Source organism: Zea mays, chromosome 8 (assembly GCF_902167145.1).
Source record: "Zea mays cultivar B73 chromosome 8, Zm-B73-REFERENCE-NAM-5.0, whole genome shotgun sequence".
NCBI lineage: Eukaryota > Viridiplantae > Streptophyta > Magnoliopsida > Poales > Poaceae > Zea > Zea mays.
The window spans coordinates 14,493,859-14,565,039 of record NC_050103.1 but is presented as its reverse complement, the minus strand read 5'-3'; the positions used below and the strand labels follow the sequence as shown (position 1 = coordinate 14,565,039).

The 71,181-nt window shown below is 43.4% G+C and overlaps 3 protein-coding genes and 1 long non-coding RNA gene across 9 annotated transcripts; 2 read left to right on the top strand and 2 right to left on the bottom strand.

Annotated features, from left to right (window-relative positions):
• Window positions 1–34,193: 34,193 nt before the first annotated feature.
• LOC103634822 (uncharacterized) lies at window positions 34,194–34,659 on the bottom strand. The gene is made up of 3 exons (XR_002264083.1): window positions 34,576–34,659; window positions 34,437–34,487; window positions 34,194–34,253 (listed from the first exon to the last, which is right to left on the bottom strand). It is a non-coding gene; the product is annotated as an uncharacterized lncRNA (long non-coding RNA).
• Window positions 34,660–38,253: 3,594 nt separating this feature from the next.
• Window positions 38,254–47,571, top strand: LOC100383901 (uncharacterized). Of its 3 annotated transcripts, none has more exons than XM_020542267.3 (12): window positions 38,254–38,508; window positions 38,600–38,670; window positions 39,367–39,491; window positions 40,194–40,235; window positions 42,351–42,453; window positions 42,565–42,674; window positions 44,768–44,877; window positions 44,960–45,050; window positions 45,279–45,710; window positions 45,872–45,990; window positions 46,463–46,799; window positions 46,893–47,571. In XM_020542267.3, the coding sequence occupies exons 1-12, from the start codon at window positions 38,408–38,410 to the stop codon at window positions 46,962–46,964; spliced, it is 1,713 nt and encodes a 570-aa protein (XP_020397856.1). In that variant the 5' UTR covers window positions 38,254–38,407; the 3' UTR covers window positions 46,965–47,571. The 3 variants fall into 3 exon arrangements, with proteins under 3 accessions (XP_020397856.1, XP_020397855.1, NP_001349153.1); NM_001362224.1 differs by having other exon boundaries at window positions 38,338–38,508; window positions 46,919–47,546; XM_020542266.2 differs by lacking the exon at window positions 39,367–39,491 and having other exon boundaries at window positions 38,259–38,508; window positions 46,919–47,556.
• Window positions 47,572–49,153: 1,582 nt separating this feature from the next.
• Window positions 49,154–53,587, bottom strand: LOC100273651 (uncharacterized). 4 transcript variants are annotated; one of them, XM_008656366.4, is made up of 10 exons: window positions 53,426–53,587; window positions 52,794–53,014; window positions 52,508–52,689; window positions 51,185–51,246; window positions 50,417–50,560; window positions 50,126–50,199; window positions 49,967–50,021; window positions 49,829–49,891; window positions 49,616–49,743; window positions 49,154–49,499 (listed from the first exon to the last, which is right to left on the bottom strand). In XM_008656366.4, exons 3-10 carry the CDS (start codon window positions 52,683–52,685, stop codon window positions 49,421–49,423), a joined length of 783 nt encoding a protein of 260 aa, XP_008654588.1. In that variant the 5' UTR covers window positions 52,686–52,689; window positions 52,794–53,014; window positions 53,426–53,587; the 3' UTR covers window positions 49,154–49,420. The 4 variants fall into 4 exon arrangements, with proteins under 4 accessions (XP_008654588.1, XP_035817235.1, NP_001141537.3 ...); XM_035961342.1 differs by having other exon boundaries at window positions 52,794–53,004; NM_001148065.3 differs by having other exon boundaries at window positions 52,794–53,527.
• A 4,185-nt stretch (window positions 53,588–57,772) lies between these two features.
• Window positions 57,773–59,869, top strand: LOC103634821 (thylakoid lumenal 15 kDa protein 1, chloroplastic). The gene is made up of 7 exons (XM_008657408.4): window positions 57,773–58,043; window positions 58,153–58,248; window positions 58,431–58,503; window positions 58,629–58,690; window positions 59,124–59,205; window positions 59,452–59,512; window positions 59,600–59,869. Exons 1-7 carry the CDS (start codon window positions 57,861–57,863, stop codon window positions 59,649–59,651), a joined length of 609 nt encoding a protein of 202 aa, XP_008655630.1. The 5' UTR covers window positions 57,773–57,860; the 3' UTR covers window positions 59,652–59,869.
• Window positions 59,870–71,181: the final 11,312 nt, after the last annotated feature.

The following is a 71,181-nucleotide window of genomic DNA, read 5'->3' as shown; positions in this document are numbered from 1 at the left end:
ATGAACAGGTTCATCAAGAGGAGTGTGATCAAGGGGGAGCACAAGATGATCATGTGATGGAGGAAGAAGCACAACCGGCACCTCCAACCCAAGTTCGAGCAATGATTCAAAGGGATCATCCCGTCGACCAAATTCTGGGTGACATTAGCAAGGGAGTGACTACTCGATCTCGATTAGTTAATTTTTGTGAGCATTACTCCTTTGTCTCATCTATTGAGCCTTTCAGGGTAGAGGAGGCCGTGCTAGATCCGGACTGGGTATTGGCCATGCAGGAGGAGCTTAACAACTTCAAGAGAAATGAAGTTTGGACGCTGGTGCCTCGTCCCAAGCAAAATGTTGTGGGAACCAAGTGGGTGTTCCGCAACAAACAAGATGAGCACGGAGTGGTGACGAGAAACAAGGCTCGACTTGTGGCAAAAGGTTATGCCCAAGTCGCAGGTTTGGACTTTGAGGAGACTTTTGCTCCTGTGGCTAGGCTAGAGTCCATTCGTATTTTGCTAGCATATGCCGCTCACCATTCTTTCAGGTTGTTCCAAATGGATGTGAAGAGCGCCTTCCTCAACGGGCCAATCAAGTAGGAGGTGTACGTGGAGCAACCCCCTGGCTTCGAGGATGAACGGTACCCCGACCACGTGTGTAAGCTCTCTAAGGCGCTCTATGGACTTAAGCAAGCCCCAAGAGCATGGTATGAATGCCTTAGAGACTTTTTAATTGCAAATGCTTTCAAAGTTGGGAAAGCCGATCCAACTCTTTTCACTAAGACTTGTGATGGTGATCTTTTTGTGTGCCAAATTTATGTCGATGACATAATATTTGGTTCTACTAATAAAAAGTCTTGTGAAGAGTTTAGCAGGGTGATGACGCAGAAATTCGAGATGTCAATGATGGGCGAGTTGAACTACTTCCTTGGGTTCCAAGTGAAGCAACTCAAGGACGGCACCTTCATCTCTCAAACAAAGTACACGCAAGACTTGCTGAAGCGGTTTGGGATGAAGGATGCCAAGCCTGCAAAGACTCCGATGGGGACCAACGGACACACCGACCTCAACAAAGGTGGTAAGTCCGTTGATCAAAAGGCATACCGGTCAATGATAGGGTCGTTACTTTACTTATGTGCTAGTAGACCGGATATTATGCTTAGCGTATGCATGTGTGCTAGATTTCAATCCGATCCTAAGGAGTGTCACTTAGTAGCAGTGAAGCGAATCCTTAGATATTTAGTTGCTACGCCTTGCTTCGGGCTCTGGTATCCAAAGGGGTCTACCTTTGACTTGATTGGATATTCAGATTCCGACTATGCTGGATGTAAGGTCGATAGGAAGAGTACATCGGGGACGTGCCAATTCTTAGGAAGGTCCCTGGTGTCATGGAACTCTAAGAAACAAACTTCCGTTGCCCTATCCACCGCTGAGGCCGAGTACGTTGCCGCAGGACAGTGTTGCGCGCAACTACTTTGGATGAGGCAAACCCTCAGGGACTTTGGCTACAATCTGAGCAAAGTCCCACTCCTATGTGATAATGAGAGTGCTATCCGCATGGCGGAAAATCCTGTTGAACACAGCCGCACAAAGCACATTGACATCCGGCATCACTTTTTGAGAGACCACCAGCAAAAGGGAGATATCGAAGTGTTTCATGTTAGCACCGAGAACCAGCTAGCCAATATCTTCACTAAGCCTCTAGATGAGAAGACCTTTTGCAGGTTGAGTAGTGAGCTAAATGTCTTAGATTCGCGGAACCTGGATTGATTTATAGCATACATGTGGTTATGCCTTTGATCATGTTCCTTATGCATTTTGTTGCTTATTGTGGTGCTCAAGTTGTACAAACACTCCATGGACCTCACAAGTCCGTTGCAAAGTGATGCACATATTTAGGGGGAGATGTGTTACAACTTGCCCCTTGAGACTAACCATGTGCTTGAGTTTGCTTGTTTTAGTCTCAAAGGAAGTTTGAAAGGGAAAAGATGGACTTGGACCATGAAAGACTTCCACTGCACTCCGATGAGAGGGTAACTTATTCCAAGTTCATCTCATGTACTCTTATTGCCTTTGTATTCTTATTGAAGATTTTGGTGAGGCAATGGGGTTCTGGGCCAAGATTGATCCCGTTTTGGTGTTTGATGCCAAAGGGGGAGAAAATAAAGGCCAAAGCGATAAATGGATCAGCTACCACTTGAGATATTTTGAAAATAGTAGAATAGATCTTTTTTGTCAAAACTCTTTTATTGTCTATCCCGTCAAAAGTTGGCTTCTTGTGGGGAGAAATGTTGATTATGGGAAAAAGGGAGAGTTTTTGGAATCTTGAATCAAATACTCTTGAAATGAATCTATTTATGCCTTAACATGTGTGTTTGACGTAGAGATAGAATTTTGAGTTTTGATTTGCAAAAACAAACCAAGTGGTGGCAAAGGATGATCCATATATGCCAAAATTGAACCAAAACAATTTTGAGTTCTTGTTTGAAATGACTTTGTATTTGTTCTACTTGCTTTATGTTGTGTTGGCATAAATCACCAAAAAGGGGGAGATTGAAAGGGAAATGTGCCCTTGGGCCATTTCTAAGTATTTTGGTGATTTAGTGTCCAACACAAGTGCTTAAGTGTAAAATGGTGGACAAAGTACAAATCAAGGATAAAGGTATGTTTCTCAGACTTAGTATATTGTTTATGAACTAATATATGGTGTCTAAGTGCTGGAAACAGGAAAATCGAATTGGAATTGTCTTGGCTCGAGCAGCCAAGACTCTACTGAGTCTGGGAGCACCGGACTGTCCGGTGGTGCACCGGACAGTGTCCGGTGGTGCACCGGACAGTGTCCGGTGGTGCACCGGACAGTGTCCGGTGCACCAGGCTGGCTCGAGCGAAGTGGCCGCTCTCGGGAATTCGCCAACGACGTACGGCTAAAATTCACCGGACTGTCCGGTGTGCACCGGACTGTCCGGTGAGCCAACGGTCGGCCGCGGAATCCGAGCGCGACACGTGGCCGAGCCAACGGTCGGAAGGGGGCACCGGACTGTCCGGTGTGCACCGGACATGTCCAGTGCACCAACGGCTCCAAGGCCGCCAACGGTCGGCTTCGCCATCTGAGGAAGGAAATCGGGCACCGGACACTGTCCGGTGTGCACCGGACTGTCCGGTGCGCCAGACGACAGAAGGCAAGAATGGCCTTCCAGATTTGCTCTCAACGGCTCCTAGCTGCCTTGGGGCTATAAAAGGGACCCCTAGGCGCATGGAGGAAATAACCAAGCATTCCTTGAGCAATCTTGATCACTCACACATCATTCTTGCGCACTTGTTCGACATTCTAGTGATTTGAGCTCCGTTCTAGTGTGCTAGTCTCTTGAGCTCAAGTCTGGGTTTTGTGTGTGCGTATTCGCTGTGATCTTTGTGTCTTGTGTGAGTTGCTAATCCCTCCCTTGCTCTGTGATTCTTTGTGAACATCTTTTGTAAGGGCGAGAGGCTCCAAGTTGTGGAGATTCCTCGCAAACGGGATTAAGAAAAGAAAAGCAACACTGTGGTATTCAAGTTGGTCTTTGGACCGCTTGAGAGGGGTTGATTGCAACCCTCGTCCGTTGGGACGCCACAACGTGGAGTAGGCAAGCGTTGGTCTTGGCCGAACCACGGGATAACCACCGTGCCATCTCTGTGGTTGATATATTTGTGGTTATTGTGTTGAGTGAGACTCTTCTCTAACCACTTGGCAATTACTGTGCTAACACTTAAACAAGTTTTTGTGGCTATAAGTTTAAGTTTCGCAGGATCACCTATTCACCCCCCCCTAGGTGCTCTCAGGTTCCGGGGGCAATTCTTGGCATAGTGCCCGATGTTGCCACATGTAAAGCACCTATTGTCATTTGCCTGGCGGTACTGCTGCTGCTGATTGTTCCTCTGAGCCGGAAACTGGGTGCGGTTGGGTGCCTGCTGCTGCTGCTGCTGCTGCTGAGGTCGGATCACCCATCTTCCTTGCTGCTGTTGGGGTCCCCTGTTCTGAGTGTCGGACACAATCCTGAAGCACTGTGGCTGAGCTGAGGGTCCTGCCACAGGGGTCTTCCTCTTCTTCTCTGCCTGCCTAGCTGTAATGCAGTCCTCTTGGGAGATAGCCATGTTGACCAACTCATTGTAACTGTTGGCCCTGACGGTGTTGAGACGGTCACGGAGCTTAGTGCTGAGCCCCCTCCTGAACCTGTCTCTCTTCTTCTCATCTGTATCTGCATGATACCCAGCATACTGGCACAAGTCATTAAAGGCCTGGGCATACTGCAACACTGTCCTGTTGCCCTGAGTGAGTGCCAAAAACTCATTGAGCTTCCTGTCCATAATCCCGGCTGGTATATGGTGTCCTCTGAAAGATGCCTTGAACTCCCTCCACTCCACCTCTCGGTCCTCTGGCTGCATAGCAAGAAAATGATCCCACCAAGTCCTTGCGGGTCCGCGAAGCTGCTGGGTGGCGAACCTGACTTTGGTGACCTCTGAGCAAGCTCCATGGAGTAGTGGGAATTTGGATTCCACCACTCGCAGCCATACATCTGCGTCAAGTGGGTCCTCTGCCCTTGTGAACAATGGAGGCTGGGTGCTGAGGAATTCCTGGTATGTAGCCGCCGCAGGGTGACGCTGATGGTCTCCACCACCATAGTGCTGAGGTGGTGGCTGACGCTGAGCCAGCTGTCTCAATATCTCATTCTGCTGAGCCATGAGCTCCTGCAGAGTGGGGGCGGTGGTGGCGGTGGAGGAACGCGCTCATTCTGGCCACGACGCTGCCTTCCGGCCATCTGAAAAACCACATACATGCTTAACACCACATCTCCAAGTTCAAGATTTTATCGCGGAGAAAAAGTTAAAAACAACATGATAGACTCCAACTTCAACAAAAGGATTTTAAAAGGCGCAAATTCTTCCTTCCAAATTTAAACTGATGACAGCATTCCTCAAACAAGCTTCCAAGAGAGTTTAGCACGATTACATCAATTTGTCCCAAAATGACTTAACTCTATCTAGCCTAGTACCCCAAGGGTGCAAGAGCTAAGCTAGCTGCGAGGAGTCCGACTATCCAACTTCTAAGCCTATCCTGAACACCTAGTGAGTGAACGAAGCAACACTCGATTCGGGGGAAGGTGGTCTTCCCGAGCCAGCAGTGTCCACACTGGAGGCAGGCTCATCTCCTCCCTCGATGTCGACGTCCTCGTTGGCCTCCTGGTCCTGGATCTCCTGGTGATGCATGTCCAGGTGCTCGTTAGCCTCAGCAAGCTGCTGCTGAGTGTTAATGAGCTGATCCTCTAGAACCTCGATGGTGTTCTCCCTGGTGCCCACTAGCTCCTCCAACTCCTGAATATCAGTGGATAGCTGCTCCACCTGCAAGTCCTTCTCCACCATTTCTTGAGACAAATCGACCACGAGTTCCTCTCTGTTATCCAACATAATCTTTGTTGCCTCCAGCAGTGCCATCAGATGGGACATCGCCTCACCGCGCATCACCTGCAGACGGTACAGAGCATTCATGCACCGTACGGTCAAGTGCGCGGTCTGTCCTGGGTAGATGGCCCAGATATCCTTGGCATGCTCCACCCGATCCTTCCACATTGGGTCGTCCTCCCTCTCAGCGGGGAACAAGCCAATGGGGTGGGTAGCCAGCTCCAATGGATGGAATCCGCAGAAAGTAGTCAATCCATGCAGAGCGATCGCCTCGATCGTGTCCTCTGCTCGGTATCCGAAAGACTCGGAGTCCAAGGAGCGCCAGCCTGGCTGCAGGGGATGAGGCTCCAAAGTCATCCTCACTCTACAGCGAGGCACTCGGTGCTTCTCGAACTGCTGCACCGCGTACTGAGGGGGTGTCGTGTATCCGGCCCCCTGAAGTACCTCCCACAAAATGCGGGGAAAACCCTCTCGTGCAAGTCCGTCAGTGTGGGTCAGTGCATTTCCGTCATCGGAGGATCCGTGGGAAGTCATCTGTGTACGGTTAAGCGTAAGTAAAAGAAAAAGAATTATAAAAAGAACAAGGAAAAAATAAAACTCCGTCCTTCTCTAGTTAAATGAAAAGGCACTGGGGACCTAGTTGGTTGTTATCTTGTTTTTAAGTCCTTTACTCAGTTATCCTTTTGCTTAATTAAGAATGCATGCATGCTCGTCCTGAACGACCTCACAACAAGATAAAAGGAATAGGGAAGAACTCCCATCCTGTAAATGTGGCCTGTAGGGCCTAGTTACTTAACCACCTAGCTACCCTTCTATCATCCTAAGGCTTCGCGTCCTAGGTCTATCCTGCTCGTCCTACTATCTTTCCAATATTGTTTCTATCAAGTTTTACTTGGAAAATTGGATGGTATTTACATTTTATTGATTCCTATGTGGTGGTACAAGCTCCGATACCAGCTGTGGCGGAACTGCCCGAATTATTCCAACTTAAGTGCCTAAGCCCCACCTTAGAGGCTAGACCACACTTAAATGGGAATAACCCATCAATCCCTCGGATCTAGTCCGACACGGCCACTGACAGGATCAAGTACCACAATCTCACTCGAAGGTGAGTCACAGAGCAAATACAATAAAGCATAAAACCATACATGTCAGAGTATTAAATTCTTACATCACCATCATCATCATCGGAGTTTTTGCAAAAGTAACCATCATTGTTCGAAGTGCAGCAGAAATAAACTAACGGTAAATAAATAGAGAGATGGGGAAGCCTGTCCCATCACTCCTCATGCTCCTCCTCAGCCGAGGCAGGGTCCCACTCGACAGTCCAACCCGGTGGCAAGATGGACGGCCAAGTTACTCCAGCAACCATTTCCTCCAGAGAACCTGAAAAAAAAATTATGCCACAAGCAAGGCTGAGTATACTAATACTCAGCTAGACTTACCCGGTGTGAGGAGTCTACTCCTCTACCTCTAGACATGCAGCTGTTTGGCTGTGGGGTTTGGTTGCCAAAAGCACTAGCTGAGTTTCTAAATCAAGTTTTTAACTTTGTCAAAATTAAGTGTGACTCTCTTAAGGCTAAAGATGTACTATCTATTCATACATAGTAGCAAACATTTTTAGCAATCAACATCTTGTATCATCTCAGCACAATTCCACTTGTTACTCAATGTAGCAGCATGGATCAAGCAGTCTCATTAGCTGCGAGAAGCAGACGATTCGAATCGAGTTTTTATCCTTGCAAGGTAAACCTAAACACACGACATGCAGGGGCACTCCGTCCCCACACACATCAACCGTCTCCATCGATTCCCCGTCAGTAGATCAGGGCTCACCGCCTTGGCGTACAATGCCTCACTGACCCCGACTGGCCGTCGTGCATTGACCGCACTTGTACCCACCATAACCGGAATGGGAGACCTCGTCTCAGGTCGCGTGAGGGGCAAAGTCTACTGCCAGGTTCAATCAGGTACTAGGCTTACCGATTTACCATATTTCTCGGTATGTGTTTAGTACGTTCAAACGCTTGACTCACGGTACCACACCTTAATCCTTATTCAAATTTTTATCCCGTAGACAACCAATCCCCATGGATTGTTGCCCACACCCAACATCAGTACGATATGAAAGTGGGTACAATCAATGTCCTGACCTCGCGCGAGTGCTAGAAAAATCACTCGTCTTCTACCGAGATCCTACTTAGTAAAGCAGCTACTCGACCTAGCATACTAGTATTCATCTCAATAGGATTCCTGAGATCATGCAACTAGGGTTTCGAACAATTCCTACACCTAAGTGCACAATCAATCCTACAATCATTTAGTGAAGTAAAATAGCATAAATAACAGGTTATGCATAAAATCGGGGCTTGCCTTCCAAAGCAGTGGCAGACAGGTCCTCTGGTGCAGGCTCTGGTGCTGGATCCGGGGCTACCTCCTGAGCAGCTCCTTGCTCCGGCACGAGGATGTACTCTCCGTCAGCAAGGTTACAGTCTATCGAAATGCAATGAACATGTATGTCATGATTATGCAGGATTTAATAACAGTGTGCTAAAGAGAACTAAGTTAAGGAGTAACTTAGGGTTTCTTAGTCATGCGGGGCTTCCAGTGGGTTAGGCTTATTACTCTTTAGGCTTGGGTTTTCAGTGAAGATAACATAGTGGATTGGTATTACCTTAATACATTTTAGTGGACAGATTACAAAGGTTTTAAGATGACATTAATTTACCTTATTCATTTTCCTTTCTTTAATTTCCATTTAGGGTTTCTAGTGTAGGTTTGAACTACGACAGTGTTTTAATAATTTCCAAAAATTCTGTAAAAATTACTGTGGGTTGTCATTTGCTATTCTAGCTTGTTTTAAGAATTGGAGGCTTAAAGTATAAAGGCTAGGCTTTAAACAAAAATAACAATAGTTATGCAAAATGGGCCACATTACACTACATCTCTTAGTTAGGGGTAGGTTCTGTCCTAAAGGTTATTTTTGCTGGCATCCCATAGTAATAATAGGCTTCTGTGCTAAAAATCACAGAGAACTAAGGGGTGGTTATTTAGTTATGATTTTCTTAAGTTTAATGTCAAAGAGGCACTTTCTACTACATTATTATTTGAAAAATGTCAAACAGCAGATTTCATATTTTTCCTAAGTTCTCATTAATAAAACATTAGTTATCCCAAGGGTGGGGGTGTTTTTACCTTGGGGTTATTTTTGTAGGGTTTTTCTAAGTTATCCTTAGTTTATTAAAATAAAAGGTATCCTACTTATTTTATACTAAACCAGGGTATGATATATTTTTCCAGTGAACTACATTAAACAAGTATCCTAACAAAAATAGAGGTACTCTCTGGTTCATTGTTTAAATTACATTTTCTATTTTTCTTATCCTTAAGCATATTATAGAATAAGGGGTAAAAACTAACTTAATGGAGTGGACAGAGAGGTTTAACATTTTTATTTGGGTTAGTAGGTAGATACACACTTCTTAAAATTTTTCTAACCCCAGTCAAATAGTGCAACTAATTTTGGCCCTATTATTAAGCTTTTGGTCAAAACTATAATTAAATCAGAGCTTTGAAGTTTTCTATAGTACATAGGGGGTTTTATATTTTTCTTAAGTAGGTTACATTATTTAGAGTCTGACAAAATTGGTTTGACCAAATTTGGATGAATTAAACAGAAGTTATGAATTTTCAAAGTTTCTGTCCCATTTAAAAACAGATTTAATAAAGGTTTTCTGGAAAAACAGTTTACACCGAGGTCCCTGGGTTTAAACTAAATCAACCTTCGCAAATCTACCCTCGCGCCACTATTCCCCTGTGTCTCTGACATTTCACAAAACCCCCTGACCTTCTCTCCCTCTCACCCGCAGTCCTTCCCCTTATGCAAACAGTAACCGCGGGAAAGAAAAGGGTGGCGCGGCTTACCGGCGGCGAGGGAGGTCCGGCGAAGGATGGGGTTGGCTCGGGGAGACTCTGGCGGTCACGTCGAGGTACGGCTTGACGTCGGGGATGGCCGGAATCGCCCGGTCCTCGCGTGCAGGCGGGTGTCCTCGTCGGCGGCGAGTATACTGGCCAAACCACGGCGAACTGGTTCAATCCGAGGGCACGGTGAGCTTCACGGGGTAACATAGCGACCGTGTGCACAAGGAATCGAAGGATGGTGGAGTGGTTTACCCGGTCCACATACTCCGGCGGGGTTGAGAGCTCCGGCGAGCGTGGACTGGCCTCTCCGGCGAAGCAAACTCCGATTCCTTGCTCGGGGAGCTTCACGGAGGTGTGCACAGTCTTCTCCGAGAGCTGGACGGAGTTGGGAATGGCTCTACTGGCCGGTCTACGGTGGCAGAGGGATTGGGCGGCCGCGGACACGCTGCGCACGGGCAAACGGCGGCGAGCTAGACTCCGGTGAGGTTTGAGGGTGCGTGGAAGAGTACAGTCGAAGTCTGGGAGGGTTTTATAGGCGCGGGCGCGGGCTATGGCGCTGGCCTAGCTCGGGCGCGGCGCTGGGCATGCGGGGGCGCGCGCGAGCGTGCTCTGGCGCGGGCAGGAAGCGTCGAACACGTGGAGGTGTGTTTCTTCCATTGTTCAAACGTCTCCAGAGATCGCAAACGTGCGAATCTTGCCATGAATCCGGCGCAGACCTCTTCCTGGCACCTAGGGCTATCTCACATGTGTGAGTTCCAATGGAGGATACGCCCTAGATCAGGAGATAGACGGGCGCCAAATCTGGCTTGTCTCACTGCCCACCTCGCGACAAAACTGATGCCAAATCCTATCAAACGTCCAAGTCTCGGTTTCCACTTTTTCCAGGGGGTGCCTTAGATGGTATACCACATTTTTGGTATAGAACCTAAGTGGTTTTGGCGCCATCTTTAAGGTGAACACGGTTGGTCTTTGGATTAGGGTTAGAATTTGACTTAGAGGGAAATAGAGAGCTCTAGCTCTCTCTCCACTTGGAGATTTGAATTGGGGTTTCTCCAGGGGTCTTTTTGCAATATTTCCCTCCCCTAATTGATGGTTACAAGGTTAGTTAAGGGTTGGGGTAAAAATTACTCATGCTTTGCACACTTGTTCACTCTCTTTCCCCTCTTACCTAGGGTTTTGGAAGATAGGGTTTAAGAGAGGTCTAGGGTTCTTCTCCCCTCTTATCCAAGGTAGTAAGTGAGCAAGGATTAGAGTAATGCTTCTTAGGTCATTGGCAACTTGATTAGCACATGATCTCCAAAGTTCTTATGTGTTGCCCTAAGCTTTTACCCCATATAACTCACAGTCCTTAGTGGCAAGGTGTGCTCTAACCATGGTAACACCTGGGGTGTTACAGTCACCAGACAGGCTTGGGCACGCGACCGAGCCCGAGACCCTGCTCTTGGCTCTCTGCACGGTCAAAGATGCAAATACAGTAATCGGGCATCCTCTTCTCGGCTCAAGTCAACAACAAGTACGATGACCATGCTTCTTACAGGGGCTTGGACACGCCTCCTCTCACATATGCGACAAACCCCGGCGCTCCTGGTAGCCCTCCGTGAGGCTATGAATAGAGGAGCCCAGGGCTTCAGGCAGGAAGAGAACACTTCACAGTTTTTACCTCGACGCTGATATTAGCACTTGCCTTAATCACCCTAGTGACCGAGGATCCTCTCTGTTGGAAGTATGGCCTTTTTCTTGCCCAAACCAGGATAAAATTTGTGTATCCTTGCATCACCCATCTGGGCCTAGGCACGCAACACTAATTTACTAGTCGGTAGGATTCTCGGGTCAAAACACCAACAAAACTGTTGTATGTCCTTATTTCGTTAGTTATACTTAACGGTGTTAAGCTTGATAAAAAAAGACAAAGGATAATTGCCCCAGTGCCTCCTTTTAGAGTGTAAGTGTAGTTTTGCCCTATTTTTTTTAGACTTTTACATGTTTTTACGACAATTCAAATTACTTCCTCAACATTTCAAATTATTTTTGCAATAATGTAAACTATTCTGACAGGTTATTTTGCAAACAAATTAAATTATTTTGCCTCTTGACAACAATTTGAGTAGTTTATCAAAACAATTTTCAATTTTCAAGATAATTCAAATTATTGTCCAAAATAGTTTGAATTACTGCAGAAATAATTTGAATTGTCATAAAAACACGCAAAGTCTGAAAATAGAGATAAAACTACGATTACACTCTAAAATAGGAGCAATGGTCCAATCATTGCTGGTAACTTTATTGAGAGGCATACAACAGTTTTATTTTGAAAACAGAGGTAAATATGCAAAGTTTAAAAAAACAAGGGTAAATATGCAGTAACATTCCAAAACAAGGGCACTGACGCAATTGTCCCTTTATGTATGTTTGTACACCATGGTGGCTGAGCTGTTGCCCGCTTCGTGACATCGTCGTAGCCGTCGTCCACCTCGCTGCGCGAGCCATAGGAGCTGCCCCACGCCTTGCCACGAGGGACGTCAGAGACATCGCCTTGGCCACGTCACATAGGTCGCCTGCGACGCAGCTATCTGCCCCGTCGCCATGCTCGAATAGTAGCAGCTTGGGGCCGGCGGCCGCCTCACTCCCATAGAGCTGTGCTTCCAGCCGACTGTAGCTGCCTCACTGCGTAGGACAACTCAGTTAAATCTTAGTGGAGAGAGCGATCCATTTAGATTTAGATTGATTTAGTGATAGGTTCTCTAATAAAAACAATATAAGCTAAAGCTAGGTAAACTACTTTTTTGGCTCCATAATTCCAATACAAAGAGCATAAACTGTCTTTTACCAAAAATCATTTCTTAAACTACTGTTTGGTGCGGTTTATAGAAAAAACGTAAAGCCAGACCATAAGCCGGTGTCGAGAAGCCCGGTCAAAGAAGCCCATAATCCATCACTTCAAATAAATCTAGAGTGACTCCAACAAATAACCGCGCATCTATGAACCAATCTGCATGCATCAAAGTAATTGCACCCAGAAAAACAACTCATCTATACTAACATATAATGCATCAGTTTAAACTTTGCAAACCCACCCAACCAAATCATCATTGACACCCATAACCTCCACTAAATCCACCAAACAAATTACTCCCAGACTTAACACATCATCAAAATCAACAGTTTAGATCGCTAGATAATCCTCTCCCCTTACTCAAATCCAATGAAAAATATAACTTGGATCATCACTCATCCACCCCCTCCCTCCGTCGTCCCCAACCTCTCCCGCTGCCCCTAAAGGTCGTTAGGGTGCGTTTTTCGGACCTATTCAAATGTCAGGTCAGGTTGTGGGCCGTTTGATACGGCTCATACCCGACCCCTGCCTAGTGTCGGATTCGGTCGGGGTGGGTCGTGCTCCCCTATAGGTTATGCCCGGTCATGTTTTTTTGGGTTGGGAAGATTTTTTTGGTTGTCGATTTTTTCAGGTTGGGTCAGATTTTGGGTCAAAAATCATGGCCTATGCTTGGCCCATGAATTGTTGCGGGTCAAAAATTACGGCTCGTACTCACTCGTTGCATTAGTAGGACCAGGTCGAGTTTTTTTGGGCGGGTCGCGTGGCCCATACTTAGGTCTTTTCCCCACGCTCCGGTGACCCTTCGCCACCGGCCATAATGTCTACCCTCACGCCCAATCTGTACCACTCGGGTCAGAGCTAACGACTTCGTTTCTTCTCAAGTTGTGATCTAACCGCGTGCATCCACAACTCCAACAACTGAGCACACTCGATACCCCTTCAACTATGACTTTTTTTGTTTAAGATCCCTTGTACTATTTGAAAATAAGCATGCAATCCTTAATCTTTAAATATAGATCCCTACTTTTCACAATTAAGCCCCCTATACTCTAGCTTTTCTCACAAACAAGTTCTTTCTCTTGCAAATAGGTCCCTAGCCTTAGTTTTTATATTTAGGCCCCACTTTTTAAAATTTAAAACACATAGATCCCTGCTTTTACACCTAAGTCCGCTGCATCCACATTTTTAATTGCAAATGAGCTCTAGGCCATGTGTTTTCAATTTTAACCCATGCAGTCATATAGTTTGAAATCAGAACCCTGCCCTTTTACACCCACACGTCTAAGTATTACTAGTCGGTTGCCCGTGCGTTGCGACGGCTCACAACAATACCCACATAAATTATCCACTAAAAAGATCTCAAGATTTTTTTATTGATTGTCTCTGCTCTCCATAGATTTTTTTATTTATTTGACTAACCGAGTCGACATCGTGGTAAAGAAAAGGCCATGTAGACAGGCGATGTCGAGCCATCGAATGGGTACCATAGGCAGCAAATCAGGTGTTGGGACCATGCTTCGTCACCGAAGGTCCTGCGGAAAGAAACAGCTTCGGCTGAAGCTGCTTGAACATGATGCCGAAGACACCGTTCACGAAGCTTCGGAACTACAGCATATCCGAAGACGAAGGGTCGAACCGACTTAAAGATAGAATGACCTTTTAGTCCATAAGGGTCTGAGTCATTGTTGTAAACTTTTATGAGGGGCATAATTGTAATTCCTCATGAGTTGTGTCCTGTGCCTATAAATAGTGAACAGTATTCCTTTACTGTTCACACATTCCTGTAATTGCTAACGCATCACTCGGGAATTATTGTTTGTCAAGACAAAGGTATAAATGTACCTAAATGTTGTATTCAAATAACTTAAATTCAAATAATTGCTAATTCATATGATGTCATTTATTTTCAATGTATTTATCTTTAATGTTTTATGTTTTACTTTATTTTGTATTACCTTTATGAGTTTAATTACGAAGGTGAAACCTTCGTAATATTATGCTCGTGACCTTCATCCGAAGTCCATTAGATCCTTGTGGAGATAATGCTTCGACGGACGAAGGGCATTGATATTTAACATTTTATGTTGCCTTGTTCTTAATTCATAGCATTTGAGAACAAGTCCCCAACATTGGCGCCCACCTCCGGTGAACTCACTTCCACTTTTTTTAGCTGATGGCTTCGTTCAACAATCAAGCTGGAGCTGCTTCGGCTCCAAAGCTGGTACTCCCGATAACAGGCGGTTCATGCTCAGAGCCAGCCAACAAGAAGCAGAAGGAGGAGGCACACAGAAGGGTACAACATGTCAGGGTGCAGGGACCCTTCATCAAGTCAAGATGGTCTCACATTCCAATTACCTTCTCCCAAGAGGATCTTCAACTCAAGGATTACCCACACAACGATGCTATGGTTATCTCTTGTGTGATCAAAGGATTTCTGGTCCATAATGTTTTGGTTGATACAGGCAGCGCAGCTGATATCATATTTGCTAAGGCCTTCAGACAGATGCAAGAGCCCGAAGACAAAATTCATGATGCCACACATCCCCTTTGCGGCTTCGGAGGAAGGCATATTGTAGCACTCGGCAAAATCACAATGCCAGTGACCTTCGGATTTATCAACAACACAAGGACTGGACAAGTTGTGTTTGATATTGTTGACATGGAATACCCTTACAATGCAATCATTGGCCGTGGTACTCTCAATGCCTTCGAAGCAATTCTTCATCCAGCTTATCTTTGCATGAAGATACCTTCGGACCAAGGGCCCATTGCTATTCATGGAAGTCAGGAAGCTGCCAGAAGGGCCGAAGGAAATTGGACAGACTCAAAACAATCCATAATATAGATGGAGCTGAAGCTTGTGAGCAATACAAGTTCAGAAGGGAAAAAGCTGCTTCGGCTGATCAGCCGAAGCCCATGCTCTTATGTGAGGACATAGCAGAGCAGAAGGTGCTATTGGGATCTCAACTGTCCGAAGAACAGGAGAAAACTTTGATAAGGTTTTTGTTCAACAATAAAGATGTTTTTGCTTGGTCAGCTAATGATCTTTGCGGAGTTAACAGGGATGTTATTGAGCACTCGCTCAATGTTGATCCATCCTTCAGACTCAGAAAGCAGAGGCTTCGGAAGATGTCTGATGACAAGGCCGAAGGTGCTCGGAATGAAGTGAAAAGACTCCTCAGTGCCGGAGTTATCAGAGAGGTAAAATACCCAGAATGGTTGGCTAACACTGTTATGGTGAAGAAGGCCAATGGTAAATGGAGAATGTGTATCGATTTTACTGATCTCAATAAGGCCTGTCCGAAGGACGAGTTTCCATTACCAAGGATAGATTCCTTAGTCGATGCAGCAGCTTCATCAGAGCTTATGAGTCTGCTGGATTGCTATTCAGGCTATCACCAAATCTGGATGAAGAAGGAGGATGAACCGAAAACCAGCTTCATAACCCCTAGTGGAACATATTGTTACCTTCGGATGCCTGAGGGGCTTAAGAATGCTGGAGGAAGCTTCAGCAGAATGACAGCGAAGATTCTCCATTCTCAGATAGGCAGGAATGTGCTAACTTATGTTGATGATATCATTGTAAAAAGCACGAAGCAAGATAATCACATTGCTGATCTGCAGGAGACCTTCGCTAATTTTAGACAGGCTGGTTTAAAGCTGAATCCAAAAAAATGTGTCTTCGGAGTGAAGAAGGGGAAATTTCTTGGTTGCCTAGTTTCAACAAAGGGAATTGAGGCTAATCCAAGCAAAATTGAAGCTATACTTCGAATGGAACCACCAAGTACAAAGAAGGGGGCTCAAAGATTGACAGGAAGGCTGGCATCTCTCAACAGATTCATATCTAGATCAGTAGAGAGAAATTTACCATTTTTCGAAGTGCTGAAGTCAGCTGAAGTTTTTCAATGGGGACCAGTCCAGCAGAGAGCCTTCGAAGAACTGAAGCAATATTTGATAGATCTAACAACACTAATTCCACCAAAGCCAGGGGCTCCTTTGTTATTATATGTGGCAGCTTCGCACTCAGCGGTAAGTGCAGCACTTGTCCAGGAGAAGCTTGAAGGCCAAGTCAAGAAGCAGGCCCCAATATATTTTGTATCCGAAGTTCTTAGTTTATCAAAGAAAAATTATACAGAATTGGAGAAAGTATTGTATGCTGTTTTGATGGCCTCCAGGAAGCTTCGGCATTATTTTCAAGCTTACAACATAATTGTTCCTTCTTCACAACCGTTGAAGGATATTATGAGAAATCGAGAAGCTACTGGAAGGATTGGAAAATGGGCTGCAGAGCTCAATGAATTCTGTATTGATTATGTCCATAGATCTTCGATTCAGTCCCAAGCGTTGGCAGACTTCATTGCTGACTGGACGCCAGGGGCTCAGGAGGAAGAAACGAATAAAGATGCCGAAGCATGGACAGTGTTTTGTGATGGGTCTTGGGGAACCTTCGGAGCAGGAGCAGCTGTTGTGTTGGTTTCACCTTCCAAAGTTAAAACTTGTTATGCGACAAGACTTGATTTCAGTTGTACAAACAATATTGCTGAATACGAAGCTCTGCTCTTGGGTCTTCAGAAGTTAAAGGCAATGGGGATCAGAAGGGCCATTCTTAAAACTGATTCCCAAGTTATTTCTGGTCATATTGACAAGAGTTATAAAGCAAGAGATCTGAAGCTTGAAAAATATTTAGATACAGTCCGAAGGATTGAGGCTTCCTTTGAAGGATTCTCTGTTAAAAATATTCCTCGTGGAGAAAATGAATATGCTGATCTATTGGCCAAGTCAGCAGCACAGGCGCTGCCTTTACCTTCGGAAGTATTTTTCGAAACAATAAAAGCACCTTCGGTTGAGCTTCTTGAAAGAGCGGTCCTCAACATATCCCCTGTCTATAGTGAAGATTGGAGAACTGAAATCATCTCTTTCCTTCAGGGTAATTTTCTTTCAGACGACGAAGCTTATAACAGGAGGATAGAAGCAAGAGCTCGACCATATGTCATAATAGAAGGGGAGCTATACAAGCGTGGGGTCTGTTCCTCGTGCTCAAGTGTTTATCCAGATCCGAAGGTATAGAATTGATGAAGGAAATACACGCAGGCCTGTGTGGATCTCATATTGGATCTAGGCCTTTGCTCGGGAAAGTTTTTCGTCAAGGATTTTATTGGCCAAAGGCAGCTTCGGATGCAGCGGATTTAGTCCAAAAGTGCGAAGGTTGTCAGAAATGTGCAAGAGATCAAAAACAACCTTCGTCTTTAACTCAATTAATACAACCCACTTGGCTGTTGCAAAGGTGGGGCCTTGATTTACTAGGTCCATTACCACCAGCACAGGGAAACTTAAGATATGTTGTAGTGGCAGTGGAATATTTTTCTAAGTGGATTGAGGCAAAGCCTCTAGCCACAATAACTTCGGTTACTATTCAAAAGTTTTTCTGGCAAAATATTGTTTGTCGCTTCGGAGTGCCGAAGGCCATTACTGTGGATAATGGGACACAGTTTGATTCTGAAGCTTTTAGAGAATTTTGTGATCAAATTGGCACGAAGATCCATTTTGCATCAGTTCGACATCCGGAGTCAAACGGACTTGTCGAAAGAGCTAACGGAATCATAATGACAGGAATAATGAAGTCAATCTTCAATTAGCCCAGGGGAAAGTGGCCAGACGAGTTAATCAAAGTGGTGTGGAGCCATAACACAACCATGTCAAGATCAACAGGCTTTACGCCATTCAAACTATTGTTTGGGGATGAAGCAATAACCCCGGAAGAGGCCAAAGCAGGATCAATAAGAACGGTAGCTTCGGCAGAAGGTGAAGACAAAGCTAATTGCTCTGTGGAAAAAGATGCTATAGAAGGGATCAGGCTTCAAGATGTGGAAAACATCAACAAATATCAAGCCGAAACAATAAAATGGCGTGACAGGAAGGTTAAGCTGAAGAACATTGAACCAGGACATCTGGTGCTTCGAAGAGTAGCCAACCCTAAAACAGTAGGCAAATTACAGCTGAAGTGGGAAGGACCTTTTTTGGTAGTATCTTCGTCAAGACCCGGTTCCTATAGATTGAAGGATATGGACGGCAACGACATTCCTAGATCATGGAATGCGGATGAGCTTCGGCGATATTATGTTTAGTTTGATGTAACTTTTTCTATTCTTTTTTGTGGCACCCTTTTCCTTTCCAAAGGGGGAGAAAGGTTTTTAATGGGGCCACAACATGTAATTTTTCTTTTCCTTATTTCAATTCTATAAAAGTGATATCCCCCAAAAAAATGTAAATGTAAATGCCAAGGGAAAAGAAAAGAAAACAGGGAGAAGCTCAAAAGTCGTTCCTAAGGGAATGCAGAGCTTACAACGAAAAGTCAACGCTGATTCCGCTGAAAGTAAAAGGCGAAGAAGCTCCTAAGGGAGGCTTACAGCGAAAAGTCAACGCTTATACACCGAAAAGTAAACGATGAAGCTGAAAAGTAAAAAGATTTGAATTATTCCCAAGGGGATGAAGGGCTATGATTATGGTTTTTGAACATGTGTCCCAATATTCATCTGCACAATACATTTCATCATGTCATTTGCATTCATAAACATTCATTTAGACATATATAGAATCATCATCATACCACACAAAAAAGATAGGTGCTTCGGCAATGAGGAAAGACTTCGAAAAAGGAAAAAAATATGCTTCGTTGTGTACGAAAAGAAGGGAAGGTGTTTTTCGCCTTTGGCTCAAAAAAGAAGTTTCGTCCACAGCAAAGCAGATTGTACACAGATAGCGGAAACAAAATATATTACAAGGTATGTACAAATTTACATGAGCTTTTCCATAATGATATTACAAAAGGCTCTCCAGAATTTTTGCAGGAAAGAATATTGTAGCAACTATCAAGCTTCAGGTCGTCATACTTCAGCTTTGTCATACTTCAGCTTCGTCATACTTCAGCTTCGTCATCCTACGTATATTAAAGAGCAGAATAAGAAAGGTGCAAATTTCAAGGAGAACGTAAAAGTAATAAACATAAGTTTCTTACCGGCTTAAGATGACTTCGAGCTTCGTCACCCGCCATCTTCCGCCCGCCATTTACCTAAATCTGGGTCATAAATCTATTTCCGATGCTTCGGGTTAGGCTTGGAATATCTATCATATCTGATGATGATAAGCTGAAGTTTGGTCTATTCACAATTTTTCCATGCGTACAGCCAGCCTTCAGAAAAGCGGTAGCTGTGCCCCGAGAAGCTACCAGGGCGCAGAAGTCGGCATGGCCACCAATAACTTTGTCAAGAGCATCAACCTCGCCTTCAATATATTCTAATGTGCTGGGCAGATTTTCAGCTGAAGGTGTAAATTTTTCAGAGCTGGCTCCGATAGAATGAAACACATCCTTCAGCCGCTGCACGCATCGGCTGCCGAAGCTTAGGCATTTCTCTTGAAGTTCCTTCAAGGATGTTTGCAAATTTGAATTCTTCTCCATCTCAGTTTTAAGACTTGCTTCAAGGTGTTTCTTTTCCTGCTCAGATTTTTCTGATTGTTTGAGCAATTCATTCTTTAAACTGTCATTCTCGGCTTGGACCTCAGCCAAGGAGCCTTCCATAGACTGAATAACAAAGTCTTTCTTTTCTAATGCACCTTCGTGTTCTTTAGCCATGATTTCAAGGTCCTGGATGGTGAAGTCCTTCTTTTTCAGAACAGCTTCGTAATTTTCAACTTTTTCTTCCAAATCTTTGATGATAGTTTTGTTCTTCTCCTCTTCGAGATCTTGTTGCATTTTTAGAACCTTACTTAATAGTATACTCTGCCAAAACAATCTTCGTCAGAAAACGACCTAAAAAATAAAATAATAATAATAATAATAATAATAATAAAATTTGTTACCTTAACATTAGCATAGAGCAGGCTTCCGGCGATATGGTGTCGCTGGTACCTGCAGAGGTCCGCTTCTAGCTTCGGCAGGCCAACGCTTTTGGAGAGGGTTCTAACAACTTTGGCCTCGGTGCGGTTCCGAAGGCATCTTAGCTTCGCTTCGTTGACCCCACCAAATAGCGTAGCCCCTCGCTTATACCCGCAAGATATGGCATATTTTTTCAACTCTTCTTTTTCGGCGCCTGTTAGCTCTTGTCCAAGCAAATCTTGAAAGTTAAAGTTTTCTTCTTCTAAAATGTCATCGATCTGCTCTTTTCCCTTTTCAGTTGCCGTGTTTACCGCAGCCACAACAGCTTCTTCTTCAGCCATTTTCAGGAGAATATTGTCAATAACTTCAAGAGTGGTTTCCAGATTCGAACCTTCCGTGGTCCCGGCTTCGGCCCCAGCAGCTTCGGCTTCGCCGGTTTCAGCTTCGGTGGTTTCCACTCTGGTAGCTTCGGCTGTGGCGCCTTCGGCTTCAGCGGTCTCGGCAAAAACAATTTTTGACACTGTCGTCGGTGGCGGCGTCTGATGAATCACATCTTCTATTTGAATAATTCTTCGTTTTTTCGGCAGTGCAGGACTTTCTGCTGCCGAAGCTTCTTTGTCCTTCTGAAAAAACTTCGTCAGTTCCGGCGCCAGCGGACTTAGCTTGACAGGCAAGGGTTCAGTCATTACCTTCAGAATCTCTTCTACTTCGGCAGTAGAAGGTGTCGCAGAAGTGTCTTCTTCTCGAACCAACGTTTTTGGTTCTGGAGATGTAGTTTTCCTTTTTCTTGCAGCAGCCACCTTCGGCTCAGGGCTCAGCTTTTCAGGGCTTAGCTTTTCAGAAATCTCCTTTTTCTTTTTGGTCACTTTGGTGCTTTCTTCATCAACGGCGCTGGCAATTCTTTTTCTCTTCAGGCCTCCAGCATCTCCGCCCAATCGCCCATAATCAGGATATTCAAAGCCTATAGCATCAAGCACTCTGTTTAGCCTTCGTTTCGGTCGGGTGCCGAAGGCTGCTGTCATCAATTGGTCCTCTTTTTTAGAGTAATTTCCAAGAATTTCAGTACTCATTATTTCGATTGTTTCGAGCCATTCTTGGCAGGGTGCCTTAAAATATTTCTTGAATTTATAATGATAGTGTAGTCGGACAAGCTCCCCCTCTTTCTTCTCTCCTTTAAGCTTCGGCATAGCCCATTCCTTCATAGTTGGAAATACTTTGAAAGCCAGAAATTCCTGCACCAAATCCCTAGTGCCAATGTGCTCTGCAATAATTCTGAATTCAGCCAACGCTGTTTGCGTTGGACCTTCTGGTGTCATACTGCACTGGGGTCGGGTTTCTCCGAAGATTAGTTCAAGCGGACTCTGTACAAGCTTCTCCTTGTCGTCATCAACTTTGATGTAGAACCATTCCGATTTCCAGTCTGCCGGCCACTTGCTTCAGTACCTGATCACAGGAAATTTTGTAGTTTTCCGATAGGCAAAATTGTAACAACCAAAATTTTCATGTAGCCCATCCTTTCTGGCCTTAGTTTGGTAGTGTAGCTCATGTACTCGGCAGAAACCTTCGGCAAATGGCTCCACCCCCTGACTTCGGAGAGCCCAAATATAAACACTAAGCCTAACAATAGCGTTAGGAGTTAGTTGATGAAAATAGATCCCAAACTTTTTTAGTACATCAGCAATCATCCTATTCAAAGGAAATCTCAAACCAGCTTTGAGGAAACTCTTGAAAATCACTATTTCATCTTTCTGTGGCTTCGGGGTAATTTCTTCTCCACCAAAGCGAATCATCTTTTTCTCATCTTCGCTAAAGTAGCTCGACTTCATCTTTGGGAAATCAGCCTTCGAGATGGTCGACTTCCCGAAGTCCAGATGACTAGGCTTGCTCGGTACTGCAATATTGTAATCACCGTCAGAATCAGCCTCCTCAATATCTGCTTGTTCTGCTTCAGCAGCAGGGATGTCTTCCGATGTCATCAATCCAGATCGCTTCATTGCTTCAGAGATAGGAACAGTTTCCGCACCTTCGGCTTCGTCTCCCTCACGCTCAACTCTAGCAGTAGAGCGCACTCTGGCCATTTAATTTTGAATTTCTTGAAAAAATTCTTGGAAATTAATAACCTTTTCTTCCGAAGCTCTTCTTCTAACGAAGCAAACACCAAACAGGAGCTTCGTTTGAACGCGAAAGTTAAGCTTCGGCTATGGTTAAAATTTTTGGCAGCAAAACAGTGCAATAGCAATGAATGCTGTGGTAACTTCACACCTACCTGTCTGTTTATATAGTGCTGCAGGTAAGAAGGTGAATCGTCAGGACTTTTACACCAGGCAAACAGTTGCTCGCACCCGCTGCACGGTGGGCCGCAAAAACCAAATAGTAAACCTGCACGGTGGGACCGCTCTGCGCTCGGAAACTATATCGTTTCTCGACAACGAGCTCAGGGAAGGTGTTTTTCGAACCTTCGGCTTCCTGAAGCCTAAGAGACTTTTTTCACAGATCAAGCTCGTTACGAAAAACGATCTAGCACCGCGAAGGGGCTGCTGTTGGGACCATGCTTCGTCGCCGAAGGTCCTGCGGAAAGAAACAGCTTTGGCTAAAGCTGCTTGAACATGATGCCGAAGACACCGTTCACGAAGCTTCGGAACTACAGCATATCCAAAGACGAAGGGTCGAACCGACTTAAAGATAGAATGACCTTTTAGTCCATAAGGGTCTGAGTCATTGTTGTAAACTTTTATAAGGGGCATAATTGTAATTCCTCATGAGCTGTGTCCTGTGCCTATAAATAGTGAACAGTATTCCTTTACTGTTCACACATTCCTGTAATTGCTAACGCATCACTCGGGAATTATTGTTTGTCAAGATAAAGGTATAAATGTACCTAAACGTTGTATTCAAATACCTTAAATTCAAATAATTGCTAATTCATATGATGTCATTTATTTTCAATGTATTTATCTTTAATGTTTTATGTTTTACTTTATTTTGTATTATCTTTATGAGTTTAATTACGAAGGTGAAACCTTCGTAATATTATGCTCGTGACCTTCGTCCGAAGTCCATTAGATCCTTGTGGAGATAATGCTTCGACGGACAAAAGGCATTGATATTTAACATTTTATGTTGCCTTGTTCTTAATTCATAGCATTTGAGAACAAGTCCCCAACATCAGGGAACATGTAATTTTGGAAGGATGTAACACCTTCAAGTATCTAATATTGAGACATGTTAAATTTTGCAATACTTTTCACATATCACCCATTATTTTTAAAGGTGAACATAAGGTGATAGAGTCATAAGCATTGGCTGCGTTTTATTCTCATGAATAATCCTGCCTAGAGACCGTGCCTAATGCAGCGATTAATTTCGCCTGTCACTAAGAGGTCTACGCTATGTATTAACATGGTGATTACCTATACGTGTTCATTTAAAAAGAATGGTTATGATATTGGGTCTACTCTACAACATTTGGAGACTACCCTAATTATATGTTACACTCTGTGTGAACATGTAATTTTTGAAGGATGGAACACCTTCGAGTATCTAAATTTGAGATATGGGTTATGATCTTATTACAACAACTACCATTTGGGTTTGCTTAATTTTATCATGCGTGGTAAATTAATAAACCGATGGTTATGATTTGCAGGTACCATGCAAGGGCCAAAAGAGTTTGAAGAACTCGCCCTTGATGGCATCAACTATCCTGCATGGGCATCCGATATCAAGATCGGTTTCGCCTCTCGGGGAATTTTAAGTACTATCAGTGAACCAAAGCCAAATGCTCAACCTATATCTGATGTGATGAAGTACACAACTTTACTCTTGTTACGCACTTCCATCCATAAGGATCTCAAAAAAGAGTACCTTTTGGAGGAAAATCCTCGTGTCATGTGGGTCTCCTTGAAAGAACGTTATGAACAACAGAAGGAAATTATATTTCCTGATGCTCGGCATGAATGGAATCACCTTCGCCTACAAGATTTCAAATCTGTGGCTGATTATGATCATGTTGTTCATGACATTTCTACAAGGTTAAGATTTTGCGAAAAGGAACCGACGGATGCTGAAAAGATAGAGAAAACTCTCTCAACTATGCATCCTTCGGATAGGGTATTGTGCAATCAATACCGCAAGGAAAGACACCAGGTCTATTCACGACTTATTCATTCATTAACCCAGGCTGAAAAAAATGCTGAACTTCTCTTGAAGAACCATCACATGCGCCCTACGGGCTCAGCAGCATTGCCTGAGGTTCATAATGTCCAAAATAAGCACGTGAACAAAAGGAAGTTCAATGGACCACCAAAGAACTCCCCTGGTAGTCATAACCATGGTCGCAATTTCACTAAGAACCGCAGGCACAAGGCTAACTAGAGGGCACACAAAAATGCAACTATATCCCGTGATAATGGAAAATTTTGTCACAAGTGTGGATGTAATATGCATTTTGCTGCTACTTGTCGTACTCCACAACATCTGGTTGATCTGTACTTAAAATCCATCCGAGAGAAGAAACAAAAGGGTCCAAATTGTGAAGCACACTTCAACGATGCTAAAATGGAAGTTGGTGGTTCATCTTCGGTTCCAAAAGAATCGTCGGACAACAACAAGCCAACTATGGACCTCTCCACTGATGACATGCTAATAGAGTATGCCTCAGGTGACATGTTTGGGGACTTATCCTAGATCTCCAAATATATTATTGATATCGACAATTATTCAAGTGTTGTAATATTATAGAACCTTCATGACTCCTGTTCAACAATTTGTGGTTATACACTTGTTTGTATAAACCCATATGTATTGTAATAATACACTTATGACTTTTATTGTATGTATCTCTATAAGTGGAAAAAAATAATAAAGAATTTAATCACAATTCTTGTTCCATTTATAGATGTCTGCTGAAGTCAATCCATCAGAGGAAGAATTATGCCTTGTGGACAGTGGAGCCACAAACTCTATGCTTAGGGAGATTAAATATTTCCAAACTCTTAAAAAAAGAGAAGGAAATATTTTAACCATCGCTGGTCGTGATGCGATGATTGTGGGCTCTGGTCGAACCACTATTATTCTCCCAATGGGTACACAAATTGTAATCGATGATGCTTTATTGTATCCTGATTCAACACGTACCTTGTTAAGCTATAGAGATATTCGTAAGAATGGTATTCATGTGGAAACATATGATGAAGATAAAGAAGAATTTCTTATTCTTACCAAACTTACTGGATATGACAAACAAATATGTGAAAAAATTCCAACTCTCGAATCTGGATTGTACTATACATACATCAAATCCATAAATCATGTTATATATAAGGTAATTTTTCAAAATGTTGATTCATTCCAAATTATATTTGGCATGATCGACTTGGACATCCTGGCATTGGGATGATGAGAAAAATTACCAACAATTCTATTGGTCATAAGTTGACTGATGCAAAATTTCCCAAAAATTCTGAATTTATATGCACTGCATGTGCTACGGGGAAATTGATTTTAAGACCATCATATCTTAAAATCCAAGCTGAACCACTAAAGTTTCTTGAAAGAATTCAAGGAGATATTTGTGGTCCAATAGAGCCAACATCTGGACCTTTCAGGTATTTCATGGTTTTAATTAATGCATCTACGAGATGGTCACATATGTGCTTATTGTCCACACGAAACCATGCCTTTGCCAAGATAATGTCTCAAATTATCAAATTAAAGGCAAATTACCCTGAAAATCGGATTCAATCAATCCGCATGGACAATGCCGCTGAATTTTCCTCAAAAGCCTTCAATAACTATTGTATGGCTTTGGGTATTCAAGTGCAACATTCTGTTCCATATGTCCATACCTAGAATGGTTTGGCTGAATCCTTGATAAAAAGGGTCAAGCTTGTTGCACGACCAATGCTAATGAATTGTTCGTTGCCTTCTTCGTGTTGGGGTCACGCAGTATTACACGCTGCTGACTTAATCCAATTACGACCAACTGCATATCATGAATATTCTCCCATGCAGTTAGTACATGGTAATCCACCAAATATTTCCCATTTGCGTAAATTTGGATGTGCAGTTTTTGTACCCATTTCACCACCCCAGCGAACCGCTATGGGCCCCCACAGAAAAATAGGGATTTATGTGAGTTATCAGTCTCTGTCAATCATTAAGTATTTAGAACCCCTAACAGGGGATCTATTTACGGCCCGGTTTGCTGACTGCATATTCAATGAGGAACATTTCCCGGCATTAGGGGGAGATAATAAGTACCAAAAAGAACGCCGAGAAATTGACTGGGATGCTAAAAGTATCTCATCCTCTGATCCACGTACTAATGAATCTGAACTTCAAGTTCAAAAGATCATTACTTTGCAAGATTTAGCAAATAATCTGCCAGATGCATTCACTAATTACAAAGGTGTTATTAAGTCTTTTATTCCTGCAAGGAATGCACCTGAAAGAGTGGAGGTACCAAATAAAACCACTCAACCCCAAGTTGGAAACAAAAGGGGAAGAAACATGGCATCCAAGCAGGATTTATCTGCTTTAAAGTAGAGAAAGACGGTGAATGCACATCAATTAACCATTGATGAAAGTGGACATGATCCACAAACCCCTTTAGGAATGCGCATATCCAAAGTGGGGGCATCGGAAAACTCGAGGATTATCGACCTGGGAAATGTCGATGAACCTTTAAGGGTGAACGAACTTGCCATTAATTACATCGAATCTAGAAAGTCTTTTGACCGAAAGGCTACCATTGTCGACACCTATTTCTCTGAGGAAATTGCTGACATCCTCATTGACCCAGAACCCCAATCCATGACAGAGTGTAAAAAACGCTCAGATTGGGGTAAATGGAAGGAAGCAATTGAAGCAGAGATAACCTCGCTTTATAAAAGACAAGTATTCTCAGAAGTAATGCCCACACCTCGAGGCATTTTTCCTGTTGGATACAAATGGGTTTTTGTCCGGAAACGGAATGAACAAAATGAAGTGGTGAGATATAAAGCAAGGTTGGTAGCACAAGGCTTCACGCAAAAGCCCGGAATTGATTATAATGAGACTTACTCTCCAGTGATGAATGGCATAACATTCCGATACTTGATATCATTGGCAGTACAAAATCATCTATCTTTGCAGTTGATGGATGTAGTGACCGCATATCTATATGGGTCACTGGATTCGGAAATCTATATGAAGGTTCCTGATGGAATTAATATACCGAATCAAAAGGCACACCGTAACATGTATTGTGTAAAATTGCAAAAGTCATTATATGGCTTAAATCAATCAAGGCGAATGTGGTACAATCGCTTAAGTGAATTCCTTTCTTTAAAGGGATACACTAAGAATGATGACTGCCCTTGTGTCTTCATTAAAAAATCACCGACTGGATTTTGTATCATCTCGGTATATGTTGATGATCTCAACATTATTGGAAATGAGAATGATATTAATGAAGCACGCCATCATTTAAAGACGGAGTTTGAAATGAAGGATTTGGGTAAAACCAAATTTTGCTTAGGTTTACAACTTGAGCATTTACCTTCTGGAATTTTTATATACCAAGGAGCCTATGTCCAGAAAATATTGGAAAAGTTCAATATGAACAAGTCATATCCAATTAGAACCCCTATGGTCGTCCGGTCTCTAGATATGGAGAAGGATATTTTTCGACCTAGGGATGACAATGAGGAGATCTTGGGACAAAATTACCCATATCTCAGTGCCATAGGTGCTCTCATGTATCTTGCAAATAGTACACGTCCAGACATTGCTTTTGCAGTGAATCTACTTGCAAGATACAGTGCAGCCCCTACCAAACGCCACTGGACGGGAATAAAAAATATCTTTAGATATCTCAATGGCACTAGAGATCTTGGTCTTTTCTATGGAACAAATCAAGATCCCACTCTAATTGGATACACAGATGCTGGTTATTTATCTGATCCCCATAATGCCATATCTCAGACAGGCTTTGTGTTTTTACAAGGTGGAACAACTATCTCTTGGAAATCTTCCAAACAAACTTTGGTAGCTACATCCACAAATCATTCTGAAATAATTGCATTATATGAAGCCTCACGTGAATGTGTATGGCTTCGCAGAATGATAAATCATATACTACAGTCATGTGGTATTGGTTCCATTGAATCTCCAACCATTATCTATGAAGATAATGCTGCATGTGTTGTTCAGATGGAGACAGGTTATATTAAGAGCAATATTACAAAGCATATTGCCCCAAAGTTATTTTATCCTCATGAGTTGCAAAACAATGGGGAGATAAATATTCTACAAACTAAGTCTTGTGATAATCTTGCTGATTTATTCACTAAATCTCTACCATACTCAACATTCTCGAAATGTGTTGAGAGGATTGGAATGAGACGACTTAGAGATTTGCAGAAATCAGGGGGAGTATGCATCTCTGATATATGACCTGTTCAACATCATATTGCACTCTTTTCTTTATACTAGGTATATGCCCGTGCGTTGCCACGGGAGTTAAAACAATGAACCTGCACTTTATAAATACAACATCAACGACCACACAAAGTAAACTTAAAAGAATATGTGATGTAGCCAACAAACATCCAATTGATAGGTCCAACCAAACACATTCATAAACCAATCACAACTGCAGAGCTAGTTACTATTAAATTCACGATGACTACACACTACATGTGCCGCCCCCATAGCCACAATGGACTGTAACGCAAAAACACACTACATCGATTAAAAAACAAAAAATGTTCTACATCCAGTTGTTACAAGCCATTGGTGAAACCCTTGACGAAAGAGAAAGAGCTATTCTCGATGACAAACCAGAGAACACCATAACATTCCCTGAAAATCAAACGAGCCAATTTAGTATAAGATTAAATACCAAAGATAAACAAAAGACACAAAATCCTATTAGGCTACCAAAGAGAAGGCTCGTACAAGACCACAGTTGGCACAGAGAACAACTGAAGAAGAGTATAAACACCAAGACAATCAACACAGTGAAGTAATAAAAATAATAGAAAAGGACACTGTTCTAAAAGATTAGTAAAGAAGAGTAGAGAAGTTAAAAAACATTCATTATAGTAACTACAGTATTCAAATTCATTACCACGGCTGCTGAAGAAAAGATGTATGTTAGCCGACCGTTATCCTATTCCATTCCTCCCAAACTTTTAGAACACTGCCTAGATGTAGTATGAACCAAGCACTAAACAACAATACTAATTATAATCGACACTAAATAATATAGGCAAACAGCAATATGCTATCTTGAGACTAAGACTTCACTCCTAACAATCCTAAAAATTGAATAAAGCACGCATTATAATAGTAGATAAATGTTTGGGAAGAATGGTGCCAAACATCTTTATGGTGCCCAACATAAAAATTGAATCTTTATGGCTGCATTATAATAGCAGAGAAATGTGGTCAAAACTTAGAACGTCATGTGCTCTAATACAAAGTTTATAATAGGCTACTCTTTTTTGTGGGAAGCACACAGAATAAAGCACGCCTCATACTCTGATGATGGATTATATAAGAACCATATATTTGCACACAACGATTTATCAAGAGAGATGCTTTCTATAGTACTCGATTAGAAGCACCATGAGCTGAAGCAGTAAAACAATGCAGAGGAGGTGGCAAGAAAATAATTTTAGCTTTCCGATAGCAACACTGAACTAAGCAAAAGCTTCAACCTAAAAGAACTCTAGCAACATTTGCATAATTCATTTATGTCAAGATATACAAAACTCGAGTGGGCAAACTATATAAGACTGCTTACTTATCTTGTCCCATCTGGATGGCATCATGCTCTGTCACTGATTAGCGCTGCTCTTGCCTGTTCTAGTCTTCCTCCTTGGCAATCCTCACCAAGCAGTGCTGCAGGCGTCGGAGTTCTATCCAACTGATCAACAATCTTCCTCTGCATATCAGCTGGGAGGGAGGGATACTGCTCGCAGAGATCACCATTTATCACATCCTGTAACAGACAAACACATCAGTAACAGCATGTTTCAAACTGCATGTACAGTTCAGCTGTAACAACGAAAAACAAACATATCAAATTGTGAATGAGCAGCAGCCCACCTCTTGTTGTCTCCTGCTTGATCTGGCCTTCCCACCTCGCTGTAGTCCTGTGCTGCGCCCTTCTGTCCTCCAATCTCTGTGTCTCCACTGGTAAAACAAAACTGGGAAGGAAGACAACCCAAAACCCGTGATAAATATGTTAGTCCAGGATCCATTAAGTCTGTGCATCCTAGGAGTAAGTGGGACGATCATCAATAGATCTTAATAACATGGGCAGTAAAGTTGAGGTAAATTACTTAGCTTTCGGACTCTTCTTTCTTCTAACCGATTCTCCCTTTCTCTCCTTCCTGATCAAAAGAATAAACAACCATGAAACTGAACTTTTAGAACAGTTCAGGAAAGAACATGCTTGGTGTCAATGGACAGATATGCCCGAGGGGGAGCAGGTCACCGCGGCGATGGATGAGTAAGCAGCGGCGTCGGGGCACTCAATGGCCAGATCTGGCTACTGTCTCCGCGGAGGCCCGCTCGGCGTCGAGCTCGTGCCGCAGCCCCCGTGTGGCGTCCTTCGCGGCCTCCCCGCGTCGCCGCCGCCTAGGCGTCCTGTGTACCTGTCTCTTGCTGTTGTGTGGCCACGAACATCCTCCTATGCACACACATCATGGCGGAGAAGAAATGAGGGCAGTGAGGAGTTCAGGCAGACAATGAGCTAGCAAAGAAGTAGAGAAAGAAGTAGACATCATGAGCCATGGAATGGCACCCATACCAAACGAGAAGGTAATGACGAAAGACTGAACATATACAGTTGCACGGGTCATTATTTTGGCATAGGTTCCACATCTGTATCCATTTTTTCAGAAGAAACAAAACTGACACATACCACAATACCAACAAAGGGAGATCATTGTTAAGATGTAGTACGAGTTAGAATCCTATGAAATGTTATCCTGGAAAAAAACGAACCATAAAAAAGGATTAGAAGAAACCTCAGTAGATATTGTACAGGATCTGCATAAGGCACGCATTACCAATAAAGTTTTATCATCTTCTCACTCGAATCCTAGATAAAGAAACTTGAACATACCTTGAGAAAAATACCACAGAAATGGCAAGAAGGCATAGAGTCATGCCAGAGGTAGAAATCTGTCATTTGAAGACAGTGTTAAGTCAATAGTTACAAAGAAAGCATGCAGGCTAGTTATTTCACAGGGAAGCGACAATTACAATGAGAACTGAGAAGGATGTGTCGTCCAGCTCTGTCTAACAGTCATGTTGTAACTCCAGTAGCAAGGACCTGACGAAATGCAGTGATCGGCTCAATAAAAATTACAGATAAATTGTACTACCTCCATTCTTAGATATATGACATTGTTGACTTTTGAAATCAGCACTGGTAACTGAAGAAAAATCACAGGAATGCTAGGTGATGCTGTTGTCTGATCGATCAGCAAGAGAGTACACTTAACTGTAGGCTGTAGCGCTAGATCTTAAGTTACATGATCAAGATGTACTGCAACTGCAGAAATAACCATCTAGCACTGGTAACTGAAGAAAAATCACAGGTATGCTGTTGTTTTGTCAGTGTAGCACTGCAGAAATAACCATCTAGCAATTGCAATGCCCTAAATTTATGGCGGAGACATGCACAAGTAATTGGGGGAGAAACACGACCGTTTTGGAAGAAATTTTAACTTCCAAGTTTGTTAGACATACACATCACAACAGGAAAACAGATATAACTGAAGGATCACAAGAGAAGGTTACACTATAGAGAATCCAGGTATTCCTTTCAGCGCTCATGGAAAACGGAAAGAAGTAAAGCCCAGACCTGGGTAAATCTTCTGGAGATAAAACAGTGTAGTTATACCATCTTCGTTTTTCTTCTGAAGTTCAGCCATGTTGTAGAGTACAATCTCAGAGTAATATGGAGTAAACACACTGCATAACAAAACATGAAGACACAGAATGTAAGAAAATAGTATAATTGAACAACCAAACCAGGGGAAAAATGCACAGAATAAAATAATCAAATTGCAACAAAAAGAGAAGTGGCAAGTCCACAACTAAATGAACAAGCAAATAGACTAAAGGAGACCATTTCCGAAACAGGCCGTGCAACAGGCATTTCCATGAACAGTGAGTTCGTAAAAGAAGTGAAGTCTTCGCCTTGCTTCTAAATTTTTAGGGATAGTTGGAGGAGATTCTTTAATTGTCAGAAGTGAATACAATCTCTTGATCAAGTCTTTCTGGGCAGATTACAAAAGAACAGATCAGACTAATGACTAAAGAAAAATGCAGGCTACCAAAAAAATAAAGACACAATAGCAAAATGTGCATTCAGTACTTAGAAAATACCAATTTGGGATCATTTGGCCACTTGAGTTTATTGAAGAGGCGACCTTCAGCCCTTGCTAAATTAATTTGATCCCAGTCTTCAATGTGGCCACTAACATATATAAACAATTGGTGCAGACTATCAACATGTTGCTTGTAAAGCCTGGGCTCTTTTTGCTCACTTGGTAATGAGGATGCTTCATCAGCTAGATATTGGCATGCAGAGAACAGTGTCTGAACAAGCACACGAAATAAATAGACCAACTTATGAAGTACAGCCAAACCATCACATGATACCTCCTCCCAATTGAAACATTCCAAAACCAGTTTTTAAAGTGAGGAGACCTGTTACCTTTGACACCTGAATATATTATGCTACTGAATATACTATGCTACTGGATGAGTAGAACAAGAACCATAATATACTTTCACCAGTTAGCGCATTAACAGGTTGAACAGTTGCCAGATATAATTACCTTAGATGAAATAAATGGTGTTTTGCTGAGGTCAAAGCATTCTGGAGGAAGATACCTGAAAAAGAATAGAAAATAATTTGTAGCGAGACATCCCTGTCGTTCTAAAATGGCCATAAAAAGAAAACAATGATGTCCTGTCAATAATAAAAATTAAATGTATGCATCACTCACTTGTTCAAGGCATTATACGAAACACCAAGAATCAGTTTCATCCCTCTTTTTCCTATTCCTAGAGTTGGTGAGAGGGGAAACCTTAACTGGAGCAAAAAAACAGCAAGAATCAGTTTGTTGGGAGCGTAGTAAAACTTAAGCAAGAAAGAGATACTACCATAGGTTTACATAAAACAACAAGAACAACAGACCTTAGTAACCATCAATTACCATAGATGAGCAAGGTTTTGTATCCTGATCTAGCAACCATGGCCGGTTGTCAAGCAATATAAGGAACTGATTCTTGGTATGAGGGCAAAAAAATATTGTCAGTTCTGCAAGATATGATTGTATAACCCTGCATTTAAAATGAAAGAAAACCTTGTTTACTTCCCCATTCATAGTAAATAGACATGAATTTACTAAAATTTACAAAGTATACCAGGTTATCGGAGTCTACAAAATGGGTTATCGGATTTTACAAAAATATTGATACTCTAACATAGCTCTATAGCTGGAGTCTACAAAACCTATATAGTATAAAACAATCATTTTAATACATACACTAAACAAAAATAAGTAATTCATGTTCTATTATTGCATAACGGATAGCAACACAAGATTACAAGAAACCCACAGAATATTGTATCATATAACATCAAATACATGGATAACTGTATTTTTTTCTGAAACGAAGAAGAGCTGCATATTTTTATAGTAAGAATATGAGAAAATGAGAGGGGGGTAAGGAGCCCCTATGAAAGCAGAGCCTGCCTATACACACAAAAACACTACAATAAACTCACGCACTCACAAAACTTAGTGCAAAAGTGCCATCCATGATAGACTTTTTGATAGAGATCAAGGACAAGTGACAAGTCTACATGGGATACTGCTATAAAGTTTTGGTGCATAGTGGTTTGTGTTTGATGTTTATTCCCGGTGTGCAGAGGGGTGGGTGTGTTCATTAATTGCAAAGCTCTTGCCTTATGTTTAAAAAAGAAAAGACATGCCCAAATAGAAACAAAAGAGAGACAACTATGATTTTATAAAACATGTTGGCCAGTTTGGCTGTGCCTCCAGGCAACAACCCAGGGTGTCAATTTTGGGCTGTCGGCACCCTGCCTGCAAGGTCGTACATAGAACGACCACACTATCTCCTGAACATCTTGCTGATATAAGCCAGTTTGGCCCGTGATAACACTTGAATCAACATATGCCTGTCAAAAATGGAAGACATGCATTAATTTCAATAGACAACATGTAAAATGGTAACAACTAATCGGTAAGTATTATATACGACAAAAAAACATATCACAATTATCATCACACATAAGTCTAGAATCAGTAATATGAAAAGTGTAAGTAACTGACAGTTACAAGTAATTCAAGAGCTCTCTTACAGGGTATGATGGATCTTGGACCGCAATTGTCACATTAGATCCAAAAAGTACCTAAAATGTTGAATTAGGAGAATCATTAGCAAACAATTTAAGATGAATTGTAAATTTAAGAATGGGAGAGTCAAATCTGCTTTGGCACCTGCAAGCGAGATATGTTACATTTGGCACCATCAGAGACAAATATGTCTGAATCTTCAATACCAAGGTCCGTATAGTAGGTTGCAGCAATAGCTGCCCTGAGTTTCTGCATTAGCAATCAGCATGACATTTTATGACACTGAAGAAGCTTATACATGAAATTTAAGAACAGAGCATGACAATCTGCTTTAAACTAAGAAGTAATACATTAGAAAACAGTAACCCTTAATAATTAGAGAATCAGATATCGTAACAATAAGAAGTAAAAAAACAATAATCCTTTGCTCAACAAATCCTCAATCTGCGTCAAAGAACTTATAAATAAAAGACGACCTATCTTTGTGTCCAGTTTTCTCCATGAAATATTTATGTAAAGCTTCACATAGTATAGATGTTAGATAAGTATCTGAATTAGCCTGTTAATGCAATGAAAATTGCTGATACCACCACACGGTACCTTTTCACCTTGCTCAGCTCCATAACCGCTGTTGCTATCAATTGTTGACAAGGCATGTGCTGGTCTCTGTGTTTACAAATAGACAGATAAAAAATAATGTAATTGTAAAAGAGATATTAAGCAGCAACAAATGCAAGTGTTTTTTCAACTATAAAACTGAAAGTACCGGAACACTGGGATTTCTTTTTTGGGTTGAATATATATGATTAACATGTCCAACACTTTATAGTAGAAGAATCAGATCAAAATCAACATGTTGAAAGGAGATGACTTCAGAGCAGAATTGCGCGCGCTCGACCTTGTCGCATTTGATGGACCTGGAGACGGCAACGACCTTGATCCTGCTGGGAAGCATGACATGGCAACAAGATTAGAATTGTACTGTACTGTGCAAGCTAGCAAGATGAGAGAGGCAAGCAGCTGCTGTTCCTTCGAGAAGAAGCTTTCACCCAGCACATGACGACACGCGGATGGGATAGCGTTTGGCAGCTCCACCTACCGATGCTACCAAAGAAAAGGGGAATCTTTGCTAGGTCGTCTTCGTTCAAGGACACCGGCAGAGGCGCGCTCCAGATCTCGCCCGTACGTCCATGAACCTGGCGGGCGAGTGAAGCGGAGGAGGAGTGCGGGCGCGGGGAGAGCGAGGTGGAGGAGGAGAAGGACGGCAGCGACAGCGAGCTCCGCGCGCTGAACGTGGTCGCGGTGGTGAAGGAGGACGTGGAGGCGGAGGCGGTGGAGGTGAAGGACAGGTCCAGCGCGCCGGCGCCGGCGTCCGCGAGCGCGGGAGGGAAGTGCGGGGAGAGGCCAGCGTCGGAGGAGAGCGGGGAGAAGGACGCGGGGTCGTGGACGTCCCCCATTGGCGGTGGTGGTGGTGCTTGGATCGGTCGGTACCTGGGAGGCGCGGACGGTGTCCTCTCGGGAGCCAATGAATCCATGGGAGAAGACGACGGCGAACCTAGCTTGATCCCGGGGCACGCCGCTCTCGGCGAGGTGGCGGCCGTCGCGGAGCCTGAGCCTGCGCGCCGTTGAAGTCGTGCGTGCGCTGAATCGGGCGAGGTTGAAGTCGTGTGCGTAAATGGCGGAGCTGGCGGAGCGGTTGAGGCCGTGGTCGTGGGGGAGGAGGTCGAGGTCGTGGGCATCCTGCAGAGCGCCGTCGCTAGAGTGGAGGCGGCAGGCGCCATAGCCTAGGGTGTAGAAGGCAGGCGCGGTATAGGATGGGCTGAAGAATGGGCCGCACCATCGTTGGGCCGCATACACCGCTCGAACACAGGCACTGCTATGGTATTATTTGATTAGTGCCATACCGGCCACCCAGAGCATTGAAACGTGACTTATAAGCGTTGGTGTGTGTTGGTTGTTGCTCAGACACGTTGGTGTGTGTTGTTTGTTGCTCGGACTAATGTCTCTGGTTGCAAGAACAAGAATTTTTTTGGCGCGGTTCTGAGCAGAACGGGTTCAGAGGCAGAACGGCAGAACTTGTCAGAGGCAGACTACTATTGCTTACTTAATAAGTAGTAGAGATGAGTTTTCCCTTATAAGGTTTTCTCATGTAAAGTTTTTAATGAGGCAATATCAACATATGCACATGCTATATCATCTATCTATCCATTTTTTCCTACGAGGTTTTTTTTTTGGAAGAAGATGTTTGCATGACGGATTCATTGGATATGATTCTAATACTTTAACGATGATCACGTCAAGACATGGACTCGATCAAGGGGGAGTGTTGAGGATCAGTGACGTGGATTAATCTCGTCCATTAATCTAGATTAAGCAGTTAACAAGTGAAGGGTTGTGTCTGTCTGAGATAGCAGTTTCACGTCTGTTCAAGATGTATATATATGTGTACACAATCATTAATGAAATACTAGTCGGTTCCCCGTGCGTTGCGACGGCTTACAACAATACCCACGTAAACTATCTATCAAAAAAAATTCAAGATTTTTATTGATTGTCTCCGCTCTCTGTATAATATATTTTTTGATTTGGCTAACTGATGTTATTGTTTACTTCATGGAAATATGTCTTTGTACAACACAGCCAATAAAGTGGGCGATTAGAAGAGAGTTCACAACGATTGACTGAATGAACAGAGATTATAAAATGACATAATTTCATCATACAGAGAACAAATAAGAGAAAATTTGTGAGATCAAGTTTATAAAATAAGTCCCATGAAGTCAAACTTATAAAAAAGATAGATCAAAATATAGAGTGATTGCTAAAGTCAAGCATCAATAAAAACTGGATGCGCTCCATATAAATTACGCTACTTCGTAGCAATTAGTAACGTTTAAAACCAACAAATAACCTTTTATTTTGCTGTTAGTGTGACAAATCATTGATGTTCCATCCAATTCAGCAACCTCAAACACCATGTAGTCAATTGCGCCAATGTGGTTTCAGAAACGACCTAATGCTTGCAAGAGCAAAGAACGTCGTGTCGTGCTTGGGCTGTAGCCTCGGCCCAGCCCGACACGATTATTTTTTATTTTACAAAAAACCGTATATACCTATATACAATTTATATTCAATATTAAAACATTTTAGCGTGATGTTCTACTGGTTAGACAATTTCACCTAGTGTCTCCTGCCCTTTTTCCATTAGGGCATGGGTTCGAACCCCACATCCTGCACCGTTTTTTAACATTTTACGCCGATTTAATTAAATGGATCGACGGGCTAATGGGCTGGCCCGAAACATTTAGCAGACGGGCATGACGTGCCTGTGCGCTGATTTAATTAAATGGGCATGACGTGCCTGTGCGCTGATTTAATTAAATGGATCGACAGTCTAACGGGCTGGCCCGACACAGTTAGCGGGCCGGCATGACGTGCCTGTGCCATAGTTGTTGCCCGCGTGCATCTAGCCCGTGTCGGGCGTCGTTTGACATCTATAAACGTGCAGCAGATTAATTTGAAATAGTTGTGAGGGATTATTTGTAAAAAAATGACGCATGACGTCTGTTATTAATTTGAAATAGTTGTGAGGGGTTATTGGTAAAAAAATGACGTATGACGACCGTTGAAACCGGTGCTTTAAGTATAGTATAGATCAGTTCTCTCCATTTCGTCATTTCTCCAAATAAAATAGTTAATTTTCTCGAACCATCACCATAATATAAAAGTTGCATTTTTTAAATAGATTCCGAAGAATTCTCTTGTCCTTCTGTCGTTTCTCGGGATCACCGGCAAGGCAAGGCAAGGCAAGGCAAGGCAAGCGAGGCGAGGCGCCGAGGCCAGGTGAAGCATCCGAACGGTCCCGAAGAAAGACGACTCAGCAGTCAGCACAAGGACAAGGTTACCAAACGCTCCAAGTCCAAACCCCTCTCCTCCCCCGCGTCCCGCGAGCTCCGTCACCGCCGCCGCTGGCGAGATGTCATCGGTGACCCGCCCTCAGCGGGAGGCCGACTTTGCACGCTTCCCGTCGTCCACCCCCATCGTCATCGACAACGGCGCTTCTACCTTCCGCATCGGGTACGAGCTCCTGCCGCGCCGGGCACTCCCCAAACCCAAACCCTAGCTGGGCCTTCCAGTTTTCTGTAAAGTGGCGGTTGCCTCCGTGCAGGTGGGCGGGCGAGGCGGAGCCGCGCCTTTCGTTCCGCAATGTCGTGCAGAGGCCGCGCCACCGCAGCACTGGTACGCCGCCTTACACTGCGGAGAATGTTATTTCGTGTTAATTTGGTGGTTGAAGGCTGCATGGAAATGTGGATTTTCTGTTCTCGTGTTTGCTTAGTTGCTCCTTGCTGTTCGGTTTCAGAACTTGAGTCCGCAGTTTCCCGCTAGTGGGAATTTTAGTTTACTCTTAAAAATCGTTATTATCGTGGGGGATTAAGAGTGTTTACTCTTTTCTTTGTTGTTTATGTGCCTTGTGCGACACTACGTTGATCATTTGGGACGGTTATAGAGTTTGATTTCCAATACCACTAAGCTGATTTCCATTTGTTTGTGTGACTTCACTATTGTCTACATGCACTAATTCTGTGGTAGTGCACGGGAATTGGATACAAATTGAAATTTTAGTTTTCTGCATATCTGCATAGACTCGATAGGATTTTGTTTTATGATCCTATGTTACTTACTTTTATCTGTTTCATGTACTTGTGCTACAAGTAATCCTACAAAATGTTCTAAAGACCAGATATCTCTACTGTTATCATTGTGTTTGCTGAGAGCTCTGTAAGCTTCATATTGTTTTGAATGATTATATGTAAGGAACAGAAATTTACCTTTTCAAGGTCTCAACCCTCATGTATGTGTTAATCAACAGACTTGCAAGAGGTTTAATGGAAGTTTCATTATTCAACTCATTGTATTCTAATTTCCACGGTACAGGTGAAACTGTCTCAATTGTTGGGGACACTGACCCATCTCTAATGAAATTCTTTGACTGCACAAGATCGGCAGTTCGCTCTCCATTTGACGATGATGTTGTCTATCAGTTCGAGTACATGGAATATGTTTGTTCTCAGACACCATCCACCAGTTTTTAGTTCTCAGTAGATATATAGATGGTTCTTTGTTATTCATATTTAATTTTGAAGATAGATAAACCAGTGATCAATCTGTTTCATCACCCTTCTGTAGAACACATTAAAACAACTACATTATTGATAAATCACATTAGACGTTTAACGTTTTAATTAGGAAAAAAACCACTAAAGTACTACCATGGTTTTTAAAGCGGTAAGGCGAGCCAAGGCGTTGGACCACCGCCTGGACGCCGAGGCGACGCCTAGGCGAGGTAGGCGGGCAAGGCGCCTAGGTGTTGGACCTCCGCCTGGACGCCTAGGCGACGCCTTAAGAACAGGGAGTACTACATGTGTTAACTGATATTTTTTATGTCCATAATCCATTGTTGAAACATTATGGTAAAAGACATTGTCAAAGCAAAATAGTGAAATACCCCCTAAACTGTTTTATATTGAGTAATTGCTCCATTATTAGCCAAGTGATCATCCATCTCATGATTCGGATGGTCCCCTGTAATGGCAGTAAATGCAAATTGTAATCTTACAACTCAAAGATATAAAGAAAACATGTGATTTCTTATTTTTCTGGATCATAATGTTTACACTCTAGGGTCGTAGGGCATATTCCTTTTTCCCTTGCTTTTGTTCTTTTTTTTTCTTGTCTGATACAGTGTTATTTATCGATTTCAGATTCTTGACTATGGCTTTGATCGATTAGGTGTCGATTCAGAGGTAAATTTGCACTGTCCTAGGTTTCTTTCCAAAATAATTTATATTTTTTCTTCTCTTGTTGTTGAACTATTGCATTCGATACATAAGAAAAATGCTGGTTTAGCTAGTCTTGTTGAATCACAAGAGAATTGGGTTGTTTATGTATGATGTAATAAACTATCAGTTCAGTGTGTGTAATGAATCTGATGATAATGGGTTATCTCGAGATGCAGATCTTAGAGTTCTTATATTGTACAGAGTTCATCAATAGAAATTTTCAAGTCAGTAGAGTGTCCTAATATTTCCAGGAGGAACTTGAGCTGCAGCCTTTCATAAAGGCGAGGCAAATGAAATGACAATAAATGAGTGGTATTGAGCTACTTTACTTTAACCCGATCGAGGTGGTATTGAGCTACTTTACGAACGAGGTGGTTGTGGTTACAGAAGACTGAACCCGAGCGGCCATGGACCCTTTTTCCTATTAAGCTGCATAAATCGGTGCACTCTTTCCTTTCTATGGCTGTTGAAACTGTGGTCGGGAATGAGAAGCAGACTCTGTTTTGGAAGGACAGGTGGCTGCATGGGCGGTGCTTAGAGGACCTGGCACCAAAAATCTTTGCCTTGGTGCCTAAAAGAAGAATTAATCGACGCACAGTTCATGAAGCCTTATTAAATCACGAGTGAGTTAAGGATATACAGGGATCCCTATCCGTGGAGGTGCTCTTGGAGTTCCTGGATCTGGCAGAATGTTTAGCTAATTTTGAGCTGCAGCCGGATGTCTTGGATTCTCACATCTGGAGGCTTTCCCCTTCCGGTCAATACTCAAGTAAATCGGCGTGTGAAAATTTCTTCCAAGGCTCAATTTCTTTCAGCCCTTGGGAGCGTATTTGGAAATCATGGGCACCTAACAAGTGTAAATTCTTCATCTGGCTCGCTGCCCACAAGAGATGTTGGACTGCAGATCGACTCGCCAAGAGAAATTTGCCGCACCCAGCCACCTGTCCATTCTGCGACCAAGCGGACGAGACTATTGACCATGTGCTGACAAATTGTGTGTTTGCCCGGCAGTTTTGGTTTAATCTTCTGGGGCGCTTCAACGTACAAATTCTTCCACCATTGGCTGAAGATGAGAGCCTGTAGGGTTGGTGGAGCAGAGAAAGCTTGAGAGTTCATGATCTGGCCCAAAGAGGTTTTAGTTCCCTAGTTATCCTAGGTGCTTGGATCCTATGGAAGCATCGTAATTTGTGCGTGTTCGAAGGTGCTGCGCCTAATTTGGCTAGGGCCCTGCTCCTTGCTGAAGAAGAGGCTTACTTGTGGGTGTTGGCCAGGGCTCGGGGGATTTCCTTCCTTTCAGCCCTAGAGCCTGTTGAGTAATGTAGCTGCCCTTGGTCGTTTTTTTCTGGTGTAGCACGTGCGTGTTTGTTTGTCTAAGTGTTAGCTAGTGCTGTTAGTGTGTGGGTTGTACTCGGGGTTCTCAAACCCCTTTCCTTCTTTAATATAATGATACACAACTCTCCCGTGTTCGAGAAAAAAAACTACTTTACTTTAAATACAAAATGAGCATGGGTTGTCAAGTTAACTATGCTGTTAAGTTTGTCCTCCTTACCAGTCCATGGTACCAAAACATAAACAAGGAAGAGTTGGCTTCCTATTTCAGCACTTCCATCTTCCCATAGTGTAATTGTTGCACATTGCTTCAGTTATGTTAATTCGCATCAGACATGCAGACACTTAGGGGGTGTTTGAGAGTGAAGTTTTTCCACAGTTTTGGAAGAATACTGCAGCATTCTCAAAAATTGCAGTATTACATACAGAATGGTGTTTGGCAAGCTAGCTAAAGTCTCTGTTTTCAAAACTGAAATATTGCAAATACTTTAGTTGTTTTAAGGTATTCTAAACTAAGGTCTGGACCTCGGTTTCTAAAATTGTAGTATTTAAAACTGTGGTATTGTCATGATTGAAGTGTACTGTAGTATTTCAAAAACTGTGGTTTCCAAAAACTTTGTTCCCAAACAGGGCTATGTTATCTGTTCGTATATATCCTATACCAGAAATTCATGCCTTCTCTTTCTTCAACCAAACTGTTATTCGGCTGAGTGTTGTTGAAAGCTAACAATGATGCTCAACACTCGACAGGTGGGCCATCCAATTCTTATGACAGAATGTGAATGTAATCCGTCCTTTTCTCGAGCCCGAATGTCAGAACTACTTTTCGAGACATATGGTGTACCATCCATAGGTAATAATTTCTCTGATCTTGATGTTATGAGCTGCATATAGTTATATGGCATTAGTTACTTTATCATAAGTTTTGCAATGCTGATGCTGCTGCTTTCTATCTGATATGTAGCATTTGGCATTGACAACGCGTTTAGTTATAAGTACAATCAGAAACTTGGAAACTGTAACGAAGACGGGCTGGCTATTTCATGTGAACATGGAACTTGTCATGTTGTTCCAGTAAGTTCTTGTCCCGAAGATACACCTCTCTCCAACTTTCACCAGATATAAAATGTTTGCCTGATTTTGTCTTCCATCCAGTAATATAAATGCAGTGCATATGTGTTTTCAATATTGCACTTCATGTTTAATAATATTTAACAACTAGAATTCTATCTATTGATGAAGGACAGGCCTGGCGCAGTGGTGAGAAGCCTTCCCACTGAGCCAAAGGTCCTGTGTTCAATGCAGCCTCTCTACAAAATGCAAGGGCAAGGCTTGCCTCGGCTATTCCTTCCCCAGACCCCACTCATGCGGGAGCCGCTAGCATTGGGTCTATCCTTTTTAGAATTGTATCTATTGATAATTCTGTGGTAAAAAAAAAGGGAACTACCACTGCTGAAGACTACTTTCACATGCAGCTACAGCTACAGCATATTTTTATTGATATCCAAAGATGCTATCATTATCCATGTTTCTAAGGGAAATTGTTCACTGATACTGTTAGAGTGCTGTATAGGAGTTACATGTTTGCCCCTTTTTAATGGGCTTTGGCCCACTTGACTCTATATAATACACACCCAACCCCTGGATTAGGGTTAGGGTTTCATCATTTCCAACTTGGTACCAGAGCCAATTGTCTCTTCCCTCCCTCCCACCCCACAGCCGACGACCTCCTTCTCCCACCTCTGCCACAGCCCTGCCCCCTCCCCTATAGCCGCCATGGCTTGCTTTCCCTTCCTCCCCGGCGTGTCCTCCCCCCTGCTTCATCCCGACGTGTCCTCCCCCTTGCTCTTGCCACTACCACCACCTCCACCATTTGGCATCGTCGTCTCGGTCACCCTGGACATGACGTGATGTCCTAGCTCTCCAGCTGCTCAGATATCTCTTGTAGTCGGGGCTCCTCTGAGCGCCTCTGTCATGCCTGCCAGCTCGGCCGTCATTCTCACCTTCCCTTTTCCATTTCCATGTCCAGGGTTGCTCAGGCCTTTGGTCTTCTCTCATTTTCTCTGGAATTTCCCTCTGTGGCTCAAGTCCGACAACTTTCCCACCCTCACCCACTTCTTCGCTTCATCGCTTGGGTGTCTACCCAGTTCCGTCGTCTGGTTCATGCACTACAGTGCGATCACGACCGCAAGTTCGACAACTTCGCCTCTCGATCCTTCTTTCTCTCCCACAACTTCAGTTGCGCCTCTCACACCCCTACACTTCCCCTCAAAACGGCTGGGCCGAACGGATTATCCGCACCACTACCAACATGATCCGTCGTCTCCTCTTTCAGGCGTCTCTTCCTGCCCTTCAAGGCGATGAGTCACCCTAACCCTAATCCAGGGGTTGGGTGTGTATTATATAGAGTCAAGTGCGCCAAAGCCCATTACAAAGGGGCAAACATGTAACTCCTATACAACACACTAACAGATACTCCTAGCTGAACAACTTTAGTCAAGCTTGCCTTAATCTAGTGTGATATCACATGTAGTTTTGGGAAAAAATATTATTTCAGTTTTTGTTGGGTTCGACATATGGAATGTCTCATGTTAAATTCATCGTTGAGCGAAAGGGCCTCTAGTTGAGTTGATTAGATGGTCTGAGTAGCACTCCTTAGGTCCTGAGTTCGAATCCCAGTGAGAGCGAATTTCAGGCTGAGGTAAAAAAAGGTCACTCACTGGTTCCCCTGGTTGTGTACACATGAGAGATTGACTTGACCTATGGGGGCAGATCCTTGTGTAGGGGTTGGGAGGGCTCAAAGCACGAGTAAAGATCCGATATATAGGGGGCGGACCCTCATGCTGCACGGGGGGCCAGCTTTCATGACCTTTCTCGGTCGGGGCTCTGATTGAGCTTCTTCTTAATATAATACCGTGGGGGCGGTCTTTCCCCTACCGACCGAGTTTTTTTAACTTCATCGTTGAGTGCATGAACCACAATTTGGATTTTGCTACTTGGTCATGGACATGGTCCTGTAGTAGTCAATAATGAAAAGAAAACTCAACTAGAATCATTAAAGTATTTTTGTGAAATAAAATCTCCTTGAAACTGGCTTTCTCCCCTGTGTATTTCAAATTAAATTGTATATTTCTAAACTAAAAGCCTTGTTTGATCTGGTTTTTCAGTTTTTGAAAGGACAGCCTGTGTTGGGGGCTTGCTGCAGAACCAATATCGGTGGATTTCACATTACTGATTTTCTGAGGCAGCTTCTCTGTCTAAAATATCCCTATCACACGTAGGTGATAGAAGTATATTTCTGGAGTATTCATAGTGTTTGTTTTTCCTACCATGTAACAGTACCATTTTACATTGAACAGGGCAAGTATTTCATGGGAAAAGGCTGAAGAGCTGAAGAAGGAACATTGTTATATAGCTCCTGATTATATGGCAGAGTTGCAGATATTTAAAGTAATAACTTGTATATATTTTTTCTGTTCTTATACAAAGCTTTGAATTCTTGCATTATTTTTTTGAATGAATTTGTATAGGGTGCATAGAGCTTTCTATAGGATTTGATGAATCGTTGTGCTTGTACTTGTGATGGTGATTCTCTTCTTCCAAAAGTATATTAGTTATATGTTTTCTCTGTTACTGAACATTCTTGTAACACAATCGATTGATCACTTGATGCTGCAGAACAATAAGGAAGAAGCTGATGAGAAAATGAGGTATTGGCAGCTACCATGGGTCCCCCCACCAAAGGAAGAACCACCATCTGAGGAAGAACTTGCAAGGAAAGCAGCTTTGAAGGAAAAGGCTGGTCAGCGTTTGCGAGACATGGCTGCTGCAAAGAGATCTCAGAAGATAGTGGAACTAGAAAAACAACTTTCCTATCTGGAGGAACTAATGGAACAACTTGATGAAGCTGAGGAAGAAGAAGCAACAGCTATTCTAGGTAGCTCTGGATATCTTTCCCAGCAGGAAATCAGATCTGCCATTTTAAAAGCATCACAATCTTTAAGGAAAGCAAAAGGGGAGTCCAATGGCAATGATGAGAAAACAGATGCCTCAGCAGTTGATAAGTATCCACTTGTATCTGTTCCTGATGAGACACTGACGCCAGAACAGGTGTGTGTTTGTTCAGTTATTATCTACAGAATTCTATTCATGTGCTTCTAACATCTGGATATTGTGTGTATATTGTAGATACATACTCTTAAATTTACATTACATACCCTGGAATCTCTGACCATTGTTGCATTCCATTTTTGTATATTTTATTTTACCAGTTAAAGGAAAAGAAGAAACAGATATTACTTAAAACCACAACAGAGGGCAAATTGCGCGCAAAGCAGAAACGTGCTGAAGAGGAGGCTTTGCGGGAGAAACAAGAAGAAAAGAGGCGTGCGTAAGTTGTGATGTAACCAGTTTGAAATTTATCTTCCTTATATGCTTTCTTATAAGATACTCCTATTATTCCATGTCTTGTTAATTTTCAGTATTAGTTATCTCAAAGCCACTTTACCAAGTTCCTTCTTTAGATACTACCCCTTGTGGATCAATGTCCAAATATAGGACACAACTACACTGTATTTTGCCATACCAAATAGTGATTACCCTTTATAAATTGTATTTCCAAGCATGTTTTTAATCTTGCATAAGGTAAGGCCCTGTGTTTTTTTAAGAGAAAAAGTCTGAGCCCTGTTGCTGCATTGAACAGGAAAAGAGAATGTGGCTGTGCAACTATGTATTATGTCTCTACAATTCTGTATGAATGGTCTACCTCATGTTTAGATAAACGATCTCAAATCTTTTTTACAATATTTGCCAGGCGTTCTATTCTATACTACTATCGTAAACTGTTTCATTCAACTATGTAGGGAGAACCCAGAGTTATACCTTGAAGAGCTTCGGGCCCGATATTCAGAACTTTCTGATAAATTTGAGCAGAGGAAGCGACAGAAAGTTAATGGTAGTCAGACAAATGGGAACCATAGTTCATCTGCAGGTGTAGGCCGTGGAGAAAGACTAAATGCAGCTCAGAAAGAAAGGATGCGGCTGCTTGCCTCAGCTGCTTTTGATCGGGGCAAAGGTGAGGACACTTTTGGAATGAGAGACGAGGATTGGTTAGTGTACAACAAGATGAGCAAAGACAATGATGATGACAGCAATGATGATGATGAATCGGAACTTGTTCGAATTTCATCGAAGCTCCAGGTAAAGTCCCTGCTTCAAGATTTCCTTCTGGTGGTGAAAATTGTATCCTATCTTAGTTTCATTTCAGATGTCAGCAATTTCAGCTATAATCAGGTACCATTTGATGTTCCACGGTGCAGGAGATTGATCCTACATTTGTGTCCAAATCCGAAGCTGTTCAACTGACTCCGGAGCCACCCAAAGTCCGGCCACTAACCGCTGAGGATTACAGAATTGCCATTGGGATCGAGCGGTTCCGTTGCCCTGAAGTCCTCTTCCAGCCAGGCATGATTGGAATCGACCAGGCCGGCATCGATGAGATGGTCAGCATCTCACTCAGGAGATTAATGGAGGACGAGTCTGTGAAGGAGCGCCTCTGCCAGTCGATCCTTGTCACTGGCGGGAGCTCCCTGTTCCCTGGCATGATCCCTCGGCTGGAGTCTGGGATACGGCAATATCGGCCCTACCTTGCTCCCCTGAAGCTTGTCGGAGCAGCTGACCCCATTTTAGACGCGTGGAGGGGTGCTGCCGCCTTTGCGGCATCAAGCAAGTTCGGCAAACAAACGTTCAGCCTAGCTGATTACGGAGAGCATGGAGAGAACCTGTTTCATCGGTACAACATTGTTTACTCACTATAACCGGAAAATGACATAGTGATCGAACCATCTCAGTCAGGCTATTTATTTAACAGCTGATACAAATTGATGTAGCAACAAAGTTTTTCAAAACTGCAATTGATATTTTTATGTGATTGGAATTGGAGGGTTCAAATGGTGAAGGAATTTCATAAACCTATAATATGTGTGCCTTTTTTTAGTCTTCCCAGGGCACAACTTGTTTAAGAACAGGTGAGCTGAATCCTCTATAAAGCTAAGGTCACTATCGACTATATGGATGGATAAAAAGAACAAAGTTGTCCATGGTTACTTGCATAGGGGCATTTCTTTTTCATTTTCTTTTTTAGTCTCTATTTTGTTATATCTACCATTAATTAAAAAAAGGAACACAGTCTTATATAGGGGGTATGCCTTTTTATTTTATTTTTAAATCTTCTGTTTCTTCAGGGTTCCTAAATCTATTTTTTGTTTTCTTTAACACACATGCGGTACTATCTATAGTCCCTAAAAAAGCACAAAATCAACCCGTGATTACTTTATATAAGGGAAATTGATGGTGAACAATGGCATTGTTCGTAAAAGAAACGATTTTTAGCCCCTAGACTCTATATCAAGTATCATGCATGCTGTGGAAACGCGGAACGCATTTTTAGGAGATCTCGTCCCCGTCCCTACTTCTACTGTTCTACATCGGGTGGGCGCGCACGAGGGATGGTCCTACAGCTCTCCATAGCTCCTCCCAAGCCAAGCTTTTCGGAGTTTGATTTGGATCGGGTGTGGTTCCTGCATAATCATGAGCGAGATCAGAAAGCTAAGGGCCTGTTCGCTTCTTTCGGAACGACGGGCCGAAATAATTTTCTATCAAAACTATTCACTAATTTATATAATTTTTGATAAGCCGGAACAGTTTCATGTGCATTTCAAACTAACCGAACGGACCCTAAAGCGTGTGTGATGATGCGCCTGCGCTTACCTCCATTCGTTGGCAGGCCAACACCCAAGGTCACCAACGATATTGGCCTTTCACCACGGGCTCAGCCCGACAGAGAGTCGCCTAGGAACCTACGGTGGGAGCCAGAAGAAGGCGGTGCTGGGCAGGGTGAAGAGTAAGGCCAAGAAACGGATGCACATGCTGAGAAAAGGATGATAATGCGACTGCTTTGAACTCGTGACCTGGTGGCTCAGTAAGCACCAGACCCGCCCTTCACCATCACATCACATCAGCTGAATTCAGTCCAGACACCAAACTGTAGCATGGCATCACTATGGTGGAGCATGCATGTTAATAAGTGTTCTATCGTGCACATTACAGAGGGCGATTCAGAGAGGGCGTCTGAGGTGTTCCTGGAAGCATCACCAAGACATAATCCACCGGTCCCGAGCCCCGCTGCACACAAGGAACAGCCGCACTTCCAAGGTCAGCAGCAGGCCTGAAACATGTGCCAGAGGATGCAATGCAGATGCAGAAGCTTGAACAGCAGCTTGAAGCATGATCAAGGAATCATGGAACTACATCGGTAGAGTTCCTTTACCTTGCAATGTCAAGAAGCTGAAGGCAAAGGCGAAGAACATGCCCCAAGTTTATCTTGCTCATATAGAACTGTCACAGGTGAAAACATACAATAGCTGCAGGAAGGTCTCCACAGCTTTTGCACCAGGAACTTGAGTGAGAGAAAGCAATCAGCGACCTTGATGAAGTTTCACCTTCAGTAAAGCTTGGCACCATGATTTGTATCAGAAACATGTATTCACGACCCATTTAATCAGGAACCACGCACAATGTGTATATCATAAATAGAAATCCCCAATTGCAGATAACAATTGTGGAATAGAAACGTAATACAAAAGGTAGATTTTAGAAAGGACAGGATGCTTCTGCAGATTACAAAGTGACAGTTTGCTTCGTCTTGCTAGAAAACAAACTGTTACGTAAACGACCACTCATTCCTTTCATTAGGGAGTACGAGTTCAGTACACACACTATATGCTAACAGAAAGTTGTCTGTCGAGGACATCTGTGTCCTGTCACTGCAGCTCGTAGGATGAAAAGGTGAACCCGGATTTTTTCTCATTGGTACACTTCAGCTCGAGCTTCTGAAATGGACTGCACATGAAGAGAAAAAAAAGAAGTGTTTACACCAGCCTACCTTCTCCGATAATGAATTTGATCGCAAACCATTATTATTCGCAACAAATAAATGGCAGAAAAATGTTCATTACCTGCTATTTGGATCATAATAAAATCCACTGATGGAGCCATCGCTACAAGAAAAGCAGACGTAGTAGAAACCAGCGATGGTTAACCCACAGTCGACTCCAACATTGACAAAATATTGCTCTTTCCATCTCTACATGTAGCATCAGAGAAATGGTAAACAAAATGCTTAGATATAAACAAATGAACAGGTGGTCTGTGGTCAGGTAATCCCATACCATAAATATATAAGGATAGTTGCTAAAGTCCAGAGACTTGCCACCATCTGTCTCAATCTGACCCTGAAGGAAGGGCATAAAAGCAAATCATCAATAGATTCAAGATGATGAACAATACCAAGTTAGGTAACCAATTACCAGAAGAGGTGTAAATGATGGGAACTTGGACCAATGTCTTATATCATCCTCTGGTCTGCAAACAGTGTAAGTAAGATGTTTTCACATGTAAGTTTGGAATGCTGTAAGTCACCAGGACATAAACAGAGATGGTATGAGGCATAAAACATCGATACTCACGATGCCTCCCACTTTCCAGTGAAAAATGTGTAATTTTTAGCATCCACTATCTCCCCCTCCCAGAAAGTCACAACCTACCGACAGAACAAATACATGAGGTTAAACACATCATTTTTTCTGTATTTTTAAATCCAGTCTTGCACTCTGTCAAGTGGCAACACATTTAATTCTCAGTTAACTTTTAAAAATTTGATGGTGCACAATTATTTATTTAGCAAACCTATAACTAATATTGTCTTCAATGGATAACATTAGATTTCAGATTCAAAGTGGAAGAACAAATGTACTCACAGGTGTATCTGCTAATGGAACATTAAGCGCTTCCATCGTTCCACATAGATAACCCTGATCAAGATCACAACCATGGATGCGTACATTCACTTTCCATGCTTCATCCTTCTGCAGGCTTGAAACATTTTGAGTTCCAGCAAAAGACTGAAAGAAAGATACAAGCAAATTTAGTCAATGGCAACCCTTCTGGCTTCAATCATAAAGATGACACAATGCTCATTAGTAGTAGCGTGAGCTATATACAAGAATACAGCTACATTTTGCACAATTTACTGTGAAAACCATAACCTATGCCCCAGAACATAAAATGGAAACTGGAAGATAAGCGGAACTACAGTTACTTGACAGCACACATCCAACAACGATCCTGCCTTTCCTACCCAACACACACACACAAACACGGAAAACAAAAAAAAGAAGCAGAAAAGCAAAATGATGATAAGCAATAATCGTGAAATTCGTAGAATATAGAATAGAAATGGGAGCTAGGAGCAGCAGTAGTTGGCAATTGGCATTAGTAGAGATGAAGACAAAATGGTGAACTCCTATTTGCTTTATAAAAGGAAATTGAGGAAGATAGCAGTTAATAACATAGCTGTAACAAAATCAGTGATATGTACACATGTACCATACTGAAAGGAAATTGTGGAAGATAGCAGTTAATAATACAACTGTAACAAAACCAGTGATATGTACACATGAACCTTACCGGACCACAACAGTGACGTTCTTAGTCAAAATTTCAATTGAAAGAACAAAAGCACTTACTCTTCCAGCACTTAAGAGTGAACAGCTAGGAGGAGATGGGTGTCCAGTATTTGCTTCTTGCCCTGCAACGAATATTGTAATGAGTATGACATGTCAAACTATTGAACTTAGAAAAGCATCACCGAAGCAGTTGTAACTGAAAAGGAAAAAAAGAAAGGAAAATTCATGTTAATAAATTCTACAAAAACTAATTAGATTCCCATAAGGAAAAACCACTATATGTTTTCGGATTAACTAGAACTTCCATCAACATGGCAACAATTGGTTTTCTAAGAACCAGCAAACAATACAGCATGAGCAGAAATGTTGTCACACTCAAGTCACAATCTCATGAGTAACGGACCATGATTTCGGACGCCGAGCACTGTCATTACACATGAATGATCAAACACATGCAAATATTAGCAACACTACGTTATCAGGGAGAAGCTTCCAACTGAATTTGGAACCAAAACGCAAAAAAAAATTCCAAGGCTCAAAAGCATCAAGACTCACTGCTGACTACCCCCAGCTGACGCTTAAGTTTTGGACACAGTAATTTAGCTGATAGAAAGGATCAAACTGCAGCCAGTCAAACTCAAGGTAACTTAGAGCAACTCCAACAAAGGTGCTAAACTGGGCCTTATCTTAAATTAAAGGGTTGAGGACTAAAAATAGCTTCCAACAATAATCAAATTTATATAGGACTCCAACCTAAAGGTCCTAAATATACAACCTCGTACAGAGGTCCTATTCTAGTATCTCAACTACCAAACCGTTCAGGAAATCCTCATCTCCCTTCAGTGATAGGGCTTCTGCGCCCCTGATCCGCAGCCGCCATATGTCGGGGCCACGGCATCTCTGCCCACAGACATGAGCCGCCGGCGCATTTCCCGTGCTCCCCACCTCTCCGCTCATCTTGGTGACTCGCCACCGCGCACCGATGCCCGCACGTCTCGTCTCTCCGTCCACGGCCGTCACTCATCGGTGAACAAGGCTGCCCTCCAGAGTTTGTGCGCTTCCTCCCGGCCACGTTCGTCCCTCGTTGGCGCACAGGGCTGCCATCTCGTCGGCGCGCCCTGCTCCCACCTGCCGGCAAGCCCATCTCTTCCGTCGTCAAACTCCATCGCATGGATCAAAGAAAGCCGGAACAGCCACGAAAGGGTCGTGAAGCTCCTCGCTAAACACTGCCATAGATGCAATTCGACAAGAATCTAGAGGTATGTTGTTCAACAGCTTTAGCTATCCGTTTGAAAAGAGAGGAACTCATTAGAAAACGGCGTCGGAACATCTTCTCAGGATATGTTGGGTGCTCAGCAAAATAGTCAAGGTATAATTTCATACCGTGTTCATCTCTATTTTGATTGTAAACCTTGTGTCCAAAAACTGAACCTCGATGCTTCTTTCGCTGCTTATGCTTCCTCTTCCGATATTCACCCATCATGAGAAGCATGAGGTGGTCAAGTTCATCATCTAATTCTTCATCTTCGAGATGGATCATAGATCTCCTAGTTGCATACATGTTTCTGCAGTGCACATATGGCAATATAAAATATTATTTCTAAGCTATCATATATCGCATCATATAACGGTTACAATGCAAAATACACTTGATCAACACACTGCTTACTTGTTGCAAATCTGCAGCAGGTTCTAAATGAACTATTCACCTCGTCCACGCGCCCAACCTCCAGCGAGCAGACTCCGCCACCACTCGTCTCGTAGCCCTCCAGCCGTATTGTGCAGGGGTCAAGAGCCTACCGTGCAGGGATGATGCGGTGATGCCCCTACCAGCAGCCGTCGAGCTGTACCTTGCAGCCGTGTGCAGCCGTCGCGCTTAACTGTGCAGCCCTTGAGGAAGGATGATGTGGGCCTCATGCGGCCGATTGCGAACGAATGCGTAGCTGACGAGAAGGATATGCTAGAAAAAAGCGCGTTGCCTCGTGCAGAGAAGATGGAAGCTGGGTAAGGATCCCAGCTGGGTATCCTGATTTTAAGGCCTGGTTGTTGGAGATCCTAAATAAATCAAAAGGTCCTAATACAAATTTTAAGGCTCAAGTTTAGAACTCCTTCTTGGAGTTGCTTTTAGGCCAATCTAGATCAGAAAAAATAGCTTCCAACAGTAATCCAACGAAATCACATCACGCCCAGGCAACAAAAAAAAACGATAATCCGATAAGATCTAGACCTGATCGTATAAAGCGGACCTGATGCGCATAGCGTATTTATTGGAGATGGAGGATGCGAGGAGGGTAAGGGAACCTGGGGAGGGCTGGGAGGAAGGCGTGGCGGTATCTACCACCCTGACCGGCATCCCTGATAGCCGCTGAGGGTGACGTCGCCGGCGACGAGGAAGAGGCTGCCTTCCCTTCTTCGAGAAAACTGTTGCCCCTCGTCGCTGAGATTTTTGACATTATAAAACACGACACATTCGACTTCGTCGAAACGAAGATGTTGAGGAGGGATTCAATGACATGGAAATACACATATAACATATCTGGTACTCAAACAGGTACAGTTTCAAGTGCACTTTTTAAATCTGATGCATTCATCTCACATCTCACGTAATCGTATCCGGTGCTCAAAGAGGTACGGTACTCACGTACACATTTTAAATCTGGAACGTCCATCCAACATCTAATCTAACAGAAGCACCAATTTTACAAACAATCTCTTTCACCTTCTTCACTTGGTGGGAGGGTTCTTAATCAAATTAACTGCAGCCGCTGGATGTGAGATGAATATATCAAATTTAAAAAGTGCACTTGAACACCGTACCCCTTTGAGCAATAGATATGTTCCCCAAAATATAAGTCTTTTCTATTTGATATTCGATGTAAATTTGGCTCTTTATATGACGTACGGTAAAAAAATGACGGTGTCAATTTCCATGTAAGGGCTTGTTCGGTTATTCCCAATACATATGGATTGGATGAGATTGAAAAAAAAATGAGAAGAAGTTAGACTTTTTGGGATTAAAACTCATCCAATCTCACTCAATACACATGGATTGAGAGCTAACCGAACACGCCATAAAAAATGAAATTTACACTGGGTTTCGAGCGATTGGAATTTGGAAACGAGTTGTGCTCGGGGAAATTCGACTTCGGGAAGTGGTCTGGAACAGTGTAGAATCGTGGTGATTTGGGCGTGGTCTGGAGGAGAGGGACGAGGGACGATGGACATGAACAAGTTTTGTGCAGCGGGAGAGGAGCTGCAGCGTACCATCTCCAGGGGATGATGTCACGAGGAGCATAGGTGCTGTTGGTTGATTTGAGCTCGGATGATTGATTCCTACATGCGAATATAGGATAGACGATGTTCCGCCACCTCGGCGTGGCGGAGGGGACGAGAGAAGCAGATGTAGAAGCTTTCCCGTCGAGCTGCTCGGTGACGTCCCAGCCTCCAGCATCCCGTACGAGGCCCTAGTCTCCGGTGGAGCAAAGAGCCCGAGGCACCGGCAGAGCCTCCGGTGGAGCAAAGAGCCCGAGGAACCGGCAGAGCCCGCGCAACCACCGCCCGCGGCGAGGCCACCTGATTTGGACGGTGGGCCTAAGCACCGACGGCGAGGAAGTTTAATTGTTCTCCTCGGTGGCTAATAAAGATTTTGAGTCTATTTTGTCGGCTACGCGTTCCTGTGTATTTTTATATCGTCGAATCTTTCCCCAACGTCTCCATTTCTACGAAACTAAATGTGCCGTGTTTTATAATGGCAAAAATTTCCTCGTCGCTAGGATGTAAACATATTTTTTTGTTAAGACCGTTCTAGTACAGTACTCCCTTTATCGTTTTGACTCAAAAATAAACTAGCGAGTGATAAATATTTAAGAACAGAGATAGTACTATATAGTAAAGTTTGAATATAAGAGTTAAAAAAACTCTTTAAAAACTGATTTATCAAGTTGCTAGCCTCTAACAATTTTTAATTTTAGGTCGTTAAATATTTTTAAATTATACTAACCTGATGATAAATTTAACATTTCTACAACTTAAATCATTTAAAGTGCATTATTTATGCGCGGATGCAAATTCAATAATGACAGATAAGTTATTTCACAATGTGATTAATGGGCGATATAGGCTATTGAAAGTGCGAAGCAAATGTCTAAGTTTAGAGATTAAATAAAAATATTTAGAAAAATGGTATATTTGGACCTTATTTAAGAAGTTGTGGGAGCGTAATTTTTTTATTACTAACATTTTAAATTAATTTTTGGAGTTTTTTTGGATTAGTGGAGATGCTCTTAGAGATAGCCTGGGTAATTTCAAGCATGTCATTACAAACCTACTTTTCAAAATTTTAAAATAATTATTTATGTAACATCACGTGAGAGAAAGGGCATGTAATGTGTATCTTTTACCATCTACTCTTTCTTCTTTCTTTGTGGCCCTTGCTCTTCCTTAAACTATCTCTAGCAAAAGTCCCAAGCGGACAAATATATGTGCATTTTACCTTTTACGTGCTCGCAAGCAATTGTCTATCTGTTCCAGCAGATCATGAATGATGATGTGAAAAATGTGCTTAACCTCCCCATAGTCCAAATCCATGGTTTTTATCTCCTCTGCGTCACGTCTGTTACACGCTCTGCAGGAAACGTCCTCTCGTTTGCGCTCTTGCATTCGTACAATGATCGTTCAAATACGCATCCGCATGCAACTTCTGCTAGAGATAGCTTTACGGTCGACAACACTTGGAGTTACATGAGGATCAAGAAAGGGGGTGTACTAGGGTTTTAGATGTTTTAGGTACTTTCTCGTATTTTTGAAACATAAACCCTACTAATTTTTATTATAGAGTGAATCTAGAGTTATTTAAGCATGAATGCAAGGTTTGACATCACATGTTTTGACTAACTTGGGTAAAACAATTAAAACAAGCTGGAGCTCCTCATTTTATGTGGCATTTTGATTCCAAACAATCTACAATTTTTCATAAGACCAAAAAGGTTCATGTTTATGTCATGTGCTATATGAGACATGATTAACACTACTCGTGTACATTTTTTAAAACAAGTTGACATTTAAGCGAAATAGTTTTCCCATTATGTTTAAAAAGTTTTAGTTCTCCTCATTAAAAAATGTTTCACACCATCTCTTGATCAACACTTGCAAGATTTAACTAGAGCATGCGAACACTATCTGATATATCTTGTTTGATACTTAAGTTGCCACTCAACGTGTGGGTAACATTTGAGGTGTCACGCGGGTCACTGAACCATGAGGATAAATATTGTGTCTCTACTTATGTGGCTTGAGCTCTCTATACTTTTGCTTTACTGTTGTGTAGTAAGTTTATTGTATAGATGTTCTAGTCTAGATCTCTAGCTTATTTCCCTTGTTTTAGTTGTTCGTAGCTAATGGTTTTGTTAGTGGATCAATTCTGGTATTAGTGCTTAGTGTAGTAGATATCCTTTATACTTGAATTGTGTAAAGCTTTCTCTTGTTGGATTAAGCTTCAAGTAGTTGTAACTAGGGGCATATTATTGTCAAACTAGTTGTGCTAATGTTGTTTCTTTGAAGGAAATTTTTCTTATACTATCTCCAACAGCTTATTCATCTTCTCTCCCATCACATCACCTATTTCGAACTTCACTCTACGAGCAGTGCATTCTACAGTGCAAAATAGTATTTTGGATGATCATATGGATAACCTGCTAGACACGGTCTTATGAGTTATAACAACCATACGATTGACGCTAGCTAGCAAATTGGCATAAATGATACATACTAATTTCACTCTCAAAGTGTAAACTTATATTTTGCAAAACGGTGTTTTGCACACTAATTCCACTCTCAAAGTGTAAACTCATTCCACCTATTAATTTCAAACTCTATTCTATAAGCAGTGCAAAACGGTATTTTGCACACATATATGCACGACAACACGGTCTATTGGGCATAACCTTATTAATTATAATTTTTTACAAAAGGTATTATAGTAACAAATTGTGTTATAGAGGTTATAGTTGTGTTGTTACTGCGACACCTAGCTTATCTATAGCACTATATAATCCACCCGTTCAATCCACTAGTTTAAACTTTGCAAAATCCACATAACCAAATCAATCCCACACTCATAACCTCCACTAAATCCATCAAACAAATTGCACTCAAACTTAACACACCATCAAAATTAATGTTTAGATCGTTGGATAATCATCAATCCCTTACTCAAATTTAATAGACAATGTTATTTGGGTCATCCTGCATCCCCTCTCCCTCCCTTGACCCATTGCCCTAGTGTTCCCTCCCCTTCGCTCGTGTCCTCGTCGCTGTCGTTGTTAACCCCTCTCTTGGCGCTGCCATCGTCGTCGTCAACCTCTCCTCTCTCTCCTCCCATGATCGTAGCATAAGCCTCAGTTATAGTTATATAAGTTGTAGAGTTTGTATACATTTACTTGTGTTTTTTTTTTGGAAAAATGATCCTTTTTGTACGTGATAGATAAAATATAGCAAATATATTTGAGACGAATTAGGATCCGCTGCCAATGTAATAAGGCGGAGCGTGTGACGTGTGTGCCACTGGGTTATTTTTTTGGGTGTGTGGTTTGTTTTGTTTTTGAGAATTGTGGGTTTGGCTGACCAATCGTCCAATCCCAAGCACAAGCAGCAGCACAAAACAGATAAGGCGGATGGACACACGGCAGCCTAGAAGGAAACAGGAACAGACAGCTCTGAAAGACTGAAACTCACGGCCATGGCCATCCTGGGTGCCCTCAGGCTCGCGCCGTCTCCACCCGCCCTCGCCGGCGCCGCGCCACCGGCGACGTCGCCGTATACGGCTGTACGCTCCTCCGTGCACTTCCGCCTCGCCAATGCCGGCGCCGCCGCGCTCGTCGCCGCCTCGCTCCTCGCCGCCGACCCCGCCGTGGCTTTCATTGTCCGCCGTTTACACCCCACTGCCTTGTTTCTGCTGTCCTCCCAAACTTCCTGCGGATTGGGGTGTCGGTGTTGACGGCGCGCGTGGCGTACTCCGTACGTGCCTGCAGGGAGGAGGACCGTACGGGAAGCAGGTGACGCGGGGGCAGGACCTCACCGGCAAGGACTTCAGCGGCCAGACACTCATCAAGCAGGACTTCAAGACGGTACTGCCAATTCACGTCCCACTCTCACCTTGCCTAGCATGTGCAGTTTCCTTACGGTTCTTACCGCATCCTTCTCGATGAGAAGAACCCTCGCTTGAAACGCGTCTAATCTTGCAAGACATGTCGTCATTTGCCAGGGTCTTGCTCATGTTCGCTGAATCTTGCTCTTCTTGATGGTGCAGTCTATACTGAGGCAGGCGAACTTCAAAGGCGCGAACCTGCTCGGCGCGAGCTTCTTCGATGCAGACCTCACAAGTATTTAACTTGCTTGCTGCTTCATCTTCGATGATTCCTTCCAGTCTCTTGTTTCTTGTCATTGGAAAGTTCGTGACTGTGGCTTACTGCTGGTGCTGGGTATGTTTGCCGGCCGACGGATTCAGGCGCTGATCTCTCTGACGCTGATCTTAGAGGCGCTGATTTGTCGCTGGCGAATTTAACGAAGGTAAAATGTTCAGGATTGCTCATGAATTCGGTTGGGTTTCATCAAGATTCGATTCAGGCCTTGTTCGGTTACATCGGATTGCACCCGGAATCGTTCCGGTTAATCAAAGTTTATATAAATTAGAGAAGCAATCCGGCTCGGAATCGTTCCGACCCACCAATCCGACACAAACGAACAAGGCCTCAGGCATGCTAGTGCACGCGCCTGTATTCCATCCTGTTTAAAATGCCTGACAAGGACCTCATCCTCATAAACCAGACGTTTATATTTTGAGCCCATTTCGTTCATGTTCCTCTCGATGTTTATTTTTTCATGAAACAAATCCCCTCATGCTTTTCCCCTCTGATTGAACTGTTTGTCCATAGATATCACTCTGCCAGCATGGTGATTCGGTCGTGAACCGTGATTGGTCTTGCCCCGTTTCATTTTGCAGGCAAACTTATCAAATGCCAACTTAGAAGGGGCACTTGCCACTGGGAACACTTCTTTCAAAGGTGCCGACATAACTGGGGCAGGCAAGTGATTTTTTTGCATCTCATTCTGGTATCCATCCCTTGCTGCAACTCAGCAACTGTGCCTTCTCCGATTCAAAAAGTTGTCATCAGCAGAAGGGGCACAAACAAATTTCTGTTCCCCTCTGCAAGTCAATAACGAGCAAAAGCAGGCAAAGCCAAACTGGATAAATGAGTCTGTTCTTGTTTCTTTGACATGGTCACAAAAGCAGCAGTGTCACCATGCACCATTTTTCCCTCGACCTGCAGATTTTACCGATGTGCCGCTGCGAGATGATCAACGGGAGTACCTCTGCAAAATCGCTGACGGGTAAGGGCGCAGTGCATTGACACATGGATGGATCGATGGCCATTCTGTCTAGTAATGTGTTTGCTGATCTCATCGTTTATCGACCAGAGTAAATTCAACCACTGGAAACCCAACAAAGGAGACTCTGTTCTGCAGCTGATCGACGGAAGGACCTGGGACTTGTGACTTATTCAACGTCTTGATAAACTTGCATCTGCTGCTGTAAGCACGTGAGGAATGTAAATTGAGTTATAGAGGGTTCCTAGAAATAATAACTGGTAATTACGTGTAAATCAACCAACAATATAAGTGTGTGCTGCCCTTTGAATGTGCAAACGATTTTTTATTACAACTCAAATAGTTGTGGTTCTTCAAGCACTAGAGACGCTTAAAGATACAATTTGATAAAAGCAAGTTAATAATATAGTCGACGGCTGAATGCAACCTACTTTTTAGCTCATTTCTATAGTAGTTAGCTCTTCGCTATTAACATATGACCTATTTGTCTCTCTTATAAAATTTCTTATTTTTTGTGTTTAAGCCGGTTGTAAGGTTATATACTACTAGTATGTAGCCCGTGCGTTGCAACGGCACATAAACTATTCGTTATGATCCATGAACATATGATTTTGTACTGGGTCTGTGCGTTGCGACGACATATAAACTATTCGTCGTAATCCATGAACGGGTTACTTTTAGGTACTGGGCTTAGTAGGAAGGGAACATTGAATAGTTACTCGGTGCTTACAATACATTCAGATGGAGATGTTTACAGTACATTACCTTTGGAACAAAAGACCAGGTTCGCTTTGGGTATTTATCACGAGAAGTTGAGAACTTCCACAAGTTTCTTAGTTTTGTCACAAGAGGTTTCATTATTATTGGCTCTATACCTAAATGGTATGCATCTGTAGAGAAAATGAAATTATTCAGAAATGTTTAGAGGCGTCTTAGGTGGTTTGCCGATCCCAAGGCACACCCTAGGATCTCTCCTCCCCGACAGGTCCCTTCTGGGAGCGAGATCTAGGCGCCAGTGGTGAACTCCATCACCGCTGCGCACACGCGGACCGTCTGGTCCGTCAAGTAGGAACCCCAACCTCTACGCCAGGTCGCAGACTGTACGGCCCCGCAGAGAGCACCGCTGCTAGTTCTCATCGTCCGGATCGGCGCCAATAGCTGGTATGCTAATATTCCTACACGTCTCATGATAGGCAATATATTCCTACAAACTGAAGAGAAGACACAAACTTGATAGAATGTATAGCAAAATCTGTCTTAGCTAAAGAAAAACAGAAGCTATATAAGCCCCAAGGCCTAGAAGAGAACGTATGGACCAAAAAGGCAGCAATCATGAACAACACAACCTTTTGTTATCAACAACGATGGCAAGACGCAAGAATACCCTGATGGCATCAATTAATCCGAACTGTATCTATCGTCCATCTATCAATACTGATTTGAATTTGAAGTGAACTAAAGAACCACCTCTTGCGTTGGGAGGCAAACTATTAATCATACTCCACTATTCATTCCATCACGCCTTAATATAATATCAATGCCAACAAGCAAACATAACTCCTTTTACATCTCGCTTTGGGGTAGACACATCCCACCACAATTCCTAGCATATATTAGCATGCCACCATCTAAGTAAAAACAAACAAACAAACAGTGATCTCAGTACTGTCGCTACCACCAGCTTTACAGGGAGCAGCGCGACGCCGGACTGTCGAAGAGCGGAGGGGGCACGCAGCCGCGGCAGCTGGCGCCTTACGAAGGTGGAGGATGCGATGTCGAACTACCGAAGGGCACGACCGCACTGTCTTGCGATTTCAGATGAAGATGTTAACAGTAATACCTTTTGGAAACAAAAGACTACTACTTCCACTTTCTAATTGTTGCATGTGTATTTCAAATGGAGATGTTTACAGTACAGTACTTCTGGAAACAAAAGACCAGGTCTGTTTTGGGAATTTATCATGAGAACTTCAACGAGTTTCTTAGTTTTGTCACCAGAGGTTTCATCATTATTGGCTCTATTTTTTTGTCATGAGAATGTTGCAATTTATCATGAGAACTATCCAAACCACATTGATGGAATGTTGCAATTTCAGTCTCTTTTTTTTTCTTTGAAGCCACTATTAATCAGTGAAGTTTACCTAGTTCCTTTGAAGAATGGAAACAACCATCAAAGTGGCTTCCGAATTCTTCTTTCGCTTTCCCAAGGAGGCCTCAGCCCTTGTGCAAGATCTTTTCAACGTCTGACTTCACATCCCCTTGAAGCTTCTCAGTCGTCATTTCAGCATCTATAGATTAACACGTCGGCCAAATTAAGGTCAGGAGCAGGAAAAGGAATTAAAAGTACATCGTGCATTGGTTACTTAAGACAACAAATGTGCAAGTAATATGCAAGACACGATCTGGCATTACATCTAAATTCATCTCTGAAACCTTCCGGCAAATAGGATTGCTTCTTCTCTGTACTTTCTAGAATGTGGTATATCTGCCACATATCGGAACCAGTAGTTCTAGTTTCTTGACTTTCACCAAAACGTGTGCTTTACAAATCAAGGCAATTTCAAAGTCATCTAGGTAGACAATTAAAAGTCTATCTGCATTGACCAACCAACTATTTGCCTTGTTATTATCTAACAATGACAGCTTCAGAACTAAACCATTTCAACATAAAAGTTATCTAGGGAAAAAATAGTGCAACCTTACAGAAAAAAATGTGCAGTCTAGCTGAAAGCACGGTAGTTATTCTGATTCTGTCAATTTTTTATGGAATCAAGTCTAGTGTTGACAAATCCACTATCCTTATTCTAAAAACAACCAGAAATGAAACCAAGCCGTTTCCTAAAAAAATGTCGCAAACCCACCTACCCCACACCACAAACAAAACAGCCAGTCAAATACCACACACCAACCCACACATGCAAAACTTCAGCACTGCAGGAGAGGAGAGACAAACCTAGGCGGCGCTGGTAGATGGCGAGATCGGGCCGAGGAAGTCGAGGCAGATGCAAACGACAGCACTGCCATCGCCGCTGCTTCCATCGCCCACGGAAACCCTAGCCCCGCACGCTCTCCCGCCCTCACACGCGAGGTCATGGGTCAGGGGCACGGGCAAAAACGGCGATTAGGGGGACAAGTGGTGTAGAATCTGGAGGCATCGAGAGGCTAGGGGAGGCGGGGCTCGTGGGTCTGGCGAGGGCGAAGAGGAGAGAAACAGTGTCTGCGTTGGCGAGAGTTTGCTTGCAGGGAAACGGGGGCGCCAAAGCGAGGTGAGCAGGGCATCGCGCATTGAAAAAATTGACAGAGTGGTGGCGCCGGCGGTGGAGCGGGAGGAGGCAGCGGCAGCGTGGTGGCGTCGGCGGTGTGCCGCCCCAGCGGCTCGCGGTGGACGCCGACGCTGGAGCAGATCAGGATGCTGAAGGAGCTCTACTACGGCTGCGACATCCGGTCGCCCAGCTCGGAGCAGATCCAGCGCATCACCGCCATGCTGCGCCAGCACGGCAAGATCGAGGGCAAGAACGTCTTCTATTGGTTCCAGAACCACAAGGCCCGCGAGCGCCAGAAGCGCCGCCTCACAGGATCTACGTCGTGGCCTCGCGGGGGGCGGGGGGCGAGATTGGAGAGGGGCAGGGACCGGGATGGGAGAGGGGTGGTACGAGGAGACGGAGGACGGGGAAGAGACAGCGCCAGACGCGGAGAAGGGCGAGGAGACGGAGCACAGGGAGGAGACGATGCTGGGGGTGCGCAAATCGCGTGGCGTGGGGGCGCAAATCGCGTGCGAGGAGGACGACGGTAGGCGTGATCCGCGGAAGCGGGGGCACGGCGTACCTTGGTGGACGCCCTCCTTACGTGCTTATAGAGTAGTAATAGATTTCTACCCTCTCTTAGCCTGTTTACAACCTCTTATTAGCTGCTCTAAAATAGAGTGTATCTAAGTCCAGTATCTTCACAGATATGACCAGATTTCTTGCATTGAATTATAGTCGATCTAATATGCACACAAACTTTTATACAAATATATGTTGTAAACTATAACTAATATTTACACAAAATATATCATGATAAACACAAACTTTAGAGTCAATAAAATAAAATTTCATAATACTGAAATAATAATATCCACATATTAGTGCAACATAGACACTTGAATTCTGAGCATAATATGCTATGAACTAAGTGTACACTATAAGGCAACATGTTCTGCTCTAACATTCTCGCGTATTATTGACATGTCTAATTTGAGTAGGCATGTATAGGCTTCCAACATTCTAGATCCCTTTTCCAATAATTTTGCATCTTTTTTATCCTTTGTTGTTTCACGAGCGATCTTTGATGTCTCAAACTTGTCATTATTCATCTTCTCTTGCTTTTCAAAAAGCTTGAGACGATTAACATTGCAATCAGTTTGAATCTTTTCAAACCTGCCAAACACGTTCACATCTTTAGCTGTAGTTTTAGTTTTGCCTTTGTCTTAATATGCACACTTTTTTTGCCTCCTTATGTTCTATTGCTCGTGGAAGATCAAAAACATCTACCATCTTTATTTGACATGTTACTGTTACCCTTGTCCATCTCCTTCCGCTTATCATACCTATCTATTTCCTTCCTCTTATCAGAATTGTTGTTGTTATATGAGATCCTCATGGGCTGATGGCAAAGAGCGTGCCACATGTCCTCCAACTTAAGGCCGGTTTCGCTGAACTTGTTGTGAAATCTCTCTTTGACTGCTTCGAGTAGCATAACATCGTCTCCTATACTCGATCGGGCCATGCACAAGCAGCTGTAGATGCCATTGAAGAGGGAGTCTTCTGGTTGCTTGTCTATCACCACTCCTTTAGCTGCTTTGGGGCGCGTTGGTGAGGAGCTTTAGTGGTGGAGTTATACATAGCGGTTATTTGACCCTAAAAATGGATCCCTTCTTATCATTGCCATCAATGGAGTCCACAGCCGGTAGTAGCCATGCATGGACCTATAAATTTATGAACTCAAAAAACTATTACTGACATAAAAATCTTGTAAAATTCATAAAAATATAGTTACCGACCTTTTATGCTCCGTTTTCGTCTAGGAGGGTATGGATAAGTGAAGGGTTGAGGAGGGGCATTGGTGGTAGGAGCTTTAATTGTAGGAGAAGGAGCGTTGGTGATAGAATTTTCATTGGGAGGAGGACCATCCACAGATGGTCGTATGGATATAGAGGAGGATGATATGAGTAAGTATTGGGTTCTGGTCCCACGACAAGTAAAATTGTAGGTTAGGTGAAGATCAGTGTCTCGCCATCCCAATGATCTTGCTTGAGGCAAGCCAGAAGAAGAGAGTTTTTTTTACTGGTTCGAAGAGAACTACATTCAATATAGTGCTGAAGTCTTTGTTGTTAGCTTTGGGTATTACAAGGCGGGGTATTTGGCTCTCGTGCTTGTGTAAGGATTGTTATAGTTTGATTTGGTCTGCCTCTACAATCCGACTCTCGGTCCTTTATATAGTTGAGGGACCAAACAACTATTGTTACATGTGTTTTTTGATGGGATGTGTTATCCCCGTCTTCAAGTGCATATCCCTTCTAGCACGCCTCTGCACGTGGATATGTTCTGTCATCCTTGGGCTATCCCGACCACGGGGGTGTTAAGTCTTGTGGGTGCCTATTACCTCACCACCAGGTATGCTTTTTGTGCGAGTGGTTTGCTTTAGAGTCTTCCTCCTTACCTTCGTCTTATACAACCTTGTTATGTCCCGCCTTACCTACCCTTGCCTTCTTAAGGATGCCCTATGGGACATGAGTGGATCTAGAGTTTGTCCGTGTGATATGTTGTCCGCTTTATCAATGCTATGTTTCAATCAGTTATATAGTCATAATTACACTATTCCTTCTATTGAGTTTATGCTCCTTCCGAATCATTGCATCCTACCAGGGTCGTACTGTCCGAACCAACTTGTTTAGTTTCTTTGAGATTGAGCGACTGAGACGATCGCACCTAACGCGATTGGGTTCATTTTCGACCTAGTTAGTATCTTGGTTTGTGGGAGCATTTGATAGGTCTATTTTTGGTCGGGATACTGGTTAGGGGTTTTCGGTTGGATCTGTCATAGTTGAGTTCGACATGGCTTAGGCTCATCTTTGGTCGAATAGTCAGTTATAGGCATACTAAGGTCGGGTTGGGTTTCTATCTGGTCGGGATGTTAGGTCATGGCCAATTTCGTTTGGGGATTCTTTTCGATTTATGTGGTGTTTATGGTCTCTGAGAACAGTTTTTGCTCTATTCACAGGATACCCCATGTATGGGTACACATCAATACATTAGCCCTCGAACCATCGACCGAGTCATGTGATTTAGTTGATGGTTTTCTCAAACTATTGGATTGTTATTTCGGACTCATATCCTTGGCCTTTGGTTATCCTTCTTATCTAGTCACGCACAACGTGTCTAGTGGATGTAGCCTCGAGTCACTGAGTTGTAAGAATTGGTCGAGGGTTCAAAAAAGTGATGAAAGGGAAATGTGCCCTTGGGCCATTTCTAAGTATTTTGGTGATTTAGTGTCCAACACAAGTGTCTAAGTGCTGGAAACAGGAAAAATCCAATTAAAAATGTCTTGGCTCGAGCAGCCAAGAATCTGCTGAGTCTGGGAGCACCGGACTGTCCGGTGGTGCACCGGACAGTGTCCGGTGCGCCAGGCTGGCTCGAGTGAAGTGGCCGCTCTCGGGAATTCATCGTCGTCGTACGGCTATAATTCACCGGACTGCCTGGTGTGCACCGGACTGTCCGGTGAGCCAACGGTCGGCAGGGCCAACGGTCGGCCGCGCGATCTGCGCGGGACACGTGGCCGAGCCAACGGCTAGAAGGGGGCACCGGACTGTCCGGTGTGCACCGGACATGTCCGGTGCGCCAACGGCTCTCAGGCTGCCAACGGTCGACTGCGCCATATTTGGAAGGAAATCGGGCACCGGACACTGTCCGGTGTGCACCGGACTGTCCGGTGCTCCAGTCGACAGAAGGCAAGATCAGCCTTCCTAGATTGCTCTCAACGGCTCCTAGCTGCCTTGGGGCTATAAAAGGGACCCCTAGGCGCATGGAGGAGAACACTAAGCATTCCTACAACATTCCTAAGCACCAAGACATCGATTCCGCGCCTTTGATTCTTTGCGATAGCAATTAGAGCTCTAGTTGAGTGGTGAACTCATTGAGTTGTGTTGTGAGCTCTCGTTGCGACTTGTGTGCATGGTGTTGCTGTGATTTCTTGTCTTGAGTGCGTTGCTAATCCCTCCCTTGCTCCGTACTTCTTTGTGAATTTCAAGTGTAAGGGCGAGAGGCTCCAAGTTGTGGAGATTCCTCGCAAACGGGATTGAGAAAAAGCAAGCAAAACACCGTGGTATTCAAGTGGGTCTTTGGACCGCTTGAGAGGGGTTGATTGCAACCCTCGTCCGTTGGGACGCCACAACGTGGAGTAGGCAAGCGTTGGTCTTGGCCGAACCACGGGATAACCACTGTGCCATCTCTGTGATTGATCTTGTTGGTTATTGTGTTTTGTTGAAGATTCCTCTCTAGCCACTTGGCAATTATTGTGCTAACGATTAACCAAGTTTTGTGGCTTAAGTTTTGAAGTGTTACAGGATCACCTATTCACCCCCCTCTAGGTGCTCTCAATTGGTATCAGAGCCGTTCTCTTCACAAAGGGACTAACCGCCTGAAGAGATGGATCCTAAGGGGAAGGGTATCGTGATCAACGACAAAGAGAAGGAATCCTTCGTCAATGAGCCGAAGGATGACAAGCCTACCGACTCTGGCTCGGGCCATAGACGGAAAGATGGGAAGAAGAAGAAGACGAGGCGCATCAAGGAGATCGTCTACTACGACGACAGCGATGAGTCTACCTCTTCCCAAAAGGACGACGACCACAACGACTACGAGAGAAGAAAACCGGTTAATTCGAACTTTTCTTTTGACTACTCTCGTATTCCGCAAAGTTCAAATTCACATTTGCTCTCCATTCCTCTCGGCAAGCCTCCACACTTTGATGGAGAGGACTACGGATTTTGGAGCCACAAAATGCGTAGTCACCTATTCTCTCTCCATCCTAGTATATGGGAGATTGTAGAGAGTGGAATGCACTTTGATAGTACGGATAGTTCCACGTTTATTAATGAGCAAATACATAAGAATGCACAAGCTACTACTGTTCTTCTAGCTTCATTGTGCATGGATGAATACCACAAGGTGAGCGACTTGGATAACGCCAAGCAAATATGGGACACCCTCAAGATTTCTCATGAGGGGAACGACGTCACCTTGCTCACTAAGATGGAGTTGGTGGAGGGCGAGCTTGGACGATTCGCGATGATAAGGGGCGAGGAGCCAACCCTATCATACAACCGGCTCAAGACCCTTATCAACAAAATAAGAAGCTACGGAAGCACGCGATGGATGGACCACGACGTCGTCCGATTGATGCTAAGGTCCTTTACCGTTCTTGATCCTCATTTGGTGAATAATATTCGTGAGAATCCCAGGTACACCAAAATGTCGCCCGAAGAAGTCCTTGGAAAATTTGTAAGCGGGCGAATGATGATCAAGGAGGCGAGGTACGTGGACGACACATTGAATGGTCCAATCAATGAGTCTCAACCCCTTGATCTCAAGGCAACAAGAAGCAAGGAGGCGCTACCCAGCAAGGTGGCACAAACTGAGGCGGCCGAACTTAATGATGAAGAGATGGCCCTCATCATCAAGAGATTCAAGACGGCGCTAAAGGGTCGCAAAGGGCAGCCAAGCAAGACCAAGACAAAGGGGAAGCGCTCTTGCTTCAAATGTGGTAAGCTTGGTCATTTTATTGCTAACTGTCCCGACAATGATAGTGATCAGGATCAAGGGAACAAGAGGGAGAAGAAGAAGAACTATAAGAAGGCAAAGGGCGAGGCACATCTTGTCAAGGAGTGGGATTCGGATTGCTCCTCGTCCGACTCCGACAATGAAGGACTCGCCGCCACTGCCTTCAACAAGTCATCCCTCTTCCCCAACGAGCGTCACACATGCCTTATGGCAAGGGAGAAGAAGGTATGTACTCGAGACTCTACCTATGCTTCTTCAAGTGAGGACGAATCTAGTGATGAGGATGAAATAGATTATTCATGTCTATTTAAGGGCCTAGATAGAACCAAGGTAGATAAAATTAATGAATTAATTGATGCCTTGAATGATAAGAATAGGCTTTTAGAAAAACAAGAAGACTTGTTGTATGAAGAACATGACAAATTTATAGAAGCACAAAAATCTCATGCTTTAGAAGTTAAAAGAAATGAAATGCTTTCTTGTGAATTATCTTCTTGCCATGAGACGATTTCTAGCTTAAGGAGCATTAATGATGATTTGAATGCTAAGTTAGAAATAGCTAGTAAATCAACTACTTGTGTAGAAAATGTTGTTATTTGCAATAGATGTAAAGATTTTGATATTGATGCTTGTAGTGAACACATAGCTTCAATTGCAAAGTTAAATGATGAAATGGCTAGTCTTAATGCCCAACTTAAGGCTAGCAAAAGTGATTTTGATAAACTTAAATTTGCTAGGGATGCCTACACGATTGGTAGACACCCCTCAATTAAGGATGGGCTTGGCTTCAAGAGGGAAGCCAAGAACTTAACAAGCCATAAGGCTCCCATCTCCCAAGGAGAAAGGGAAGGCCCCTATGGCAAGTAGTACTAAAAAGAACCATGCTTTTATGTACAATGATAGAAGACAGTCTCATAGGAGTTGTAATGCTTTTGATTCACATGCCTATGATTCTTATGCTATGTATGCTTCCAGTTCTTCCTATATGCATGGTAGAGATATGCCTAGGAAAAATATTCATCATGTGCCTAGAAAGAATATTGTTCATGTTCCCAAAAAAGTTATGAATGGTCCCTCTACAATTTATCATGTTTTAAATGCTTCCTTTGCTATTTGTAGAAAGGATAGGAAGATAGTTGCTAGGAAATTAGGGGCAAAATGCAAGGGTGATAAAACTTGCATTTGGGTCCCTAAGGAAATTGTGACTAACCTTGTAGGACCCAACAAGATTTGGGTACCTAAGACCCAAGCCTAAATTTGCCTTGCAGGTTTATGCATCCGGGGGCTCAAGCTGGATTATCGACAGCGGATGCACAAACCATATGACGGGGGAGAAGAAGATGTTCACCTCCTACGTCAAAAATGAGGATTCACATGATTCAATTATATTCGGTGATGGGAACCAAGGCAAGGTAAAAGGGTTAGGTAAAATTGCTATTTCAAAAAAGTGATGAAAGGGAAATGTGCCCTTGGGCCATTTCTAAGTATTTTGGTGATTTAGTGTCCAACACAAGTGTCTAAGTGTTGGAAACAGGAAAAATCCAATTGAAAATGTCTTGGCTCGAGCAGCCAAGAATCTGCTGAGTCTGGGAGCACCGGACAGTGTCCGGTGGTGCACCGGACAGTGTCCGGTGCGCCAGGCTGGCTCGAGTGAAGTGGCCGCTCTCGGGAATTCATCGTCGTCGTACGGCTATAATTCACCGGACTGTCCGGTGTGCACCGGACTGTCCGGTGAGCCAACGGTCGGCAGGGCCAACGGTCGGCCGCGCGATCTGCGCGGGACACGTGGCCGAGCCAACGGCTAGAAGGGGGCACCGGACTGTCCGGTGCGCCAACGGCTCTCAGGCTGCCAACGGTCGACTGCGCCATATTTGGAATGAAATCGGGCACCGGACACTGTCCGGTGTGCACCGGACTGTCCAGTGTGCATCGGACTGTCCGGTGCTCCAGTCGACAGAAGGCAAGATCAGCCTTCCTAGATTGCTCTCAACGGCTCCTAGCTGCCTTGGGGCTATAAAAGGGACCCCTAGGCGCATGGAGGAGAACACTAAGCATTCTACAACATTCCTAAGCACCAAGACATCGATTCCGCGCCTTTGATTATTTGCGATAGCAATTAGAGCTCTAGTTGAGTGGTGAACTCATTGAGTTGTGTTGTGAGCTCTCGTTGCGATTTGTGTGCGTGGTGTTGCTGTGATTTCTTGTCTTGAGTGCGTTGCTAATCCCTCCCTTGCTCCGTACTTCTTTGTGAATTTCAAGTGTAAGGGCGAGAGGCTCCAAGTTGTGGAGATTCCTCGCAAACGGGGTTGAGAAAAAGCAAGCAAAACACCGTGGTATTCAAGTGAGTCTTTGGACCGCTTGAGAGGGGTTGATTGCAACCCTCGTCCGTTGGGACGCCACAACGTGGAGTAGGCAAGCGTTGGTCTTGGCCGAACCACGGGATAACCACCGTGCCATCTCTGTGATTGATCTTGTTGGTTATTGTGTTTTGTTGAAGATTCCTCTCTAGCCACTTGGCAATTATTGTGCTAACGATTAACCAAGTTTTGTGGCTTAAGTTTTGAAGTGTTACAGGATCACCTATTCACCCCCTCTAGGTGCTCTCAAGTGACAAAACATATATTTTACGGAAAGTGAATTTATTAGTCACGCGCAGTGTCCAATGGATGTAGCTTGATAGACCTCCCCTTTCGAGCAAGTGCGTGGTCCTTTAGGTTTCCGAGTCGTTGCATTGGGTGGTCGAAGGTTGCGACGACCTTTTGGTCAGATCTTCATGTGAGGCATGTTGGAGCAGATCTTTTAGGTTGGGTGTCCTTTTTCTCTCTAACGTGTAACTGTTTTTCCGCAACTATG

Excerpts from the sequence above, each read along its gene's own strand:
- LOC100383901 (NM_001362224.1), top strand. The coding sequence starts at position 38,408 with ATGTCATCGGTGACCCGCCCTCAGCGGGAGGCCGACTTTGCACGCTTC. Across the intron at positions 42,454-42,564 it reads ATATGGTGTACCATCCATAG|CATTTGGCATTGACAACGCG; the intron begins GTAATAATTTCT and ends TCTGATATGTAG. Across the intron at positions 45,711-45,871 it reads AGACACTGACGCCAGAACAG|TTAAAGGAAAAGAAGAAACA; the intron begins GTGTGTGTTTGT and ends TTATTTTACCAG.
- LOC100273651 (XM_008656366.4), bottom strand. The coding sequence starts at position 52,685 with ATGTATGCAACTAGGAGATCTATGATCCATCTCGAAGATGAAGAATTA. Across the intron at positions 51,247-52,507 it reads TCAAAATAGAGATGAACACG|GGCAAGAAGCAAATACTGGA; the intron begins GTATGAAATTAT and ends TATTCGTTGCAG. Across the intron at positions 49,892-49,966 it reads CATCATTTACACCTCTTCTG|GGTCAGATTGAGACAGATGG; the intron begins GTAATTGGTTAC and ends CCCTTCCTTCAG.
- LOC103634821 (XM_008657408.4), top strand. The coding sequence starts at position 57,861 with ATGGCCATCCTGGGTGCCCTCAGGCTCGCGCCGTCTCCACCCGCCCTC. Across the intron at positions 58,044-58,152 it reads ACCCCGCCGTGGCTTTCATT|GGAGGAGGACCGTACGGGAA; the intron begins GTCCGCCGTTTA and ends ACGTGCCTGCAG. Across the intron at positions 58,249-58,430 it reads TCAAGCAGGACTTCAAGACG|TCTATACTGAGGCAGGCGAA; the intron begins GTACTGCCAATT and ends TTGATGGTGCAG.